General features: G+C 37.7%; 1 protein-coding gene and 1 pseudogene across 1 annotated transcript; one reads left to right on the plus strand and one right to left on the minus strand.

Annotated features, from left to right (window-relative positions):
• Positions 1-25648: 25648 nt before the first annotated feature.
• On the plus strand, positions 25649-27639 carry LOC149221772 (beta-phenylalanine coenzyme A ligase-like; annotated as a pseudogene).
• A 26783-nt stretch (positions 27640-54422) lies between these two features.
• LOC149221773 (chaperone protein dnaJ 8, chloroplastic-like) lies at positions 54423-55906 on the minus strand. Its single transcript, XM_089385235.1, has 3 exons — positions 55386-55906; positions 55046-55114; positions 54423-54941 (listed from the first exon to the last, which is right to left on the minus strand). Exons 1-3 carry the CDS (start codon positions 55599-55601, stop codon positions 54780-54782), a joined length of 447 nt encoding a protein of 148 aa, XP_089241361.1. The 5' UTR covers positions 55602-55906; the 3' UTR covers positions 54423-54779.
• Between the last annotated feature and the right edge of the window lie 16183 nt (positions 55907-72089).

The following is a 72089-nucleotide window of genomic DNA, read 5'->3' on the forward strand; positions in this document are numbered from 1 at the left end:
CTTATGATGACTTTAGATGTTGTATTCTTCAAGATAAAAAGGTTGACTGCACCAAAAGATTGGAGGAGTTTAGGGCATCATGGGCACAAACAAGATGCACTATGATGTCAGATGGTTGAATTGACAAAAATGGGAGAAGCGTTATAAACTTCTTGGTTAATTGTCCCAAGGGGACAATGTTGATAAAATCTATTGATGCATCTTCACATATCAAAAATGCAAATTATTATGTGATTTTTTGGATGTGTTTATATTGGAGGTGAGTGCAGAACATGTTGTCCAAGCTACAACGAACAATGCTACAAATTATGTTTATGTTGGAAAGATACTTATGGAGAGGCATCTACTTTATTTTGGACACCTTGTGCTGCACATTGTATTGATTTGATGTTGGAGGACATAGGAAAAATTTCCTTTGTCAAAGATATTGTTGACTTATCAAAAAGCATTACAAAATATATGTATAATCATGTATTTGTGCTTCATTTGATGAGAAAATTCACCAACAATAAGGAGTTGGTGCGCCCTTCCATTACACGGTTTTCCACCAGTTTCATATCTCTTTAATCCCTCTTGAATTCTATACGGGATATGAAGAGAATGTTTCTTTCAGATGAGTGGTGTGCTTTGACATTTAGCCACAAACTAGAGGGAGAGGCCATATGCAGATTTGTTGTGTACTAGGAAAACTTATGGGCAGGAGTGCAGAAAGTGTGCATCATTTCTGAACCTTTGGTAGAAGTTCTTCGATTAGTTGATGGTGACAAGCCCGCAATGGGTTACTTGTATAAGGCCATGGATAGGGCCAAAGAATCAATGTTTATAAAATCTGTTGATGCATCTTCACATATCAAAAAAGGAAAATTATTATGTGATTTGCTGGATATGTTTATATTGGAGGTGAGTGCAGAACATGTTGTCTAAGCCACAACGAACAATGCTGCAAATTATGTTTATGTTGGAAAGATACTTATGGAGAGGCATCCTACTTTATTTTGGCCGCCTTGTCCTGCACATTGTATTGATTTGATGTTGGAGGACATAGGAAAAATTTCCTTTGTCAAAGATATTGTTGACTTATCAAAAAGCATTACAAAATCTATATATAATCATGCATTTGTGCTTCATTTGATGAGAAAATTCACCAACAATAAGGAGTTGGTGCGCCCTTCCGTTACACGGTTTGCCACCAGTTTCATATCTCTTTAATCCCTCTTGAATTCTATATGGGATATGAAGAGAATGTTTCTTTCAGATGAGTGGTGTGCTTTGACATTTAGCTACAAACTATAGGGAGAGGCCATATGCAGATTTTTTGTGTACCAGGAAAACTTATGGGCAGGAGTGCAGAAAGTGTGCATCATTACTGAACCTTTGGTAAAGGTTCTTCGATTAGTTGATGGTGACAAGCTCGCAATGGGTTACTTATATAAGGCCATGGATAGGGCCAAAGAATCCATTCGGGCTATTGAAAATGGCAACAATAAATGCTAAAAATAGAAGTACTAAAAATAACACTGCTATAAATATCATTTCGGGATACATTCCAATTTTAGTTAGTCCCTAAACTAAAATTCAGAATTAAAATTCGAATTTGATCTTAGCAGTTGTTTGTAAAATAATTAATTAATACATCTTGAGTTAATTAGTTGTAGAAAATCAAACATGAAGTCTATGTGAAAACATGCAACAATTTCCCCTCTGATTTAAGAAGTTATCCCTTTATTAAGGAGATCAGGATGAGTTGTACTTTGAGTTGTAATTAGTTAGCTCATTTAACTGAGTTAAGTCTAGTTAGATTAGTTCCAACAGTTTGTGGAACTGATTGTGAGTTTAGTTAATTAATGCATGCATGCATGTAACTGTTGCACTTCAGATAACTGAATATTCTCTCATAAATAACTCATGCATGTCAATTCAGTCAGAGACCCAATTGAAATCAGATGATGAGACAGTGTACTATTAGTTGCAGGAATATTCCATTAAGGATATCTCTTACATGCAGAAGGAATTTATTCCTTGGAGATTGCGTAGTTACTTCTAAGTTTGGTGAGTTGTGTGATAGGTCAATTCACACAAGTGGCAACTAGAGGACCCAGGAGAAACTGCGCAAGGAAATAGGAGGCTTGGAGGACTGAAGAAAGGCATATGTTGTGTCTATTCAGTCTATGAGTATCATTAAGGGATTGTACTGAGAGATGGATAGCTTGTGAGCTAAAGCTTTGTGTAATCCAGACATATTTCCACTTGTATGATAATACAGAGATCGAGGTTTTTAGTTGAGGCTTTCCCCAGAGTATTCTTCTATGTTCATGTGTGATTGATTTCTCATTCTCTGTTATATGTGTTCTATTTGATCTTTCTCCAAATCGATTAAGCTTCCGCAAGTTTGTTTGTAGAAGTAGATCAAATATTCTGCTTTAGTATATTGCATTATCAGGTGATCTACAATGGGAAATTATACATGGTATCGGAGAAAAAGTGATCAAAGTGAAGAACAGTATACAAAGAAGGGAGAAGTTAAAAATTTGAAGTTCCTGATTATAGAATTCAAATTCTTATCACATCTCAAATTTCACCAATGGCGTTCAACGGCTTGAGACTCGAGTATGCCCTTGATGGCAACTCGAATTATATAGCTTGGAAGGATCGCATGGAAGTAGTATTAGTAGACAATGGTTTGAAGGACTTCATTGATCAAGAAGTCCCAAGCCAGCAGCTACTAATGCCTAAGAATTAGCGAAATGGAAGAAATGTGTGGCTAGAGCGAGGATAATCCTTCTGGAGGGAGTTCGAGACCACATAGTCTCGAGTCTTCGTGGGAAGGAGACACTGTTTTCAATGTGGAAAACATTGAAGGATCTATATTAGAACAGCAGCGATCAGAGGAAGCTGGCGCTGAAAGACAAGCTTCGGAAAATCAAGTGTGAAAATTTTGACACCATCTCTATATATCTGAACAAGCTCACCACCTGCAGGGATGAGCTTGGAAGTGTAGGGATCATGACAATCGATGATGACATGGTGAGTCTTTCTCTCCTCAGTCTTCCTAAAAGCTGGCATAGCTACCAAGACTCAGTAAATGGAAGAGAGAAACTGCCATATTGGTAAAGACTTTGGTCGGAGATGATAGAGGAGGAGATAAGAAGCACCAGAGATGGGTCTTCATCAAAGCAAGATGATGAAGAAAATCTAGCCTTAGCGAGTAAGGCGAGGAAAGGGAAAGGGAAGGCATCCTATTCCAAATCCAGTTCTTCCCATGGTGGGAAGAAGATTGACAAATCGAAAGTGAGATGCTTTCATTGTCATGAGGTGGGCCATTATGCTATGAATTGTCCACAGAAGAAATCCAAGAAGGGATCCTCGAAGGGATTAGATGGTGAGGCACTGGCCTCACAGTTCGAATTGGGTTTCACCCTCATCACATGTATGGTTTCATCGATGGTGGGGTGTGTTTAGTACCTGGATAGTGGAGCTTCATTCCACATGACCAGCAATAAGAATCTTTTCAGTACCTTGGAGGGGAAGGAAATCCAAATGCGGATCGACATGGCGATGATGGAAAGTATCGTGTTTCAGGTGAAAGTACGGTTGTGTTTCAGAGGGAGCATGGAGCTCCTCTCACCCTGACTGATGTAAAGTATGTGTCGAGTCTGAAAACGAATCTTGTGTCTGTCGCTATGTTGAAAGACAAAGGCTATGATGTAGTCTTTAGCAAAGGAAGGGCATTCCTAAGGCATATCGGCACTGGACAGACCAAGAGGATTTGGATTCAAGTAAAGAATCTCTACACGCTGGAGGTAGATGACTGTGTTGCATTGAGTTCCAAAGCAGAGTTGGTGCAGAGCCAAGATGTTGGTGAGCTATGGCATAGAAGATTGGGCCACTTGCACCATGGGGCCTTGAAGATCATGCAGCATATTTCTACCAGACTTCCCAAGGGAAACCTAGAGCAAATGGATACATACAAAGGTTGTACCTTGGGTAAGTATGCGAAATCTTCCTTTCAGGATCGAAACAGTAGAGCTGGAGAAATCCTGGAGCGAGTTCATAAATATGTGTGTGGACCATTCTCTACAGCCTCCACTGCTAAACAAAGGTATTATGCTATTTTTATTGATGATTTTTCTTGTAGATGTTGGATCTAATTTATGCAGAAAAATGATCAAACATTCTCAAGGTTTTGTGAGTTCAAATCCTTGGTAGAGAAAGGATCTAGAAAGAAAATAAGGGCCTTGCGTAGTGACAATAGTGGAGAGTATGTCTCCCAACAGTTTTAGGACTTCTATGTAGCAAAAGGAATTAAACAGGATTTGACGACACCCCATAACCCACAGCAGAATGGGGTGGCCGAAAGGAAGAACAGATCGATTGTGGGAGCAGCTCAAGCGATGTTGCATGACCAAAGCCTACCACTTCATTTGTGGGCTGAGGCATGCAATACAGTAGTACACTTCCAGAACAGAAGCCTGCATCATATACTAGGAATGAAAACACCTATGGAGGCCTTTTCCGGGAAGAGACCAGATGTGAGTCACTTCAGGATCTTCGGATCATCGGTTTATTGCCATGTGACCAAAGATGCCCGGAAGAAGCTAGATCCAACAGCTGAGTTGGGGATACTTGTGGGGTACGTTGATACACCCCAAAACTATCAGGTGTTCTTGCCTACCAGTCAGAGGACAGTGGTATGCAGAGATCTGAAGTTCGACGAGTGGAAAGTCATGCGAGTATCACTTGAGAGGGAGCTCAAGTTGCATGCAGAGGAGGAGCCTCAGACTGATGTGGAGCAGCCGCATGCAGAGGATTCGGGAGTGGAGGCATCCACTCATGTAGAGTCTTCAGAGATGGGCAAAAACGCTCAAGGGAAGCTGACAGGTTGATGCTGGATGCGAGAGAGAATGTGGGACAACCATCTTCTCAACGCAGACAAAGGAGGTCACCCGAGCGGTACACTGGTTACATGGCCCTTGTTGGGGAGTGTGTAGAGACCAAACCTTCTTCTTTTGAGGAAGCAGTGCAACAAACAGTTTGGGTTGATGCAATGGTGGAGGAATATGACTCCATCGTTCAGAACTGTATTTGGAGTGTTGTCCCAAGACCGAAGGACAAGTCAGTGGTGAGTTCCCGATGGCTTTATAAGGTAAAGCAAGCATCTGATGGCAATGTTGAGAAACATAAGGAAAGGTTTGTTGCTCGTGGTTTCTCATAAGTCGAGGGGATCGACTACGATGAGACTTTTGCTCTTGTAGCAAGGTACTCATCTATCAGATCGAGGTTGGCACTATCAGCTCAGATGGGTTGGAAGATCCATCAGATAGATGTGAAGACTGTGTTCCTCAATGGGAATATTGAGGAAGAGATGTACATTGAGCAACCGGAAGGTTTTGAGACCTTTGATCATGAGTCGCATGTGTGCCGACTCAAGAGGGCTTTGTATGGGTTGAAGCAAGCACTTTGTGCTTGGTACACCAGGATCGACAACTATTTCATCGGGTTGGGCTTCACAAAGAGTGAAGCAAATGCGAACATTTACCACATCATGGTAGAAGGTAAGCCATTGATCATTTTTCTTTATGTTGATGATCTGATATTGACAGGTGATGATCATTTGATCAAGTCTGGCAAGGAGGACCTTACAAGAGAGTTCCAGATGAAAAACATGGGTCTTATGCACTACCTTCTAGGCATGGAAGTGTGGCAGAAGGATGGGGAAGTGTTTGTGTCTCAAGGCAAGTATGCCAATGGGATACTCAGGCGATTCCACATGGAGAAGTGCAAGCCCATGCAGACTCCTCTAGCTGGTAGCTAGAGGAAGGAGGATGCTACTTCAGGTGAGGTAGTAGTTGCTACTGTTTATCGGCAGCTTGTGGATTCATTCATGTATCTAGTGAACACACGACCAGATTTGTGCTTTGCAGTGAACCAACTGAGTCAAGCTATGGTTCAGCCTACTAAGATGTTTTGGAAGGCAGCGAAGCATGTGCTGAGATACCTCAGAGGCACATCTCAGTATGGATTGTGGTACAGACGGACAAAGGAAGTGTAGCTTCAGGGCTTCACAGATGCAGATTGGGCAGGGAGTCCATTGGACCGGAAGAGCACTTCAGGAGGAATCTTCAACCTTGGTTCAACTGTAGTTTCTTGGTACATCAGGAAACAGAGGTCAGTGGCACTTAGCTCAGCAGAGGCTAAATACATGGTTGCCAGTCAAGCAGCATGTGAAGCCATTTGGATGCGGAAGATTCTAGTTGGATTATTTGGTCATAGGATGGATCCAACTGTGATCTATTGCAATAATCAGAGTTGTATCAAACTCTCTGAGAATCCAGTATTTCATGACAGGTCCAAGCACATCGATATCTGGTATCATCATCTTCGAGACTGTGTGGTGAAGAGGATCATGTTGTTTTTGTATGTTTCGACTAAGGCATTATCAAAATGTAAGTTCGAGTTCCACAGATACAGGATTGAGGTGACAAATAATCCCTTTCTTGTTGAGATAGAATGTTGAAAATAGCAACAAAAAATGCTAAATATAGAAGTGCTAAAAATAGCACTGCTATAAATAGCATTTCGAGATACATTCCAATTTTAGTTAGCCCCTGAACTAAAATTGAGAATTCAAATTCAAATTTGATCTTAGCATCTGTTTGTAAAATAATTAATTAATTCATCTTGAGTTAATTAGTTGTAGAAAATCAAACATGAAGTCTATGTGAAGGCATGCAATAGTTTCCCCTTTGATTGAGGAAGTTATCCCTTAATTAAGGAGATCATGATGAGTTGTACTTTGAGTTGTAATTAGTTAGCTCAGTTAACTGAGTTAAGTCCAGTTAGATTAGTTCCAACAGTTTGTGGAACTGATTGTGAGTTGAATTAGTTAATGCATGCATGCATGTAACTGCTGCACTTCAGATAACTGAATATTCTCTCATAAATAACTCATGCATGTCAGTTCAGTCAGAGACCCAGTTGAGATCAGATGATGGGACAGTGTACTATCAATTGCAGGAATATTCCATTGAGGATATCTCTTGCATGCAGAAGGAATTCATTCATTGGAGATTGCACAATTACTTCTGAGTTTGGTGAGTTGTGTGAGAGGTCAATTCACACAGGTGGCAGCCAGAGGACCTAGGAGAAACTGCGCAAGGAAATAGGAGGCTTGGAGAGCTAGAGGAAGGCATATGTTGTGTCTATTCAGTCTATGAGTAACATTGAGGGATTGTACTAAGAGCTGGATAGCTTGTGAGCTAAAGCTTTGTGTAATCCAGACATATTTCCACTTGTATGATAATACAGAGATCGAGGTTTTTAGCTGAGACTTTCCCCAGAGTATTCTTCTATGTTCATTTTTGATTGATTTCTCATTCTCTGTTATATGTGTTCTATTTGATCTTGCTCAAAATCGGTTAAGCTTTCGCAAGTTTGTTTGTAGAAGTAGATCAAGTATTTTGCTTTAGTATATTGCATTATTAGGTGATCTACAGTGGGAAATTCTACACGGCCTACTATGATGATAAGGGAGATGAGATATTTCAAAAACAACTCCTTCTATGAGAAGTGATTGATGAACAATGGAATAACACACTCCATTGTCCCATTCATGGTGCAGGGATCTACCTGAACCCCGCATTTTCTTACCCCTATGGGTTCTTATTTGGCGCTGAGATCATGGATGAATTCTTCACCTGTGTTTAGAGGATCGTGTCATCTCTAGCATAACGTGCAAAAATCTCCAAAGAAATTGAGATATACAAGATGGAAGGTGGCACATTTAGCTTTGAGATGGCTTTGTTGATATGAAGACTAAAATGCCAGGTATTTTTTAGTTTGTTTCAAATTTCATTGTCTCTTCAAGTTCATAACTTCATACTTTGCTTCAACTTTAAAATTTCATTTTTTTCTTATGTTTATCTTATTTTTAATTTTGTTTTAGATACATGGTGGAGAAACTATGGTGCCAAAGTACCCCATTTGCAAAAGCTTGCCATTCGAATCCTCAACCAAACATGTAGCTCCTCAGGATGCGAATGCAACTAGAGTATATTTGAAAAAATACAAAACAAGAAGCGCAACAGGGTAAACTTAAAACTTAAAATATTCCAAATTTCCAATTAATTTTTTGAATTCATTAAATAATATATTTTTTTTTAATTATTATTTTATGATCTTTGTACAAGTTGGAGTCCCAACGACTTAATGACATGGTCTACGTCTACTACAATCTTCGATTATGGGTGAAGCAACTTGAGAGGATACTTGATATGGAGGCCATCTGATTGGATGGAATTGACACCATTGTTGCATGGAGGGTTGAGGCCGAGAGGCCTCTCATGGAGTCTATCGATGATTGGTTAGAGTAGGAAGTAGTGGAAGACATAGAGGGGGCGGAGGAAGAGGAGGAGCAATAGGAGGAGGAGGTGACACCGCCTACCCACGCTACCCCTGCCACTAGTAGAGGACATGGTCTACCTCATGTAGCTGCTTGTTCTTCGGCTTCTAGAGCACAACAAAGTCCACTGCCAACTCCACGGTATCTACATATAGAGGGAAAGAAAAATCTATTGCATTTTCTCGCAAGAGGGGTAGAGGAAATCAATGGTATTAATTATTTGGTTCATTTCATTGTATATGACATTATGACTCATGATATGAGATACATTATTATATTTTTTGTTGATATTTTGAGGCTGAGTTGGGACTTAGGAGTGAGGACTTACTATTCAAGGCATGATTCATTGTTATGTGTGATGTAGCACAAGAAATGATATTACACATCTTATATATTAGTTATTTTATCATATTTATGTGTCAATGTATTTATTTATGTTGTAGATGCTTTAGATATTAAAAAAAAAAAAAAAATTGTTTTTGTATTTTCCGATTTTTTTCCCGATTTTTATTGATTTTTATGGTTTTTTCCGATTTTTTCCTCTCACCGATTTAATCCTGATCACGATTTTTACAACATTGATATATACAACTTCAAGAAACTCCAGAAAATTCCCCAAACTTGATTACCTCTTCAAATCAACATCTGATCACTTTCTAAAAAATTAATTAATTTAGTTTTTTAACTGTAAAAATTGGTTAGCATTGGTCATAAAAATGATTGCAAGAACCTTACATTAAAATGCGTCATATGCGAGCCACAATGCCCATTTGAATGGGTCGGATCCCAAACAGATATAAATAGAATTCATCAGAGTTTGAAAACAACAAAAATATTTACAAACACATGAGCAATCAAGGACAAGGAACAAGGATCCACTTCATATTGATTTATAAACCAGTGCCCAATCCTTAAATTAGGCTTTTCTTTTTCTTATAATTTACTTGTTTTTTGTGTAGTGGCTTGGGCAAAATTTTAAGTTTCTCAATATTTAATAATGAGTTGGGGATAGAAGTGTTGTTTTTGTAAAACTTGCGGATTTTAATTATTTACAAAACTATTTTTGCATAAATTTATATAAATAAATATTTAATAATAAACCCATATATATATAACAAATTTTACCAATAAAAAATATATAATTATTTAATTATATAGAAAAATAAATATGTACTTGCAATTTAGCTTATATATACCTAAACAAGTGTGTGTCTATATATATAAGTCAAACCTATTAAATTACGGTTCATGGCATAATTACCCAAAAGATACAGGTGAATGTGCGTCTTTATATGTATATGTATAATCAAATAACTACTTGAATCAAAATAGACCAACACACTCATACATATATGGATGTGTAAACTAAATATTAAGGCTTGTAAATAAATATAAAGTTAAAACAATAACCCTAACTATATACCGCATGAACATATAATATATGTAAGCCTAAATAATAGTATGATAACTCCATAAAGTCAAAGCATAAAACAGGTGGTTGGACTGCCTATTGTCTAATCTCCATATATAATCAAATACCAGCAACCCACTTTGCATAAGACAACATTATTGTTATACATGATGTTACCCAAAAATTTAACTCGGTCTTCTCATGTACAAACCATATACCAATATACACAAACCAAAAAAAAAGGCCCATATTTAATATATATATATATAGATAATTCCCGGAACCGAAGAGAACTCCTCCAATTATGTAATTACTTCATCGAATTAAGACCCATACAAAGTATAGTTTTGAACAAGGGCCAATTTTAATAATATAATTGATTTCATTAACACCTCTCTAAACAAATTTTCTCTTTTAGATGTTATGTGTATCTTTACAAAAATTAAAAGACAACCTTTAGTTGTCAGGTTTTAATATCGAAAGTGTCGGGTAACGTATATCAAATTTATTTATTTTTTGCTCTTTTTAATTGAAAACATAATTTGTCCCCTTTTTACTTACATAATCTTATTATTATTGCATTTGATAGTGAGACAAGAAAGAAAAAGGGTTTCTTGGTTGTTTAAACTAACTCTCTCTCAATAAACCAGCATGTGAATTTCATTTCGAAGGTGTTTGAAATTAATGTCACGTATTGTGATTGTGATTGTGATTGTGATTGTGATTAAAAATTTGAATTCTCTATATACTAGTATAATTATGTAAAATACAAACACAACACATGTAGATATTATTACTAGCAATTGTCCCAAAAGGTACAAAGAGAGGCCGATAGGATTATTAAAAGGAAGAAACCTCTATAGATAGGCAAGCATATATAAAGCTCACTAGTGACGAAGGCAATAACCACGATGACCATCCCGTACCAGTAGATTTGATATTAAAAGAACAAAACCAAAACCAAACCATTCATATTTAAATAAAAAGTAAATTACAGCGTTTTACATGGTAATTGAGAAGCGGCGAAATTTGTGATTTGCAAATATTAAAACAAATCACTTACATTGCTGGTTGACACTACAATTAAAACATTAACTAATTGTAAGACGCTTTTCCTAAACATTATTGTTATTATTTTTAATAAAATTCATTTAATAAAAATAATTTATTTAATTATAGAAATTAATATTATTAAAATTTTGAAACTCATTTTAAATTCATATATTCTTGTATAACCAACTTGTATATAAAATAATTTTTTTAATAAGTAATTGATTTTAAAATTAATATATTTATTACTGATTTAGCCTTATATAAACCCACGATAGAAACTTCGCCTCGTCTATAGATGAACCAAAAAATAGTCTTGTGCAAATGGATATCTTTGTGTAGAAGGATGAATTTGGACCTTAGATTGTATTCTTTGAAGTTCAAACCCTTGCAAGGCTCAGAAAGGGTCCATAGAAGTCTATTAAAAGAGAGCGAAATAAGGGATTTCTACATCTGGGTGGAAACAATATCCCTCTACAATTGGTTTTTTCTACCAAGATATGGTATCTATTGAACAGTTGTATTTGTAATTTACAAGAAGTTTCATGGGGTTGTTTATGGTTATTTTAATTTTGACTTAAAAATACACGCATATATTTCCTTCCATTTTCTTATGCAAAAAGGCAAATACAACATGTTGGAAAGAAATTATGTGCTCGAAAGAAAATTGTATTCTAGGAGCTTCAATTTCATTTCTTGGAAGTTGGAAACATATTTTGAAAATTTAAATCCAGGAGCTTGAACTTCATATATTGGAATCATATTATTAGTTGAAGAGCAAATAAGATACAGAAATTTGAGAGTAGCCCACTGAAGTTGAAATGGCCCTTACAGAGTTCATGTTCGATTCCCCAAGGATAGAGTTCCGAACACATTACAAGGATCTATCAAACTGAACTTAATAAATATCATAAAGGTAACCTTAACATGACTTGATCAAGAAGGATGTCCAGAGATCACTATCATTATAATTTTATATAGAAGGAAACCATTAACAATTTAAAATCGAAAACTTCAATATTATAAATAGCGATGGATAAGAGAAATTTGCAAAGGACAAATGAATCTGGAAAATACAAATTTGCAACTCCATGGGATACCTGGTTAACTATGTGGACGAGCCGAAGACAAAAAGAACCATGTGTGTCATGATTTCATACAATATCTTTCAACTTGGATAAAAAAACCAAAATATGGCTTCTTATCAATTGTAATCTTGACATTACTGGACATGGTAAATTGATATTGGAATTGGATGTTTGTCCATATCTGCAAATTTCTAAGCAATTGAGAGTATTAGAATACAGATTAATAGCAGTGTGCAACCCATTGTGAGCGTCTGGAGCATCTTCCAAAGCTGAACATCCAAATGATATAAAACTCAAGTATGTGAATGTGACGAAAGGCTAAAATGCTGACATGTTTTTGTTGTTTAATGTAGAAGGAATCTTGCCATTTGGGCTCTAGAGCCCAACCTGCATTTAACCAACGAAAAACACAGAGCAGTGGACCATGTACTCGATTTTTTTTTGTTCATACCACAGAGAACTGTTCTATCAAGTACGCGAACCCCTGTTCTGGGGTATACTGCATTCAATGGAAAAACAACGCATCTCAACTACCTGCTTAACCATTCAGGGAACAGAAAATGCACCGTGTTGTTGATGCCTTAAATTTAGTAGACCTTGGCCATACTATGTTATGAAGTATGGCTCTGCTGGCTATCAGATTATTTTAGGATTGTGATTTTGGACACCAAGGTTTAGATTATTTCTTTATTATGGTGGTTGTAATGAATGAATTTATATTCCATTCATTCTTACTGCATTTGGATAAATGCCCTTACTATTTTTTCAATAGGTTGTTGTAAACATCGACCTATCTAAAGTGAGAAACGTTTTTCTTTATAAAAATAGTTGTTGGTTGATTCATAAAACCCAAAACAAAGAGCAGTGGACCACGTACTTGAATACTTTCTGTTCATACAACAGAGAACAGTTCTATTAAGTATGCAAACCCTTGTTCTGGGGTATACTGCAGGCAATGTAAACGCAACTCAGTTCCATACATGGGTTACAAGTTTACTCTAAGGCATGGCCATTGAGAAACCTCAATTTGTAAATTAATATAAGTCCCATCACCCTATTTATTGTCCCTAAATTTTTTAATGAAATTAGATTTGAACTGAGTACAAATCCCATCTCGTCACCTCACTTCTTCTACCTAAACTCTTTAGTGAATCTAGAGTCTATCTGCATAGCAAAACTGTGTTCTTGGCAGTAAATATTTCCCTACATTATTGGATAGAGAATATGCAGATCACCTTGACAAGAATGGAACATTCAGGATACCGAAACAAGGTGGTTGAGGAGGCCTGAAGCCTCAAGGTATCTAGCCATCCAAGTATTTTGAGATTAGAATGTTTAGGTGGTTCAATCTTCGTATGGGTTCAGCAGCAAAAGATAGACTATGTAGCACTGACCTTACAAATGCATGTTGTGTAGTTTGTTGGGAGATGCATAACGGTTAGGAATGTTACGTGGATTTGCAAACTTGCCAAAACATTTTGGGTCTGGATTGCCGCATAGTACAGTGGTGTCTTTTTCTCTCGTTCACATAGGAAAAGAATTTTTTTGGGGGATCAAATGAATGAGTTGACAAATAGTAGTGGGTGAAAGGTGATAAGATTGATTGGCAATGTGCATACTGAATATGTGCTCAGAATTATCCCACAACTAAATGTTTGTTCATCCTCAACTCTTTAGGGCCCAACATGTGCCAAAAAGAACAATCTCAAAAGATTGCATGTCAGCCAAAAATGGCTTGACTTAAAATATAACAAGAGAATAGATACAATTGACATTGAAGCATTGAATTTAAATGGATTTTTATGTAGGGAGGCTAGTGAAGATATAATAATGTTTCAAAGCCATTGATCAAATATTGTGAATGATGGATGAAGATAAGACCTCTATAAACCACATCTGTTGGGACATGAACAAGGCCAAGGATGCCATTTCAGTAACATATAGAGGAAAGGAAGAGTAATGCATGTGGGATCGTTGATTACAGGTAGCAACTTCAATTACAGAAGCCATTGCATCCAGTTTAGGCTTCGTCATTGCATGGAATTGATTCTAATTTTTTGGTTGATTTTGAACATTTTATTTATTATTTAGTTTAGAAATTTTATTGTAGTTGTTCTCAAGTTTTTGTCATGTGGCAAGCTGGCTCTTGCACTTTGGCTCTCCAAGTCGTTGCCAAATCTGAATCATGTGATGTTGTTGTGGGGTTTGAATGATCCATAGTAATCTATATCTACCATAAACAATTGCAAAAAAGCAAAATCATCCTGACATCACTTGTAATCATAGACTCTGACTGTATTAGTAACTATCACATGCCAGATCACGTAATTACAGAAAACCATCTTTAAGCATCTTCAACCCAAATGTCTATAGGTCTTGTGTGAATTTTATGATAAGTGCAACAAAATATATAAGAGTTCAGTTTTGCAACAGTTAACGGAGGATTTAATCCCATTAAAACCTCCGTTAATCCCATGCTGGGATGTGGCCGTAATGCAATAATCATTCTGGTTTCAGAAACAAAATGGCTAAAAGCATGTTGAATTCAGCAAGAAAACTGATTATTCTGTACATAATTTGCTATATGACCTACCTATTTACAATGCTACACATATCCTTTCTATTTATTTACATGGCTGGAACGTAATAGATCTCTGACATTTTCCAGATTAGGCCTGCATGCATGCACGCTGAGAACATTATTTACTGTACAAATTGTAGATACCCATCATATCACACTTTGACAGTTACAGCCAGTCAAGCAAACGATGGGGTTTTCCTGCATATATTCTCCTCTTAGTCCACATCAATAGTGCAGAGATCTGCCATAGAGAGGTCCCAGGTTCGCCTCAAGCAGTTTGATAGACATTACAAAGTTACAGATGCCCGAAGTATCACTCACCAAATAGTTGATGATCTCTTTAGAAATGGAATTATTTACATGCCGAACATGCAAGAGATGGTTGCAGAACTATTTCAGACCAAGTGTTTAGCCATAAAATACCAAAATGCATATATGTATACTACAAGGAAAAGGAAAACGCCCAACCTATTTACTGATTACATTCACAGTCATACAAAACTCTGTGGAGAATATAACCACTGTAAACTATAAAGAGAAATTTAAACACTGTAATTCCATGATTTGCATAAATAGATCTTAACAAAACGAGAACAAAACAACAGAGTTTGGTCCAGAGCTAAAATGCTCAACATCCATAATAATCTGAAGACCCTGAAGTCGACAGGGACAAGTCACTCTAGACATGGAGATGTGTTTGTTAAGATATAACTAAACATATATACAATGAAAGTATTTGTTGGCTTCTAAACATATGTACAATAAAAGCATTCTATTATGTAGAGATGTAATTGAGAATGAGCAGCTAATCATATATGCATGATGGGCCATGGCATCGGCAACACCAATTAGTGTTTATTGTGGTGCCATATTGTGCGAGCTGTTCCTGCAATTGATGGCGCATTTGCCTGTGTGCATCCCTTTCATGGATGTGAATTGTTATCTTAAGTATTTTCCTTATTTTCTTTAACAACTTAATGGCTGGGCGCAAACGGTAAAGTGGCATTGATTGTTGTGGCAGGATCCTTGTCTGCATATCTTGTAGTGTAAGTTCTTGTTGCTGAATTTCTTTGCAACACTCATACAACCTTCGTAGGTAGCATGTATTCATACCTGTTGCCATCCAAAAAGGAAACATTGTAAGTGACAATGAATATGTTTGACGATTTTGTTTGAATATTCAAAATAAATTAACGATCCCAAACGAGTATAAAATCATATGAAACTAAATGTAATAGCAAGCAAATCTATGTGAAACTTCGTTATGTAGTGAGTGGTGTTTACCATGTGGGTAATTCTGGAAGACAGGTTGTACGATTGGTTAAAGTGTATTATCCTGAATAGATTTTGATGCAAGGAATGATTCCTCTTGCTGTCTACGCTTAAGATATGGATTCTTGTGCATTTGTGCAATGCGGGAGAATGGGAATGCTGGATTGATGTGTATGTCTGCTAGTGACCGCACTCTTGAAATTGCAGTGAATGTTAGCCCTTGTCGTTCTCTGGTGCCGATGTCCACTGTTGCTTTGTCTAATGTCATTCCTTGTGACTTGTGTATCGTTAAAGCCCATGCCATTTGAAGTGGTATCTGACGGCGTGTACCCCTTGTGATGGGAGGAATGGGTACATATGTTGGGTGTGAAATGTCCCACGGTGTTCCTCTGTATTGTCGAAAGTCAACAACCACAAAGGATGGTAATGCTAGGAGCTTTGAGTCAATTGAAAAAAATATTGAGATGACCTTCCCAAGTGCGCCATTGACAAGGCCTGCATGTACCCATAAGTTGCTGGTGAGCATAACTTTTTGTTCACTGCATAAGAGCACCTTTGCAGGCAGGTGCTCATCTTCTGTTGTAGTAGGAGTTTTCTGCCTTTGCTATTCCGCAGAGCAAAGTTCTACTGGGATGTTCAATTTTTTGAGAATTTTCTTATTATGCAAGACAACTACATTGTTTGTTGCAAATAGGTGCATGGACTCGTTGAATGTGCATTTCTCTTCATGTGTAAGAGATGAACTTGTTCTTGACATTAGGTGTTGCCAATCTTCAAGTGTAGATATTCCATTCCTAAGATTTGCAAGTATTTGTCGAAAAGCAACCTGGGACGGGCTAGCTCCTTGTTGACGAAAACGGTTGAAAGTGTTATGAATATGTCGAAGCTGCGCTAAAGTGCAGTGCCACGCGATGTCCCAGCGTATAAAGGAATGTCTTTTACAGGTGGTGGTTGGCCTAAATCTCCGACAAGGATAATTGAACGATTACCAAATGGTGCATTCCGATGAAGAGGGAATGCCTCTCTTAGACGATCGTCAATGCAAGAAAGCATTTTTGGACCAATGAAGCTCATTTCATCAATGAGGATGTATTCTACATGACGGAGTTTCTCTTGCAGGTGTAGGAGCGGCTGGCCTTCGAGAGGATGCATTGTCTGGATAGGGATACGAAGGGCAGAGTGAATTGTGAGGGCATTTATGTTGAAAGCTGCAACGCCGGTTGGTGCAAGTAACAATAAAGGGTTTTTGTTGGCTGGCGAGTTTTCCACAAATTCTTGGTGCAGACATTTAATCAAATGGGATTTTCCTGTGCCAGTTGTTCCTTGTACGATGATTTTGCGTGGGGATTTTGGCGAAGGGGTTTTGAAGTGTGAAAAAACAGTGGTGAAAGCCATGCTTTGGGTAGGGGATAATGTATGATCATGGGGAAGGTTGGAAAATGAATGATGTTGGTTTTGAATGGTTGAGCAGTTGAATTCAATGAAACTGATGACAGTTTCTTGCAAGGGGGGAGGGACAGTATTTTGTGACCAAGTGTGGTTGACATCGAAGTCGCGGTAGCCAATCATGTCGAGGTCATCAATTGCAATATTGTAACCTGGGTGTAGTTGAGAGAGGATTTTCCATTCATTCATCTGCATGGAATCAGGGGGGTGTGTGGGGTAGGTTGATCTTCAGTAGGTGGGCTTTGTGGGTTTTCAGGTTCTCGATGGACATGCCATGGTGTATATGCACCTTTTTTTTTTCCCAGTGTGCAATAATTTCTGCATCAGTTGAACCGATATCATCAGGGAGTGTTCGAAAGGGGAAATACAAGAGTTATTCACTCCAGCAGAAGGCATAAGAAGGATTAGTAGAGGAAGGAATGACATTGTAATGGGGCAAGACATGTACAATCATTGGGGGGGATATGTGTTTCCAGTGGTTTCTTCTCCGCTGGGCAGAATATGACCCCGAGCGAGCAGCTTCAAGGAGGGGCAGTGGTTCTAGTGAGGCAGGCCTGTTCATATATGCAACGATAAAGTTTGGTGTCGAACCAGGATTTTCAGTGTCTTGCGAAACACGTTTGAAAACAGCCCTGTTGACATTCAAAGAATGAAATGTACGGCTGCAAAGAGAGAGAGGTAGCTTTTGTAACATATGGCATATTTCTTGTGCACCAATGTCTCTATCTGCAATGGTTTCTGTAAGGAGTTTTCGGATGACACCACCAGTAGGTGCTTCTGGAAGGGCACTTTGTGATAGCCGCGATAGCATTTGACGGTAGCTCTCGGATCTTGTCTCCGCTTTTGTTGCATACTTTGAAATATATTTCAATACAGCATGGCGAGAAAGGACTGGTTGGCAATCAACATTTGCTCTCCAAATAGAGAGTAGATCGGCGTTGTGAATATTCAATCTTTCATCATTGCGAGCAGGAACGTAGGTTTTATGACCCTTACCATCAATGAAAAGTGAAGAAGTGGACTTCAATTGCCATGGTACTCCATATCGGCAGCTGAGTACATTGTCTTTCTTATGAAGATAAGAAGATTCATGACACTTTGTATGACGTTGAACGCAGTTGGCGAGCTCTGTGTAGTCTTCAAACTGATTGGATGCGAATATTGCTGCTGTGTCAAGGAGACATGGGTTATGAATTGTTGACTGGTGAAGCGGAATAGTTCGGTGTTCTGCTTGACGTGGATTCCAAGAAGTTACGTAGTGGTCGAAATATTTATGTGCATTAGCAACTTCTAATGCATTGTCCTAATCAAGTGTGTCCATGGCTGGTGCATTTTGTAGCCAGAGGAAGCCATGAATGTGTGTGGATCCTCTATGTTGCCATTCGTTGAATATAACATGAAGGGTACATTTAGTTAATACATGTATATGCAATGTATAAAATTACTGTAGAGGGAAATGGATATTGAATAATACCTGCACCAGTAGTCGGTTGCATGGAGGACTTTTTGAAGGATTTCTTCAAGGAAAATTGTAAATCTACAATGCATATATTGGGCTGTTAGATGTGGGTTTTAAATTATGTTTTGGATTTTCCATTGGAAGGGGTTGACTGAATTGGAAGGAACACTGGTGGGCATGATCGTGTGCAAGTTATGCCATTTAGTATCAGCTGCACTGAGGGTGAAAAAGAATGTTGGGCTTCCTATTTGCGTGATCATGTCAGTCAGCTCAGATCGGCGTTTGTTCCAGAAAGACTGTGTTCCTCGTAGAGCTGACCCGAACCTCATTATTTGCTCTGGGAATCTTGAATCCGGAGAGCCATGAAGACACTGGCGTAGGTCTGATACTGTTGTTGGCAAGTTGTTCTCAATGTACTTCTTCACGAAAACACTAGTTGTTGCTTGGCTACGGTGGCGCATTAGAATGTTGTAAAGATAGTAGTGGAATCTTGGGTGTTGGCCAAAGCGGTTTTCATGGTAGTGCAGCAAGTGCAAAGCATATTCATGCATTTCAACTTTTGTAAGTCTTGGTTGCATGATCATTGCGATGCCTGTAGGGAAGAGTGTGGGGAATGCCATGGCAAGGAGGCCGATGGTGTTGTATTCATTTATAGCAGTTAAAGATATTGGAGGCCAATCGATAGAGCTTGTTGAACTTGAATGGGTCAAGTGCAAATAGTTACAAATGTGGTCACGCTTGGTACATGAATTTGGGAGGACTGGAACGAAAGAAGAGGGTTGGATTTCTAATGGAGGTAGCATGACATCAGGATTATAAGTGGAATCAGTAGTGGTTTGATGGGGTTCAAAAGAGGAGGTGGTTACACTATGGAGAAGAGAAGAAATGTCTGTAGGGAGATCTGGCAATGTAGAAATTGTCGATGAATTCAATTGAACATCATGGTAGTAAGGGTCATATTTTATTTTGTATTCAAGGGCTGCAAGGACACGTGATTTGCAAACATAGAATTCGTAAGCCTTTTCAGATGGATTTTGCCTTTTCACAATGAGGATGTCTAAGTCAGAGAGCATCCGGGGTAAGTATTTGGCAATAGTGGTGATGTCTTGGGGGAAGCTAATTTTATGGCCACTATATTTGTATTGACCACCACGGGAATGAGTGACTTGTAGAATGGGGTTGACACATGCGATGAGAATTTCTTCAACTTTTGTTAATTGGTGAAGGACACAAGGTTGTTCTCCAGGGTCCATGTTGTTTAGTGCAGAAAAACGATTGGTAGATTTAGATGATGCACAACGAAAACAAGAGAGTCTACCGTGGAAGAGCTTTGTTTTCATTCCTGGGTATGCTTCCTTGCATATTGTGCAAACATGCAAGGTAGAAAGTCCACCAATCCTTTCTCGAAAGCGACGGTGTTCTTCGTTAAGGGGAGGGTTATATTGGATATGATGAATGTGTGGTGGGTTGGTTTGTATAGGTGGGAGAGCATTTGAGGTGGGAAGGGATGTAGAGGAAGTAGTAGGGTTGTTGTTGTGTTCATAAAGTAGTCGACGGCGTGCATTTATTTGATCCTTTTGTTGTGCATAAAGAATACGCCGCCGCTTGTTTTTGGCCGCAATTTGATTGTTTGGTGGCATATATAAACAAGTACAAGTAATAGTTGTTAGTTTTCATAAACAAGTAGTGCATGTTTGGTATCTCATTTTTTTGGGTGCACATCCATTGTGAAATTAAAACATTATATTTTGAACATAGATTTAATTTTTTTTTATTTCAACATCGGTGAAGGTAGGTAGATTAGGTAGAAGGGAAAACATGCAATTAGGAATGCTATGAAATCATATGTTATTTCAGCATCTATCATTGAGAGGAGAGAAACAAGAGTAAAAATATTTCGTTCCCTTCTTCTTCAAGTTTTTTTTGTTTGACATGTTTGAGCGATAAAATGAATAGCTTAGCAAGCAAGGGATCAATAAATAGCATGTAGACAACGAACGAGAAACATATGTAGTGACTCTTGACAAATGTTGATATCTATATTATGTAAAATGTAAATGGCAAACATACATATGTTGGAATGACTGGAAGAGAGTATTTGCACTGAAAACTACAGGGTGCATCATAATAACATGGGTGTGTAATTTACAATAAGATGAGACAATTAGTTGTGTGGAAATGTTTGTTTATGTACAAACAGGCGTGGTAGATGAAGCCCTAAGAAAAAGGTCAAAGGCAGCGAATAATAGGTCGTTTTGAAGCGGACATTGCTTGAATGTCAGTGAGTGCTTCCTTGCATGCAGAGGCATATTGAATTTCTTTTGAATTGATCAGTATTGGTTGCAAGCGTTGAACACCGTTGAAGTAATCTGTTTTAATGGAAAGTGTTAGCTGGAAGCGGTGCCCTGAAATCCAGCCACAAATTTCCTGTAGATCAGTTGGTTCGATAGAAAGTAGGAATAGGTCTTTTGTCGTGATGCCCATGAGCTCGTTCCCTGCATCATTGGAAACTGTGGCGTTCTGTAGATTCCCGGTGTGGTCATGTAGCTCCATTTTAAGTTTGTAACGGTAGTCACATTCTGGGACGTCACCGTTACATTTTGTACAATGCCAAAGATTGTTAGAATGCTCCACAACCTTCTTCATGCATTGTTTTCCATTGAAATCTAGTGGACATGCTAGAAAGTAGAAGTCGTCCATATGAAGAGCAGTAATTGTTGCTCGAACAGAAACCCAGATTTCTTTATCAGAGGGCTGCATGCCAGCAATTTCATGAAACGTCTTTCGTGGTAGGGCACGTTTCGAAGCAACACCATAGTTTCTGCTCAAAGATGGAGAAGAAGAGCTATAGCCGGTTTCACGGAACCATGCATGTAGTTGGTGAGTTTCGTCAACTTGTGGATTTATTGTGAGAGTGCTCATTGGTATCGTCCCTATTGTGGTGCCATTAAATTCAGACACGCGACCTCCTTTGATTGCAAGAATTGGTGGGTTGTCGAAAGAGTAGAATTCAGAAAGATTATGTCCTATATAGTCACAGTGGTCTCCCCATAATGTTACATCAATGCTAAAACCCGACTTGTCCTTTAGTATGAGTGTTTTCCTTAATGTTTCACTTCCATCTTTTCGTCGAATTGTTGATGCAGGTGACGTGGAGGTAACAACACCAATGACATCCACATTTGTATTTGGAGTTGCACTTTTTACTTCAGCAATAGTCTTGAAGTGAAAGCTCTGGTAAGGAAACGTTGGATCATCTGTAGGACATGGATTGATAGTGGAAGCAGCAAACAAGTAAATCTCCCATTTGTTCTTGAGGTGGTTGTAGTTTGGATTTGCTTCTCTCACTGTGCCATTTGAGACAATGTATAGTTGCCCAACCTGAATTAGATTGTAAAGAGATTCGGCCAATTCAGCAAATGCAGAAAGGTGGATCTCTTCCTTATCACGGTTGATAAGGTCAAATCCGAAAACTTTTCCTGAGCCTCGCACATTGTTGTACGCCTTCAATGATGTCTTTGCAGATGCCCTACCTTGGATTGACCAATATTTCCGGTAAGGGTTGAGTGTCGTGAATGGAATTGTTGTAGTTGTTGTTGTAGTTGGTGGAGTAACTACAGAGGGCAAGGTATCTTCAGCTGACGAAGAGCTAAATTGGGCTGAACCCGCCTGTGCATGTTGCAGCGTCGATGTGTCCTTCATCAACGCTGCTGAGCGCTTCACAACTTCAAGCTCAACGACTCGGATGGACCTTATGTAAACAAGTAAGAAATGAATTAATGAAGATTCCATTTTCCTTCTTTTGATGCAAAAAACGTCTAGGCGGGAAAAAGTGAAAGAGGGTGATTTCAAATGGTGGGCCTTATGAGGAGTTTTGGAGCACTGTGCAAGCTACTTTTTTGAGCAGAATTATTGAGCCAATTTGGATGTCTCTAGAGACAACTTGTGGGCCATATGCGGATGGTAGCAAAGTCTTATGTTGATGTGTTCCATCAGATAGAGTAATGTGGAAGTGCGAGGATGTTGTTTTCAATGAGGTAACGGAACCGACATCGATTATCTGAAGTAGTGGTTGAATCTCGGTGCAACCATTCAGCAATAGAGGAATGGCATTCGTTGTCAAGGTTGTCTCCATAATAGAACAGGAGGTTTCTTTTTCCCGTGATAGGAGTACCTGCAATTCATCAATTTCACCACAATACAAAATTCTAGTCAAAGAAGATGTGACATGAATGCGGAATCTAATCTAACAAGGCTAATTGTTGATGGTGAAACAATAATAAGGGCACAACCTACACGGGGACGAGAATAACCTCTCATATTAGCCACCCAAGGTAGTCCATGTTAACAAAATGCTTGTTATTTGATTCAGGGACAAGCTACATAATGTTCAAATTCGGAAGCACCTCAAGCGGCTCAAAGATGCTTATAGTCTTACAGTACCGTCAAAACATCAATGAAATAGGAACATTTCCTAGCCAATCCTAATACTGATCCTACACATTAAGAGATGTGGGTCAATCGAGGCATTTGCCATGTATTTCGCTCACTTAAGTTACCCTTTGCAGACCCTTCTAAAAGGCTGACTGGACTCCTTATGGCTTTGTAATAATTTATGATATATTAACTATTCTGTGAACAAGGCACAATTTTTTTTTCTTTAATATGCTATATTCGGGTGTACTCACTGTGCTTGTGCATTTCTGCACATTTTAGGGATGTTGAATAGCAGCCATTGCATATAGCGAACACGCTATTCAAACACCATGTATAGCTATTGAATCTGAAAGTTCACACATTCCTTCAGTCCAGGCATATAGAAGAACTATCTGGGGCCAAGCTGATGTTTGTAATAAGAGCTATCTGGGTCCTCCCTCTTGTCAGAAACAGGACCCTGAAAACAGCGGCCAGACCATAACAACAATCAGATTCCATCAGTCACACAACAGTGGCCAGATTGCAGACTATCATGGGCAGTTTCTATTTATTTGCAGCCTGACCAACCCATCTAAATGCAGCAATCTGGAAAAGAGGAGTAATTCAATTCCCATTTTCTTTTTGTACAAAGTTAAAAAGAGGCAAATGGAGTATGATGTGAAAGGGGAAAGAATGTGGGCAGTTTCAATATAATTTTAGCCTTACCAACTTATGTAATTTCATGGACTGAAAGGAAGGGTTTTGAATGACCTCGCCTCCTACCTATCCTTAGGTGTGGACAATGAAAATTTGCTCTAAAAATGTGTGCTCACACCATGTTTTGTCTACTGGTATGGTTAGTATGTCAGTTTCTTATGCACCACACATGCAAAATTCAGAGTAGAATGACATATGTTGAAGAGAAATAGGGAGGAGCCTCAGCCCAATAAATAGATAGATCATGAGAACTTGCCCCTACTACGGACTGTGTTCTCCTTGGAAACCAGCAGATGTTGATGTTGGAGACATGTTCACCACAGAGGAAATTAGGGGCGAGTGCTTAACAATTGGGCTGACACAACAGGTGTTATAGTCCCTGCCTTCCAAATTTCAGATGTAAATTGTGTATGTTGACACTTTACCATATTCACTTTAGGGAGGCTGGCATCATATACCTATTTTGAACCCAATCATGAACTCCATGGGTAGCAGTCATATGCCAATGGTGTTGCACATGGCTTACCCAACATGGGATAATATTGGCATTTGCATGGGATGAGTTGACCTAGTAATAACTTTAGGTACAATTCAGTAGCAATTATGAGTTAAATGTTAGTTATGTACATGTTAGTAATGCAGTGGAGTTGATCCTAGCTAGGAAACCATCATCATTATACCTGTTCTAGCTGTGTGTGTATGTATATATAAAGATGGTTGGGTGAAGCTACATATTTATTAGAATCCATTTTGTTTCCACAAGGTTCTGCTATATACCTGCATGTTGGAAACCATGGCTGAAGTAATGTTGGGCTGCATTTTTACAAGTAATTATGCACGCACTTACCATTCTATGAACATTGCATGATGTCTGAATTGGATATTAAAAGCACATGATTCTAGGCATTAATGAAGCACGGATTGTCTTGACTCTACCAGTTGTGGAAGCCAAGGTTACAACTCATTTGGTGGTGGTTATTGCTAAGGTGACAACCCTTAACAGGGACATTGATTGTTTAAAAGAAGCCACCTGCGTGTAGATTTATAAAAAAGGGTGACTGACACACATGTTGTGACAGCTATGATGGAGAGATGGTGCAGGGTCTTATGTTGAAGGGTATGGTGATACTTAACTCCTCGCAAGTGTAATACACCCTAGAAAGGAGCGAAGCGCGTGAGGTTGGCAAAAGAAAGGACGTATTTCTTTTTTAGGCATTCCTTCCTTGAATAAGGAGAATCTGGTTTATGGTCACCAAAGGCTGGCAACGATAAAGGACCATATTTGCATTTCCTGCAACTAACAACCATCATCATTTGTTCCATGATCTAACATGCCTGAGGATTGCTAGGAAGGTGTGACTATTGGTTTATACCTGTTCTAGCTGTCTGTGTATGTATACATAAAGTTGGTTGGGTGAAGCTACATATTTATTGGAATCCAGTTTGTTTCCACAAGGTTCTGCTATATGGCTGCATGCTGGAAACCATGGCTGAAGTAATGTTGGGCTGCATTTTTACAACTAATTATGCACACACTTACCATTCTATGAACAGTGCATGATGTCTATAGCATACAGAGCGTAAGTGAATAGAAGGATGTTGCATTAGATGTCACGCTAGCAGGTGGACTGTCTTGACTCTACCAGTTGTGGAAGCCAAGGTTACAACTCATTTGGTGGTGGTTATTGACTCTGTTCCATCTTTCGAATTACCCCAAATGACAAAAGATCAAAACTTACTGTATTCCATGTTTAGCAATATGAATGTCTTTCTGTTTTGAGTAGAAGGCTAATTGAAGGAAGTTATTATTATGCAGGGTTATGGATTGACAGAGTCTAACGGGACAGTATCCTCGACTATAACCGATGAAGAAAACAGACATTATGGAACAGCGGGCTTGCTTGCAGCTCATGTGCAAGTTAAAGTGGTTGACACAACTACTGGCAAAGCTATGCCTCCCAACCACATAGGGGAGCTCTGGTTTCGGGGACCTACAATCATGAAAGGTACTCCTTAGTCGCTATGTCATTTTCCATTGGAGACTACTTTCTGCAAAAATTTAACAAATTTGCAAACCTTGCTGATTTCGAGTAGGTTTTTCGATTTTTTTAGTTTTGAGAGGGTGATTTGGATAATGCCCTGATCACCTTGAAAACCTAGATCGTATGAGAAAAATCTTAAACAGTTAAGTGAGGATGATAAAAAAACCATAAGCAGCAAGTGTTGAACTCCCCATGCACAATGAGACAATGGGTGCATAGTAAACATGCTGTACCCCAAGCTAATATTCGCCTTAAAGAATCTCTAACATTTCTATTTAAGTGCACTCAAAAAATTTGTATACCCAGAAGTGCACACCTTATGCTATTGTAAAGTTTTAAGAGCATATGTTTTGTAGCCACAACAATTATCTTTCAAACAGGAAGGGTATTCTCCAGTCAATGAATCTATGCTTCCACAAAGTGGTGCATGAAGGCACTATGATAGCTCCCAAATCACAGCTTAAATATGATGTCATAACAGTCTCTTCCGTAGATTAATTTTTCCCAAAAACAATATATGAAGGTTTCAGCTTCTCCATGCAGGATATTTTGGTAATGTTGAAGCTACTGAGTTAACTTTAGACTCGGAAGGATGTTTCAAACAGGAAGGGTATTCTCCAGTCAATGAATCTATGCTTCCACAAAGTGGTGCATGAAGGCACTATGATAGCTCCCAAATCACAGCTTAAATATGATGTCATAATAGTCTCTTCCGTAGATTAATTTTTCCCCAAAACAATATATGAAGGTTTCAGCTTCTCCATGCAGGATATTTTGGTAATGTTGAAGCTACTGAGTTAACTTTAGACTCGGAAGGATGGCTGAAAACTGGGGATCTATGTTACATCGGTGAGGAAGGCTTCCTTTTTGTTGTGGACAGAATAAAGGAGTTGATCAAGTACAAAGTATTTCAGGTACATAGCATTTCAAGGACCTTTTTTATAGTAAATGCAAACCCAAAATATTGATCTTCTCAGAGAAGACTTATATTTTGTCAGGTTGCTCCAGCGGAATTAGAGGAGTTGCTCCTCTCGAACCTAGATATTACTGATGCTGCTGTTATTCCGTGAGTGCCATTTACTACTTCTTGATCTGATATACTTCCCAAGTTCCCACTTGTTGATCTGATATGCTTTCAAATGTCTATATGCAGCTAGATTTACCACTTGTTTAGCTAGCAAATATTTTTCAAGTTTTAGTTAGAATTGAACACTTGGGCTGGTAGCCCAGACGACCTTTGAAACATTAGCTGATGTCCTTTTTCGTTTTCAAATTAAGCCAAAGATTCTTGCAGACATGCTATTTATTTAAGCATGAAATTCTCTTCCTTCTGGGGTGTGTGTGGTAGGTATCTTGATCATGAAGCAGGCCAAATACCGATGGCATTTGTTGTGAAGAAGTCAAACAACAATTTCTGCGAAGAGGATGTCATAAATTTTGTTGCAAAACATGTAAATGGAGCACTTGAGTTTCTATATGTTTCCTTACTCTATCTCAACCTAAATTTTGTTTTCTTTTGTTGAAGATGTTAATTTCCAAGAGAAAATATCTGCTATGGTTGAGTGCAGGTTTCACCATACAAGAAGATATGTCGAGTAGCATTTGTAAATTCAATTCCCAAGTCCCCACGGGCAAAATCTTAAGAAAATATTTGATTCATCAGGCTCTGTCCACCTCCAGAAGTGACTCCCACAGTCAAACCATTAATCTCATGCATAACAAGATTATAGGGAAAAAGGATGAAATAATAATTGATTAAATAGCAATACAGAGTATCTCAAACATTGCATCGGCGTTAGATGCAGAAACTTGCAGGGCACGAGACGAGGCGCCCTGTCCCTCATTTTTGGGGCAAGTTATATCAGAGTGAGTACCGGGACTCTATGGTTATCCCCGGACCTGTGTTATCCCAATACGTATCTTCTTAATTGAGATCTCTCTCTATAATCGAAAAATATAACGATTTAAAGCAACCGACCTAAAATTTCTGAGTACAATGATTGATTCCTCTGTAACATGAGCTGCTGCTTGAAATTATGAATTAAATTTTCAGCCATTGCATTCAGTTCATCCGTGGATAGGCCATCTGGGTTTGTGCCATCTCCAGTCGTAACACAGTTGGTCATATCTTCATTACGAGGAACTTCCATTAGATTTGTTCATTCCCACATGAGAAAAGCTTTGGGTTGGCTCAACCAGGGGGAAAAATCATGGGTTTTTCCTAAAAACTGAGGCAGAAATGGAGGATCAATCGGAGGAGAAAATTGATGGGTTTTTCTTAGAAACTCTGGAGGATTTGAAAACATCATGCAGTGTTCATAGAATGGTAAGTGAAAATTAAACAGGACTGAGAGAGCTTGAAAATTAAAGAGGACTGAGAGATACGATGACCTGACCTGGAAGAAATGATGTTGTGCAGATGTTTTCTAAACAACAGCTCCGGCTCGATTAACAGCTCCGTTACCCATTCGTGAGATTATCAAACCAGGCTCCTCTGTCAGTTTGAACAGTGCTATACTCTGTGAGATTGATCCAAGAAGGCTGCCAGTAGTTTGATCCAAGAAGGCTCCCAGTCATGGAAGCATGGAAACCGCAGAACAGTTGATTGTGCATCGCAGAACAGCTGTGCACCGCAAAACAGGGACCGCATAACTGGGTAGCTACCAAACCGACAGAAGGTACCATAACACAATGCGCCATTACTACTGGAGCTTAAGAATGCATAAGCTGCGGAAGAGAACTGCACGAATTTAGCCGCAGAACTGCCTTCATGAATATCCATGAATACACGACGCCGCTCCCTTGCAGAACTGTGCGGTTATGCCCGCTCTATTCCGACGCCACGTGTCAGCATGAGATTGCAGAACTCCCGGTTGTGCCACTCTATTCCGACGCCACGTGTCAGCATGAGAAACAAAGGGACGACGAAAGTCCCTTTCAAAGGAAGGCCTATCGGCCTAATAATAAAAATAATAATCATAACGCTTTATATTCTTGTACATTAAATTTACCTAGAGAAAAAATATAATCGACTTAAATTTTATGATCTTGGACCAGTTTTGAATGATGAAATAATAATATATATTTTAGTTTTATCATATCCCAAGGGATGCAACTCATGATTTTTTGCATATATCTCTCTTTATATATGATAAATAATGTTTATATGAGTAAGTGAAAAAGATATATAATAGATTCATAATGAATTTTTAAATTATAAATTTTTAAGGTTATGCAAGTAAATGATGAGTTTTTTTACGAAAGTTATTTGGTCATAGTGTTTCAAGGTTGTTGCTTCTCAAGAGGAGAAGAATGGTAAGGAAAATGTCTTAATTAAGTCAAAACAAATAGTGTCACTTTAACATTATTTATGTTTATTTTTATGTTAAAATAGCATAAATAAGTTGTTATTCTAAAGATATTTATTGTATTTATGTATCTCTATTTTCAATGATATGATGATTAATATACTTGAATGAATATATAGAGACTTAACTATGAACATTAAGAGGAGACCATTGGATAGGAAGTAACACACTAGATTGATAATATGCTAAATTGGCCAAGGCAATATGTTCAAACAAGGAGTGGAAATTCATAATTGAGCGATTGAAATTTGAGAGAAAGTGTAGCACATTTCCCTAAAAATATACATCAAATGTAGTTGAAACTAGAAGCCATATACTTTAGGATAGTATGAAAACACCCTAAAATGGAGGTAAACCTATTATTAGAATGCAGTGATGGAAAATAATTATACAACAATTATATGAAAGGAAGGAATATTTATAAATCTGATTTCTAATATTAACAATATATGTTGATAAACATACCTTATGAAGGAGAACAAAGGATGAACTTGCATATTTTGATCATAATGAATGTTTGTCCTCTTAACCATAACCAAATTGGAAGGATGCAAATGCTATTTTTCGTGACTTTCCTTATCTATTTGATTAAATTTTCTGGTGAACTAGATAGGATTGCATAACTTAGCTTAGATATATGCTTTTGTGAAATGTCTAAATCATGTATTATTGTTTAAATTTCATTGATACATCTAGATCATACACTATGATTCTAGTTATGGTTTCATTTAATTTTTTTGTCAATATAGGAATGTAAGTACAATGTTGTGATGAGCATTTTCATGATGTGATGGTATGTGGTAATTGGACATAGTTTTGGTGAGAGGATAATGATGCACATGTGGTTCTTATGATAATGATGTTGTATGTTCATGATGGATATGATATGCATAACGTGGCATATGGATTATGATGTTATGATATGAGGTTATATTGACATGTGGATCCATTTATTATGTGATGTCATGGTGTAACTAATGCATTAGATGCATGTCGAGATGTGGTGATTGACAGGAAATCCACAAAAGGGTTGAGAGGGTTGATTTATTTAATGATCTCATGGGAGCCCATACCTGAGAGGGAGAATATATAATATCATATGGGTTGGTGGCAGACTCAATCAACACAACATATGTCAGTTGTTCCTTTGTCTTGTATAGCTCTTGATGCATAACTCTTGAAAGGGCTATGGGACCATCTTGAGGAGGTTGAGTGCTTGATATTGGATTGGGATGTCGAAGTCCTGAGGGAGTGTGAAGACTTCGATTCCTAGGTTTATGCACCTTAATGAGTGTGGAGGGAATTGGGCCAGCCTTTCGAGATGCTTGGAGTACTACTGCTTTGGAGTACTAAGTCGGGTGCTTGCCTTGGGGCAGATGAGGTCTAAGCCATGCCACAAGTCTTGGGGCCAACCTTAGGATATGGTATAGACCGATGAGGCTTTATGCCTGGTTCTAAAAGTTGGGAAAATGGATTTGAGCCTCCTTGGGATTTCTCCAATGATGTGTAAATCTTCAATGCCTGATGGTATACTAATTTAGCAGAGGATGTAGGGCAAACGTGAATAATAAATAACTAAAAAAAATGAAATAAAAAGTTAAATGATTCAACTTAACTTCGGGATGAAGTTCCTTGAAGAGGGCGAGTTTGTAATGCCCCGTAATAGTAATAATAATATTAATATATAAGTAAATAAAACAATAAATAATAAATAAAATATAACAATAATAAATAAAAGATAATAATAGTAAATAAATAATGAAGAAAATATAATAATAATAAATAAATAAAATAGTAGATAATAAACTGAAGTTATAAATAAATAAATTATAAAATTAGTAAGAATAAGTAAAGTTAGTAGAAAAATAAAAATGGATAAAATAACAAAGAGTTAAATTAAGAAAAATATTGAATTAAGTAAAACTTAAAACAAAGAAATAAAAGTTGGCATGTTGATGCATAGATTGTGTGCATGCAGATCTCTTTCCAATATCTTTCCATTTTTAGAACTATTTGTTCTATTTAATGGACGAAAAGGGGGGTGAGAATCATTATGCATTCCTTTGGAAGGAATTTTCTTTTAGACAAAGGGTTCCCTGGTAGTAGTAGTTTATTGAGGGCTTGGAGGTGGCCAGTTGTAGAAAGAATATGCCTAGTTGAACCTATAGTTGGGTGCGGATTCATCCCCAAAACTTTGTTATGGTCAGCAGGATCTAACTAGCATTACAACTCTAGAATCACAACTAAGGTATATTATCACTACTGGTAGGTCTTCTCTGCTAATGGTTTCAAAAATTCTATTCTAAATAGTTGAATAGTTGTCTGTTGATTATTAATCAAATAATTTGATATAATTAGTTGTGTATCTTAATTTTGGGTTGTTACACTATCTTTCTTTTAACTCCATCAACCTCCAAGGAAAATGCTTTCGAACCCAAACTCAAGGATGAGGATGAAAGGGTGTCAATCCCAATGGTCATTGACCACCAACCCAAATAATGGAGATGAATAAGAGAAAATAATTAAAGTGGTACATATGTGATATCTTGGACATGTTACTTCAATAAAAACCTCCACAATAGTGCCCTTCCTAAAATCTTAAGGCCTCAGACGAGGTCTCACTAGACTAGATTCAAAGACTAACCTTCAAAGCGAGGTGAGGGAACAAGAATACAATCAAGATTAGTCAATCATCCAATTTTCCCCTTGATCCATATCAGTATGCCCATAACATTAAGCAAATTCACTTGATTTCAAAATGGTTAAAGTACTTGTCGATGGACAACCCACCTTCCTTCAAGAAGGGATGTCAGATAGGAGAGAGAAATCTGACCAAAGAAATAACTTGAGGATCTTGGCATCATGTTATGTTTTGATCATATAAGGTTGTTAGTTGGTTGGTTGTCCAAGGAGGATTAATTTTTTCTCCCATGGGTAACCCACTTTTTGGTAGGTAACAATACCAAGCAACAACAATTGAGGAAATACACTCTAAAGGTTTCCTTTCCTCCCTACTATCATAACATCGAGAACTTTGGTGATGCTTCTAGTGAAAGGCCTCAGTGCATAGGAAATATCAATGGAGCACACTCACCTAAAGGTTAACCCAAGAATGTATTCCCAAATTCATACAATAATAATATAATAGTTTCAATTGACCATTGTCCATTATAAATTGAAGGAATCTTTGACATGATAAATACCTCGCGATAATTCATTGATATGTAAAAAATACTACCTCTAGCCATGATTCTATAATTCCTCTAGCTGGATATCTTAATATCAATCCAAGAACAATGGGAAACATATATGTCATAGGCTTTTATACATGCAAACACATCTATGAAACACACTTTAAAGGTGTATTTCCTCCCAACCAATGTCTCACTGAGCACTCTGGTGATGTCTCCCATGCAAGGCTCTAGCTCAATGGGAAATATTAACTAGGCATGCTCACTTAAAGGTTAACCCAACCAGTAAAGTAGTTACCTATTTTCAAAATAATAAAAACACAATTTCCAACTAACCATAATTTATTAAGTGGAGAGGTCTCTAGCTCAAGAAACGCCTCCTCATAAGGCCCTGGTGTGGAAATAACTATACCCACCCTAGCCATGATATGGAAATGCCTCCAACAATGGAGTGTAGAAATTATGGTGTAGATTTGTAACTGCTCATGAAATTTTAATCAAAATCACAAGACACAAACCTAGTCTACTGCTCTACGAAATTCAATTCAAAATTTAGAACATCAATCAAAAACATGAAATGAGAAATAACACACATGAAAATAATATTTTTCCAGGGGAAAGCAATACACTAAAAACCCCTATGCATGCTTGCATTAATCTGATGAATAGAGATGTATTACAACTTATTTGCTCAACTGAGCATGCCTGCAAGTGAATAACCTATCTTTGTGCTCTAAGAAGCTTTGACCTAGACTTAGTCAATTTATGCCTTTGCTTGAGCCCCTATTTCCTTGCGCAATTCCTTGAGAAATTATGCCCCTATTATTTAGGAAAATTTCTCAAATTGATTGTGCAGTTCCCAAGGTTTATCATCTGACGGCATGCAGCACCTCTACACTCAAGACTAGTCTACAAGTGATGTTACATTGCCTTGGAATCTCCACCATAGCTGGGGAACTTAAATTCTCTGCATGCACTAGATATTTTGGGATGATTGATTAGTTAACTAGATGATCACTGAGTTAGAATGAAGTCTCACTGCACAACTGGCCTTCCACTAGTTCCTTCAACAGTTGGAGCTAGTTTAATTTAAAACAACTTGAAATAACTGACATTGATTGCTACAAATTAGCAATCACACATGCTTCACTGAACTATAACTCCTCCAACTTGAATTTACTGAGTAAACGAGGTGACACAAGACATGTCACACAATTTAACCGCATCCAAGTTGTTTGTTGATGTGGAAATTCAATTTCTCTCAATTTAATCAAGGAAAAATCAAATTGAGAATTTATTGTTGCATTTTTCAACACTCCCTCTCCGCAAGAAAGGGATTATAAACCACCCCTATCCTGCACCAGTGGAACTCAAACTTCCCTCTTTACAAGGCCTTTTGTCAAAACGTTAGCATCTTGTTCCTTTATCGAAATGTATTGTAGCAACATTATCTACTTTTACATATAGTCCTGCAAATGGTGATAGCAAATATTTATATGCTTGGATCGATCATGAAATGTGGGATTCTCATAGAGCTTGATGCAACTATAATTATCACAGCAGTTCACAGTTCGATCCATCATATGACCAAACAGCCCTACAAGTATCTTTCTCATCCAAATCTTCTCACATGTTGCTTCACTTGCAACCATGTATTTTTCTTCTGACGAGCTAAGCACCATAGATCTTTGCTTCCTGTTGTACCGGGAAACCACTATGGACCCAACACTGAAAATTCCACCTAATGTACTCTTTCATTCAGATGGAATCCCTGCCCAATCTGCATCTATGAAGCCACACAAATTCACTCCCTCTTTCCATCTGTACCATTTTCCAAACTGGGCAGTGCCTCTGAGGTACCATAAAACATGTTTAGTTGCATTCCAAAATAATTTGGTTCGCCTAATCATAGCTTGGCTCAGTTGGTTGATTGCATAGCACATATTTGGTCGTGTGTTCACAAGATATATCAGTGAACCCACTAATTTCCAATAAATAGTATCGCCTGTTTCCTCATCTGAAGTGGCATCCTCCTTCCTCTAGTTGGTTGCTAGAGGTATCTCCGTGGGTTTACAACTCTCCATGCAGAATCTTTACTGTATCTCATTTTCATACTTGCCTTGAGACACAAATAGTTCCCCATCGCCTTGACATACTTCCAACCTAAGGAAATAGTGCATGATACCCATGTCCTTCATTTCAAATTCCCTTGCAAAGTCCTCCTTCCAAGATTTGATCAGCTGCTCATCACCAATTAAAACAAAGACATCAACATATAATACAATAATACAGAATTTACCTTCTACCAAGATGTGATAGAGGTTTGCATCCACTTCAATTTTCGTGAAACCCAAACTGGTGAGTTAACTGTCGATCCTGGTGTACCAAGGACAGGGTGCTTGTTTGAGACCGTACAACACTTGTTTGAGTCTACACACATGAAACTCTTGATCAAATGTCTCAAAACCTTCTAGTTGCTCGATGTACACCTCCTCCTCAATAACCCCATTGAGAAATGTTGTTTTTACATCCATCTAGTGGATCTTCCACCCCATCTACTTTGCCAGAGCAAGAATTGCTCTAATGGATGAAGTACCTTGCTATAGGAACAAAGTTCTCCTCATAGTTAATTCCATCAACTTGAGATAATCCTTTGGCCACAAATCTGGCCTTATACTTCTCTATGTTTCCGTCTGTTGCATGCTTAAGCTTAAAGATCCATCTCGAACCCAAAATTGATTTATCTGCTGGCCTTAGGACCACTTCCCAACCACTATTCTTTATAATGGATTCTTATTACTCCACCACTATATCAACCCATACAGGTTTCTCTTTTTCTTCCTCGAAAGAGGATGGCCCAGTCTCTACAAGTTCAATCATTATAGCCATGTAGCCAGTGTACCTCTCAAGTGACCTTCTCTACATGCACAAATTTAAAGGAGCTCCCACATTATCCCTCGCATCCTACACAAGTATATCAACTTCCCTGTTTCTTTTTCTGCCTTTGTTGGATGGTTCTGCTTGAGTGGATGTCTCCACTCTTTTCTCCTCAATTTGTGCTTGCTCCACAACTTCCTAAGTTTCCTCCTTTGGAGCTAAAATCTCCTCTTTTGGTGGGATCTGAAGCTACCTCTCAAGAGAGCATTGCATCGCTTTCTCCTCATCAAACTTTACATCCCTTCACACAACTGTCATTTTGAGGGATGGAAAGTACACATGGTAGTTGTGAGGAGTTTCTGTGTAACCCACAAATACCCCCAACTTTGTTTTCATCTCAAGCTTCTTCCTTGATTCTTTGGAGACATGACAGTAAATAGAAGCTCCAAAAATCCTGAAGTGGGACACATCTCACTTCCTCCCTAAGAAATCCTCCTCTAGTGTAATCATACCAAGAATCTCATGAGGACTATGGTTCTGCAAGTAGATTGTTGTGTTGCATGCCTCAACCCAAAAATGTAGAGGTAGGCCTTGGTCATGTAACATAGTTTTTGCCACTCCCACAATGCTATGGTTCTTTCTCTCAGCTACCCCATTCTGTTGTGGGTTGTGGGGCGTTGTCAAATCTCTTCGAATGCCTTCTTTCGCACATAAATTTTTGAATTCATTCAAAACAAATCACCTCCATTATCGCTCCTGAGAGCCTTCACCTTCTTCCTGGTTTCTTTCTCAACCAGTGCCTTAAATTCTACGAACTTGGAGAATGTTTCATCTTTCTTCCACATGAAGAAGATCCAACACTTCCTTGAGAAGTCATAAAAAAAAATGACAAAATATTTGTGTCTAGAAGTGGAAGCGGTCGAGAAAGGTCCACAGATATCAGAGTGGATCCTTTCCAAGACTACATGTGCTTTGTTGTCCTGAACATGGAATGTATATTTTGTGTACTTCCCCAAATTACATGTTTTTCATACATCTTGATGCTCAAGTGATCCTTTGGGGAGGTCAGTGGTTATTTGTTGTATAATCTCCAATGTGCCATGATGCAAATGGCTGAGTATTTTGTGCCAAAGTTCACTGACACCACGGCTCTGCATATTCTTTGCCTTAGTTCTTAATGCAGCACAATCTTCCACATATAGCTTATACAGGTTCTTCACATGAACCCTGATCTGCTTCACCTGTCCCGTGGCTATGTGTCTCAAGATGCTTTCCCTTTGCTGAAAATCACATCATAACCACGGTCTTCCAAATTGCAACAGATATGTGATTCCTCTTTAGGCCTGGAACAAACATGACATCCTTGAGTCTGAGAGGGGATCTCGACTCCCTCTGAAAGGTAATTTTACCAATATCGGTCATGTTGTACCTCCCATCATCCCCCAACTCGATGTGCATATGGAGATCTTTCTCCTCCAATTCACTGAAAAAAATATCCACACCCTGTCATGTGGAATGAGGCACCAAAGTCCAAGTACCACACGCTCCCCATCATTGTGTTGGCCATGCATGTGACAAGGGTGAATTCAAGCGTGAACTATGAACCCAAAGCTTCACATGCTACTCCTTTTGAGGTCTTCTTGCTTGACATTTTATGTGGACACTTCGTGGCATCGTGCCTGAATTCATGAAAATTGAAGCATTTAATTTTGGACAAATATTTCTTCTTTCCCCTTGGATGGATTATGGTTTGATTCAAGATTTCTTCCATTTTTCCTTCTTTCCCTTTCCAACCAATCCAAAGTTTTATTCATCCTCGCCCTTGGATGAAATTCCATCTTTGGTATTCTACTTTATTTCCTCATGTACCAAATCATACCATAAGCATTCCAAATTCAGTAGTTTCTCTCTCCCATTCACCGAATATTGGTAGCTATGCCACCTCTTGGGAAGGCATAAAAGGGCTAGGCTTACCAAGTCATCATCTAAAACAATAACACCAACTCATACAAGCTCATCATGAACTTGTGTGAACTTGCTCAGATACTATTGAATAATGTCATTCTTTTGCATCTTTATATTTCAAAGTTTATCCTTGAGCGCCAGTTTCCTATGGTTGTTGCTATTCTGGAACAGATCTGTCAGTGTCTACCACATTGCATAATGAGTTTCTTTCCCATGGATATTTATGACAATGTGGTCTCGCAGTCTCTCCAATATTATTCTCCTCGCCTTGGCTACATCTTTCTTCCATTGGGCTAGGTTTTGGGCATCATATTCCATTGGTTTTGTAACATCTATCTTGATGTATTATAGCAATCCATTGTCATCCAACACTGCCTCATGCGATCCTTCCATGCAATGAAATTAGATTTGTCTTCCAAGGTGTTATCACTGAAAATTTGATTGCCAAAATAGCTCACACTAGCTTGAGGACAAAGTGTTTTGTAGCACATAAATCCTTTTGGCAGTTTCGCAGCGCAGCATGTTTTAGGTGATTTCGTAGCGCATAATTCATATTTTGCACTGGTTGCGCTACGAAATTGGGGATTTGTTCGGATCTATAGTTATTCTTTCCCAGCTGTCATGTTTATCAAAATCCATTGGGTTTGCATCAACAGTTGTCAGTTTGTAAGGTTTTTTAGTACCCCAGCAGATGGTGTTTCATTGGGTTTATCTGGAGCACTCTTTCCTTGGAAGAAGCCTTCTGTGGTAATCAGTGGATAAACAAGGGATCAGACTGTGGATATCACATCATTTATTTTGGCACTGTTGCAAGTGCAAGGGGAACAGACCATTGTTTTCACATCTTCTGTTGTTTCTACCCAGAGGTTATGTACTTTATTGAACTGTTTCGAAGGGCCGGTCTTAAGGATGATTGAGTATTCAAGCCTACAACATCAATATTCACGAAGTAAAGCGTTGGATGCATTTAGAGCAGGAGATGTTGAAGTGCTAGTTGCTTCTGATGCAATTCCGGTAGATGTAGCAAAGCTAGATCAAGACATTTGCAAAATTGTTGATAACTGCTTCACAAGAGCAAGACTTCATGTTGAAAGATTGATTTTTATAGAGTTATCATATTTGTCATTTGAACTTCTCAATCTTGAAAACGATCCAGCTTGCTTTTCTTCATGGAAGGGCCAGCCTATTGATTCCAGTCAAAGAAAATGGTTTTTGCGGGCAACACACTTGGGTTTATTTCTAGAGACGGGAAGCCTTGATGATTTAGCCCAGAGTAAAGCCCAGGCTTGTGGAATTGTGTTGAATTGCATGAACCTGGCATAGAAGGAGCAATGGTGATGGGGATGGTAATCCATTGATTACAGGACCACCTTCAGGTGGTGTGGTTCAAAATGAGAGATCTCCATACTGGTACACTGGCTACAACTGCTGTAGGTGATGTTTGTTACAGGCATACTTCTCTGTTTTAAGCAGTTAGCTTCCAGGAGGTATTTAGCGCGGCTGAAAGAATATTTTCGAAAACGGAAAGAGGTTTTTATTCCTAACATACTAAACTAGAAAAACCTCTTTCATTTTCTTTAGATTGATTATGAGCTGGGAGAATCGAGTGACTAAAGTTGCGCTACGAAACTGTTGTAGGTGCAGTTTTTTAATTTCCTGTGTTACACCTCTTTTTCAAAGACAGATTCTGGGCAGCTGGAGAAGTGTTTTAAAAAACCAAAAGAGGTTTTTGTTAAACACGGATTGGTTTACAGAAACCACCTTTAGTTTTTCCAAATACGTTTTCTGTGAGAAGATATGAGCTCTGTCCCGAGACCCATTTTTCAGGCAGAACAACAGTTTCGTAGCAGCTGGAGCTAAATAATTCAATCTCAAACTAGAATTGAAAACAAAAGATTCAGTGTTTGATGCATATTTGTGGACAGTACCAGCCCTTAAGCAAGCAAAGATCATGAGAAAGCTGAACACAAGCCTAAGAGCAGAAAACAAGGCTTTGAAGAAAGAGGTTAGCAGTTTGAAGAAGAAGCTAGGTAAACTAGCTCATTGATCCAAGGAGAAAGTTGCTTTTCAAGTTTTGGTAAATTTTGATTTCCATCATTTTGTAACCTTTTTGGATCCCTAACACCTGTACAAAGTAGCTGAAGAAATCATGAAGTTAAGTCAACAGTGCTTTAAGATTCATATGTTCTGTTTTGATTATCTACAGCAGTTTCGTAGCGCGCTACGAAACTGTTGTAGATGACTGTTTTATGAGAAAAAATGAAATTGATGCTGAGGTCAGCAAATCTTGAAAAGGATGACTCGAGGCCAGTAAGGAGACTATATAAAGCTATCCAGGTATTCAAAGGGTGACAGGTGTGAGTGTTGAAGAAAAAGGTGAAACTTTTTGTTTTTTGCTAAAAGTCTTCCTAAAGTTACTTTATGACCGAATTGTTAGGGTTCTGGTAGGGTTACCGAATTTTTGGGTGGTACACCTGTTCAGTTCACAAAGCGTCCAGATCATGAGGCATATTGGATTATGCGTGGTTATTAAAGGTATTAAATGGCTTGGAGCATAGTCTTTTAGTACATGAAGACTAATGGAAGGCAGGAACCGTGAAAACAGGGCACATATCCTCATCAACTAATGAGTCATCCACACAGCAAGTATCCGAAGCTGCTCGTTCAGTGAATGTTTCTCCAGCATGTCTTGGCCACTACAGAAATGGTACAGGTGTCAAAGTTCAAGAAAGCATCAATGCACACGAGGAGATAGAATTAGAGTTTCAATAGGAATGGGACTCTATGTATTCACAGCGCAATACCTTTGTATTTAATAAGTTTGTTTAGATATAGATAAGGCAATTAATGATAGGATTTCGAGCTCCCCTCATGCTGGAGGAGGAGTCTCAAGTAGTAGTAGTTTTGTTTTCCTATATATAGGAAAAACTCTGATGTAAAAAAGGTTGGGAGATTTATAAAAAAATAGAGTTTTCATATTGGCTTTTGTAAAAAAGGACTTTGACAGTAATACAAGCAGTACTTTTTCTTCCCAAGATTCATCATGTGTTAAAATGCTCAGAGTATATGTAGTTTGGTCTTTATTCTTCTTGTTTTACAGCTCACTAAATATGCAATCACTCTGAATTCACCTAGTGCTCAGACTTCCTGTGTATGTTTATGAGTTGAGTTCTTCTTGAGAAATGTTCTGAGGATTTAGACATAGTATGCCTTGGCTTCCATGAATGAGTAATTGATTATTTACTGCAGAAGTGTTTGACTCCATGAGCCCAATGGAAGAGGTCTTATTTTGTTGTTCCAACCAGCTTATTTTCAACATACTGTTTTAAGAGTTAGCCATCTTTTCTTGCCCTTAATTTATATCAAGAAGAAACATTTGTGAGAGAGCCCTCTCTGACTAAGGAGGCTAAGCCTTAGTCTAAAGCCTGGTTTGAAATAGTTTCATGAAATCTTGCTAGGTAGCAGCCCTTAGTACATGATTTTGTGATAACATTTTGGTGCGTCTGCCGGGAGCCTGAAGTCTATTCATTCCCGAAATCAATGGTTGAACTTCTGAAGGTAGCAGGAGCTCAGACATCTTTTTGAGGCTGCAAAACTACCTTGGCGACTCCACACATCAAATAACAAATTAGAAGGTGACTCCACTGCTAGAAGATCAGTAGCTTGATGAAGTTTCAAGATGAGTTCCACTGCAAGAATGAATGCCAGGTATGCTCCTATGAATCGGTCTCATATCCCTGGTTTTCCAAATCCTATGCCAAAGGTTGATTGGTTAGATGATCTTCCAATATTCAAAGATGAAAAGAAGGACAATGCTGCTCTTCATTTGGTTAGGTTTCATATGCATGTACGCAGTCTTAAGGTTCATTTCCCTGAGGATTGTCTCATGAGGATGTTTATGGCCACTTTAGAAGGAAAAGCATGGTCTTGGTATAAAAGTTTGGAAAATGGTTCATTATCTTCTCTTGCTGATTTTCATGATGTGTTCTGTGAAATGTATAAAGAATGTTATCCTTCTTTGTTGCTGCTCAAAGATTGCTGTAGGCATTCTTTAAATCTTATTCAGTACTTGGAGGATTGTTATGGTGATGATGAATTTATGGATGAAGAAATTTTAGAGGCTCTCCATAACAATGCATTTCAGCACCAAGGAGAAAGTATATCATCTCAGGAAACGCAGCATGAAGAGCAGCAGGAGTTTACTTGTGAAAACCATGTTTCATCCTTCGATATTGATGTAAAGATGCAGCAGATTGGTCCGGCTTCAGATCATCATGATTATGAAATCGATTGCACACAGCAAGAAGAAATATTGGAGGAAATTTTCTATGACCCACGGGCAGAGGAAAAGCTTGCTCAATTTTGTAATTCCTTGCAGCAGCTTACTTCAAATAATGATCATAGTAGTGAGGAAAATTACATTGTTTGTGAGCATCATTTAGATAGGCAGTTGGATAGCAAATCAAATAAATTTGGTGTGGCTGAAGATAAGTTGTCTAAAGATATAGAAAGTTTTGAGAATCAGCAAACTAACCATGTGTTTTTTGACCCTATAGCTGAATACATGGAAAAGATTAACTGTTCAGGCGACTTCCAGTTATATTTTCATGTTGAAGAACAGTTACACCTCATGCTGCCTCGGTTACTTCAGTATCTGATTTATTTTTGTTTCAAGCACAGCCAAAGAAATCAAATGTCAGATAAGATAAATGATTGGCTACATTGGAAATATCATGTTGCTTGAGCTACAAGTGGAGCTTGCAGCTGATAGGGTAGGTAGGTAGAGGTAAATGCAAATAAGCTCAAGGTTAACTGAGCATATTTTTTTTTCAGTAGATGTAGGTTTCTTTCTTCTACAGTTATGCTTGTCAAGCAAATTTCTGTTTGTCACAAATGGATAAGGCACTGGAGCTGCATGTTCTTAGTGTACCACAAGGGCACACTATCCCAAGTGGAGCCACTGTTATCACTGAAAATTTGATTGCCAAAATAGCTCACACTAGCTTGAGGACAAAGTGTTTTGTAGCACATAAATCCTTTTGGCAGTTTCGCAGCGCAGCATGTTTTAGGTGATTTCGTAGCACATAATTCATATTTTGCACTGGCTGCGCTACGAAATTGGGGATTTGTTCGGATCTATAGTTATTCTTTCCCAGCTGTCATGTTTATCAAAATCCATTGGGTTTGCATCAACAGTTGTCAGTTTGTAAGGTTTTTTAGTACCCCAGCAGATGGTGTTTCATTGGGTTTATCTGGAGCACTCTTTCCTTGGAAGAAGCCTTCTGTGATAATCAGTGGATAAACAAGGGATCAGACTGTGGATATCACATCATTTATTTTGGCACTGTTGCAAGTGCAAGGGGAACAGACCATTGTTTTCACATCTTCTGTTGTTTCTACCCAGAGGTTATGTACTTTATTGAACTGTTTCGAAGGGCCGGTCTTAAGGATGATTGAGTATTCAAGCCTACAACATCAATATTCACGAAGTAAAGCATTGGATGCATTTAGAGCAGGAGATGTTGAAGTGCTAGTTGCTTCTGATGCAATTCCGGTAGATGTAGCAAAGCTAAATCAAGACATTTGCAAAATTGTTGATAACTGCTTCACAAGAGCAAGACTTCATGTTGAAAGATTGATTTTTATAGAGTTATCATATTTGTCATTTGAACTTCTCAATCTTGAAAACGATCCAGCTTGCTTTTCTTCATGGAAGGGCCAGCCTATTGATTCCAGTCAAAGAAAATGGTTTTTGCGGGCAACACACTTGGGTTTATTTCTAGAGACGGGAAGCCTTGATGATTTAGCCCAGAGTAAAGCCCAGGCTTGTGGAATTGTGTTGAATTGCATGAACCTGGCATAGAAGGAGCAATGGTGATGGGGATGGTAATCCATTGATTACAGGACCACCTTCAGGTGGTGTGGTTCAAAATGAGAGATCTCCATACTGGTACACTGGCTACAACTGTTGTAGGTGATGTTTGTTACAGGCATACTTCTCTGTTTTAAGCAGTTAGCTTCCAGGAGGTATTTAGCGCGGCTGAAAGAATATTTTCGAAAACGGAAAGAGGTTTTTATTCCTAACATACTGAACTAGAAAAACCTCTTTCATTTTCTTCAGATTGATTATGAGCTGGGAGAATCGAGTGACTAAAGTTGCGCTACGAAACTGCTGTAGGTGCAGTTTTTTAATTTCCTGTGTTACACCTCTTTTTCAAAGACAGATTCTGGGCAGCTGGAGAAGTGTTTTAAAAAACCAAAAGAGGTTTTTGTTAAACACGGATTGGTTTACAGAAACCTCCTTTAGTTTTGCCAAATACGTTTTCTGTGAGAAGATATGAGCTCTGTCCCGAGACCCATTTTTCAGGCAGAACAACAGTTTCGTAGCAGCTGGAGCTAAATAATTCAATCTCAAACTAGAATTGAAAACAAAAGATTCAGTGTCTGATGCATATTTGTGGACAGTACCAGCCCTTAAGCAAGCAAAGATCATGAGAAAGTTGAACACAAGCCTAAGAGCAGAAAACAAGGCTTTGAAGAAAGAGGTTAGCAGTTTGAAGAAGAAGCTAGGTAAACTAGCTCATTGATCCAAGGAGAAAGTTGCTTTTCAAGTTTTGGTAAATTTTGATTTCCATCATTTTGTAACCTTTTTGGATCCCTAACACCTGTACAAAGTAGCTGAAGAAATCATGAAGTTAAGTCAACAGTGCTTTAAGATTCATATGTTCTGTTTTGATTATCTACAGCAGTTTCGTAGCGCGCTACGAAACTGCTGTAGATGACTGTTTTATGAGAAAAAATGAAATTGATGCTGAGGTCAGCAAATCTTGAAAAGGATGACTCGAGGCCAGTAAGGAGACTATATAAAGCTATCCAGGTATTCAAAGGGTGACAGGTGTGAGTGTTGAAGAAAAAGGTGAAACTTTTTGTTTTTTGCTAAAAGTCTTCCTAAAGTTACTTTATGACCGAATTGTTAGGGTTCTGGTAGGGTTACCGAAATTTTGGGTGGTACACCTGTTCAGTTCACAAAGCGTCCAGATCATAAGGCATATTGGATTATGCGTGGTTATTAAAGGTATTAAATGGCTTGGAGCATAGTCTTTTAGTACATGAAGACTAATGGAAGGCAGGAACCGTGAAAACAGGGCACATATCCTCATCAAGTAAAGAGTCATCCACACAGCAAGTATCCGAAGCTGCTCGTTCAGTGAATGTTTCTCCAGCATGTCTTGGCCACTACAGAAATGGTACAGGTGTCAAAGTTCAAGAAAGCATCAATGCACACGAGGAGATAGAATTAGAGTTTCAATAGGAATGGGACTCTATGTATTCACAGCGCAATACCTTTGTATTTAATAAGTTTGTTTAGATATAGATAAGGCAATTAATGATAGGATTTCGAGCTCCCCTCATGCTGGAGGAGGAGTCTCAAGTAGTAGTAGTTTTGTTTTCCTATATATAGGAAAAACTCTGATGTAAAAAAGGTTGGGAGATTTATAAAAAAACAGAGTTTTCATATTGGCTTTTGTAAAAAAGGACTTTGACAGTAATACAAGCAGTACTTTTTCTTCCCAAGATTCATCATGTGTTAAAATGCTCAGAGTATATGTAGTTTGGTCTTTATTCTTCTTGTTTTACAGCTCACTAAATATGCAATCACTCTGAATTCACCTAGTGCTCAGACTTCCTGTGTATGTTTATGAGTTGAGTTCTTCTTGAGAAATGTTATGAGGATTTAGACATAGTATGCCTTGGCTTCCATGAATGAGTAATTGATTATTTACTGCAGAAGTGTTTGACTCCATGAGCCCAATGGAAGAGGTCTTATTTTGTTGTTCCAACCAGCTTATTTTCAACATACTGTTTTAAGAGTTAGCCATCTTTTCTTGCCCTTAATTTATATCAAGAAGAAACATTTGTGAGAGAGCCCTCTCTGACTAAGGAGGCTAAGCCTTAGTCTAAAGCCTGGTTTGAAATAGTTTCATGAAATCTCGCTAGGTAGCAGCCCTTAGTACATGATTTTGTGATAACACAAGGCATACTCTAGTCTCATCTCGTTGAAGGTCATCTTCCCAACTCTGAAGAGATCCTACTACACTGAACTACAAATTCAAACCTCTTGAGAAACAACTTCGAAATTATTGTTCTAATGTGAATCCTACTCTAATACTATGTAGAAATTATGGTGTATATTTGTAACTTCTCATGAATTTTTAATCAAAATCACGAGAAACAAGCCTACTCTACTACTTTGTGCAATTCAAGTCACAATTTAGAACATCAATCACAAACATGCAATGAGAAATAACACATTTGCACATAGTATTTTTCTAGGGGAAAGAAATCTTTTGAAAACCCTTATGCCTGGTTGCATTAATCTAATGAATATAGATGTATTACAATTGATTTTCTCAGTTGAGAACAACCTACAAGTGAATAACCTATCTCTTTGCTCATTGAGAAGCTCTAACCCAAGATTAGTCAATTTATACCTCTACTCGAGCCCCTATTGCCTTGTGCAATTCCTTGAGAAATTAGGCCCTTAATATTTAGGAAATTTCTCAAATTGATTGCACAATTCCCAAGGTTGATCATTTGATTGTATGCAACACCTATACACTCAAGACCAATATACAAATGATGTTACACTGCCTTAGGATCTCCATCACAGTTGGGGAACTCAAATTATTTTCATGCACTAACTATTTTGGGTTGATTGATCAATTAACTGGATGATCACTGAGTTAGACTGAAGTATCACTACACAACTGACCTTCCACTAGTTCCTCCAACAGTTGGAATTAGTTTAACTAGAATCAACTTGAAATAACTGACCTTGATTTCTACAAATTAGCAATCGCACATGTTTAATTGAACTCTAGCTCCTTCAACTTGAATTTACTGAGTAAATTGGGTGACACAAGCCATGTCACACAAGCTAACTATATCCAAGTTGTCTGTTAATGTGGAAATTCGATTTTTCTCAATTTAATCAAGGCAAAATCAAATTGAGAATTTCTTGCTACATTTTTCAACATGGACCTTTCAAGAAAAAGATAAGAATAATGGGAAATGGGCTCAAGTACACTCAATTTTGTCTACCCACATAAGAAAAGTTATTGAATAGTCTTTATATTGTTAGGATTATTGCAAAATTGAGTGAACAAACTGCAACTTTTTCCAAGAACATACAAGCATGTTTTTACAAAAAAATAGGACTCTCTATCACAACAATTTCCTTCCTTTTCACCCTAGCATAGTAAGAACAACTATCTTTCCCCAACTAGTCACCTATCGTAATCCAACATATCCCCCACAAAATGGTAATTAAATATCATAAATAGGTTTGAAGAGAAATTAAAATTAGGGTAAATTTGCAAGTCATGTGCTACTCACTTTCTATTATAACCTTTCCCACTTTGGTATACAAACCCTTTTCACATATTAGGAGCATATTATTTCGTAGTTCACAGGGAACTAAAAACAACTATGCTAGGTCATCCAGATTAAGTTGAAGTCCTTCCCTTAGGTCTGAATGCACAATAATATCAATACTTTTGAGCTACTCCCAACACCTAACTTAAGTTAGCAAGGCTCCCTAGAATTGTACTCCTACAATCAATGTTAGAAATCAAGGTTAGGGTTAATTTTGCAAGTCATGTGATAGTCAATTATTATTATAACTTACCCATTTTGAGATACAAACCCTAATCACGTATTAGGAGCATATTATTTCCCGACTCACAAGGAACTAAAAATATCTAGGTCGGGTCATCCACATTTAGTTGAAGTCCTTCCCTTAGGTGTGAACATACAATAATATAAATAATCCTTCGAGCTACTCCCAAAACCTAACTTAAGCTAGCACAGGTCCTAGGAATTGTCACATCCACAATAAATGTTAGTATTCACATAACATAAATCCCTTATCACACTCTTTGAGATGCTTTGGGCATCTAACACTACTCAATATTGATCTCGACTTGAGGAAATAACAACTTTATATAACCTAATCATATTATTCCATCAACAAATCTAAGTAGTGCATATAATCATTGAAAAATACATATCAATCTAGTCATAAATGAGATGTCATAATATGAAAATAGGTAGTTCTTAGTAGTGGTGTTACAATTCTCATTGGTATCCCAAAGTGAGCCCAAACTATTCCAAAGAACATGATCACTACAAATTCCCCTCTAATGGTATTTTCACAAGCCTACGAATGTACATCTTGCAAAATATATGCATTACCACAAAATAGATAGTGATGTCCTCACTTGGTTTGTTAGGCCCCTATACTACTAGTGTAACCCCTTAGTGTTATTAGTACAACCCACTTATTATATTGATGTACCCATGTAGTGCCCATATTGTTACTATTGTGCCACATAGAAGCCCACTATTGTTATTATTGTGCCCTTACATTATTAGTGTTATGTCGGCTCTGATTATGTTATGACCCTTAGACTCCTATATATAGAAAGGAGGTCTTTTCATTTGTATCATCCAAGAATTGTTCATTTATGTAATGTAAAGGAGGTTGCCCCCTAGAAGAGGCTAAATTCTAAGGCATTGATCTATCTTTTCTATATTTTTGTGAGCTGGTTTCATAACATTTGGTATCAGAGCTTTGGATTCTAAGGTTTCATTGTTCCAAACAGGTCATCGTGGAATTGTCGCTATAATTTTTTTCTGTGACGTTTCAGAAGCTAAAAAAAAACCCATTTGAGAAGAAATCGTGCTGAATCTCGGGTCCAAATTTCAGAGCTTTTCTCACTAAATTTGCAGAGATATGATCTGCGGAAGTTGGTCTTTTTGCAGACTCCTGAATTACATTCCAAACAGGTGACCTGGGGAAAATCGTTATAACTTTCTCTCTGAGCATTGGATTGAAATTTTGTAAGAAGGTACAGAAAGAGGACGGACTGTAGTTTCTTGTATATATTTTTTAGTGTCATAGGTTGAAACAGTGACACGTGGCACTTCATACAAGTTCGCTCTTCTGGAAAGGTCTATAATCAAGTCATCTTGGGAGATTGTGCATAACTCTTTCTTGGAGAATCCAATTTGGATCAAACTGGTGGCATCGGAAAGAGGACACGGAGGGTTACTATAGGTCACAATTTCATAACTTAAAGATCCAAAAGTACAGAGTTACATTCGTTTCAAGATTGAGCTCCTAAAATCAAGAAAAAGCAAGATGAGGAAGTTTAATGGCAAGGACCCGGTAATTTGGATACTTCAGATGGAGCAATATTTTGATCTACATGGTGTACCACTGTTACAAAAGGTATGTATTGCATCTTCATATTTAGAACCGGATCAATTTTTATGTTATGAAGGGTTTTGTTCTCGTAATCAACTTGTTACGTGGTCAATTTCATGGAGGAAATGATAGCACATTATGAGGATACAAAGAGCAACACCTTCTTTAGAGGAACACCACAACAATTGGAAAGAGTAAAAGGGCTTCGTGACATAGTGGAAAGCAAAATTATGGAAACCAGGAAGCATACCCCTCACAACTATAAAGATGGAAGTGTTGTTTCTCCCAGCCTTCCACAACCTACAAGGGTTACACCACAACAATTGGAAGAAAAAAGAGAAAAAGGGCTTTGTTACAATTGTGATAGCAAATGCACTAAAGGTCATAAGTGTGCTGAAAAGAAATTATTTTACATAGAATATGAAGAGGAGGAAGAAAAGGATCAAGAAACATCAAAAGAAGAGGATATACGCCAGGACCCCACCCCAAAGAAAGAAGAAATGAATCCAACCATATCTTGTAATTCATTGGTCGAAATTACCATTCCTCAAACTATCAAGATAGAAAGACATATCAAGAAGAAAAATGTTCAAGAAGTGAAAGATCACATCATGCATCAAGAAATGAATCCGACCATATCTTGTAAAGGATTGGAAGAAATTACCACTCCTCAAACTCTAGAGATAGAAGGACATATCAAGAAGAAAAAGGTTCAAGCAAAGAAGGATCACATCGAGCATCAACAACAAGTTCTCCAACTTTTAAAGGATAACGCCACTTCGATGCAAAATCAAACAAAACAACAAGTAGATCAACATTGTAGTGAAAAATGTTTTGATATAGGTGATTGGGTATTTTTACTGCTACATCTCAATCAAGCTATTTATGAGAAGGAAATGTTGGCAATACTACATGCACTTAAAAAATGGCAACCTTACCGAATGGGAAGACTCTTCAAGGATGAGGATGTGGAAGCATTGTTTTGTGCTATTTCTATTATCCAACCAGATTGGATAAACGAATCAATGGATGAATGGAATAAGGATGAAGAAGTATGGCCACTTATTCAAAAGTTGCAAAAGATTCCAATTCAAACAATATTTCCAGAAATTGAAGAGGAAGGAAAAATCATGTTGGAACCTAGAGCAGTCACAGAAACAAGAACCCAACAGCTACGAAATCGATCAATTTCAGAGTATCTCATCAAGTGGAAGAACTTACCCGCTAAAGATTCCACATGGGAGGACAAGAATTTTATACAGAAGCATCAATAACTACTCAAGCGTTGAGGACAATGCTTTTTGAAGGAGAGGGGCATGTTAGGCCCCTATACTACTAGTGTAACCCCTTATTGTTATTAGTACAACCCACTTATTATATTGATGTACCCATGTAGTGCCCATATTGTTACTATTGTGCCACATAGAAGCCCACTATTGTTATTATTGTGCCCTTACATTATTATTGTTATGTCGGCTCTGATTATGTTATGACCCCTTAGACTCCTATATATAGAAAGGAGGTCTTTTCATTTGTATCACCCAAGAATTGTTCATTTATGTAATGTAAAGGAGGTTGGCCCCTCGAAGAGGCTGAATTCTAAGGCGTTGATCTACCTTTTCTATTTTTTTGTGAGCTGGTTTCATAACATGGTTCCTAATAAACCACCCATAAAATCCATATAGATGCTCTCCCAAGGCCTAGTAGGTATAGGTAATAGATGATATAAACATTGATTCCTATTACTAAGTTTGTTGGTATAACAAAGTGTGCATCCTCTAATAAACCAAGCTATATATTCTTGCACTCTAGGCCAATTCACACACCATTCTACTTTTGGCTTACTATAATCCCAACAACAAAATTCCATGCAACTTTGAAGATGTGAACTTCTATGATAAGCTGTATTTTTTCTCCTTAACTAATCACATAGAGCTTGGATTCAAGCATAACAATCCATTCCATTTATGCTAGTCAACCTTGCTATCATGTTCTTATTCATGAACTTGGCCTTCTAGTTATTATAGCACTCCTTTAACTCATCATCTTCTATGTATTCCTCTTTGTATGCATCATGGGCGAAAAGGTCCATGTGCATAAGAGTAAGCAAAGGTATGATCTTGGTGTATGTTCCCTTGAAAAGATGTATGTGACCTTTTTTGTATTTCCTTTCTTGGTATTGATGATAAGATGAAATTGTTGCAAAAATCCCATCCACTTGTAGTGTCTTGCTTTTGAAGATTATCTTAAGATTGCAATATCACAACTCTTGGTAATTGGTGTGGACAATGGTCTCCTTCCCCATTAGATAGTCCATTTCTTAATAGCTTACACTAGAGCATAGATATTTTTATTGTATGTGAGTTAGTTTAGGACTACCTCATGAAACAATTCAAAATGATAGCATATTGTCTTACCACATTGCATCGATACTTTTTCCATAACATATCTATTTTCTTGTCTCCACTTTGAAGGGCTTCTACAAATTAGGCAATGCAATAATTGGTTCTTGGCTAGTATTTGGCTCTTTGAAATCCCTCTATTAATCCTTTCCACACACAAAAAAATGCTAATTGTTAGAGGTTAGGACATAAGTGGTGCAACCACAACTAAAAATGATGTTATAAACAATTAAGGGAACTATGTTACTCCCCAAAATTTCCTAATTTTGATGACATTAGTAGGATTTTGCCAATTCTTGATAACCTCCATATTTTCATGATCAAAGTTGAGTTCCCCTTCAATAATCACATACCCAAAGTTCACCAAGAATTGTTGTGCAAATTTACAATTCTTAAAGTTTCTCAATAGTTGATGCTTTCTCAAAGTCTCTAACATCGAGATGAGATGCGAAATATTCTCTTCCTAGGTAAAGTTATACATAATTCATCAAACACATAAATAAATTGAGAAAGGGTCACAATACATTATTTGACAAACAATAAATGTAGATGGTGTGTTGCATAAACCAGAAGGAATTAACAATAATTCATATAAAGCATGCCTCCTCTTGAAGGTAACCTTCCACATGTCTTAATTTACTCATACTTAGTAGTATCCCAATTTGAATTATATGATAAGATTTTTATGAATTATTGTTAACCTCTACCATGAGATTTCCCTACAAACTATAATTGGGTAGAGAATCCACCTTTGTCTTCTCAACTTGACAACTTTATATGGATGAGTTTCATCATCTCCTTCTCTTCCTTGGGATGGAGGCTACTCAAGTTCACCTCTTTCTACATTTTAGTGCATACAATGTTGTCATCTACATCTGAGCTACTTTCTACCACAATTGCCTAAATCCATGGCTAGCATGGTCTTCTTGTTGACTTCTTGTAGTTCTTTGGATTTAGCTTCATAGTTATCTTCCATCACTTTTTTTTAATGTGACATTTGATGTTTTACAATGGCTATAGTGGTGGCATAGATCCTTGCAATGATGTGCAATTACAATTCTCTTCTTACCCTTTCCTTTCTACTTCTTCTTTCCATCCTTTCTCCTTCAGAATGCCTTGTTTGTATGTTTGCTCACAACCATTTGCTTGTCCTCTCTTATTTCCCATCTCCAAATTTTGTAAACACCATCACTTGCCTCCTTAAATCCCAGTGGAGACCACCCAAATACTTGAGGAGTACATTGAAGGTCTTGAGAAATATTCCCAATATTAATGGCTTATTTTCTAAACTCAACAATGTACTTTTTCACATTCCACCCTTGCTTTCATTAATAGTAATGGCAATAAAACTATTGGTCCACTTCATGCCTAATAGGGTGAAACTGGGATTTAATGAGGGTTTTAAATACCTCCCACTTAGTTAATGGTGACTCACCCTCCAATGTTAGTGTCTCTATATGGATTTCCCACAATGTTTGGGTGGTACCCTCTAACTTTAGTCCAACAAGTCATATTTTATGCTCTAATCATGCAATGATCATTGACATATAACATTGCATATACACCAATAATTCACAATACACTTGTAGGTTTCCTTATTGAAGCTTTTAATGATATATAAACAACTGAGTATAATCCACTAGAACAGAATGTCACAACGAGTTTGATACAATATTGAAATCTTTACTATGAAGGTTAATTTTCTTTAGATATTAGATTCTTTAATTATTGGTTTTTCGCTTTAATGTATGAAATAGCTAAAATGTGAAAAATAGAAAAGAGAAAACATTTAGACACCATCCACAAGCAAACACAAGATTTACCTTGGGAAACTCGTATGAGAGAAAACTCAATTAGAAAGTGATGTTGTTATGCTCTATTTTTCTCTAGTATGGAAATATGCAAACAGAAAGAAAAAGGTACTCTCTATAGAACTACTTGAGACCTGTGGCCTATAATGTTGCTATAGAATCTTATCCCCTTTTGTTCTTCTCTCCAACTTGCCACTCCTAGTTGCTCTACTCAACCATGGAATAAATACAATGACATATAATGGAACCCCCACTCCATATGCGACTTGGTATTTAACATGGCTTGATAGCCATATATGGGTAAGATTTTGACTTTCTCAACCCTTAAATAGAGTTCCAATTTTGGACCTTTTATAATCTTCTTGAAAATCCACATGTGTCTAGGCCCCATGTCTATGAGTAACGAGGGATGACGTGACATGCTCTTCTACCATGGTGGTCAACATGGTAGATATGGTAGATTAACTTTAGGGAGACATAACTTTCACACACAAGCTCCAATTTATGTGATTTTTATGCCACTGGAAAGGTCAATGAGTGTAGATCAACATTAATGGATCTAAGCTAAAGCAAAAAAAGTTTTGACAAAAAATATGTAGTTTGCTGCCTCAAAATGGCTCTAGAAAGTTTCAAACCCCAATTTTCCAAACTCAAATCTATCATTAAGATGACTCTAAGAGTCTTATTCCTGCATTCTTTTCCATTCTAAAATCATCAAAATAAAATACAAATAATATAATAACCCAATCCACCAACACCAATCATCTTCAACTTTAATTTCATTAAAATTAAAAGATTCAAAATGACTTCAGTTTTCCTAAAATATAAAATATCTTCTTGAGCATTCTCTACCGAACTAACAATCTACCCTTTGACAGAATTTTCACTCAAACCCATCCGAAAAAAAATTGTATTCAATAAATTTCCACTAAATCTTTAAATCATTAATTTAGGATTAAAAAACGCAATTAATGAATTCTCACTTTTCTCACAGTCACAAGGTTTTAAGTCCACTTTAAAGGTTGATAGGAATCCTTCTGAAACTCTTCAGCACCTTGCCATTGTCGGTCATTCTTATCCTCTACATCTCTTATTGGCCACTCTCCCCCTGTACATAGTTGGATACTTCACCCACTTCAATTTCCCTCTTCAACTTTGTTGTTGTTGAGCAATTCAGATCTGGCATCAATGCTCTACGGAATGGCTCTTCCATAATTAAAATCTAGAGAATAATTTGTCCCCACAAAATTGCTATAGTAATTACTTATAAAACAAATAATATTATTTATAAAGCAAATAATTCAAAGGGTCTGAAATGGAATATGTCTCCATTGACACGTGGGAAACAATATATACATATATATGGTACAGAGACAAAACCTATGGTGTAATAAACTAAATCAAGATTAAGATTAACAACTCTTTTATACAAATGAACGCAGTGATTGCCAATAGTTGCCACCAATCTTCTCTCAGTAATGTTAGTAATGGGATTAAGATACAACATTTCATGTCAATGACCCAAAATCTTTTACGGAAATAATTGAGAGGCATTGTAATTATAAATATAGTTGGGAGCCCTTTTTTTAAGAGCAAATCCCCATAATCTTCCCATGGTCCACAGAGAGAGATCTCACAAGTGTGTACCAGTAGTTGAGATGAAAATAAACACAACATATGTACAAGTAGTATGATAATCAAAACTCAGGAGCAAAACAAATAACTTATTAAGATCTCACAAGCTGTTGTATCAGCTGGATCCTGAAGTCTTTTGTGCAGTGGGAGCTAATGTAAGAAATAAAATTAGCTATATAAGTAGAAGATGATATTGTATGTACAAGAGGTGAATGAAGTAGCTCTATGGGCTTGATAAGACAGTTATTATGTTGTCAAAAGCAAGAGTTTCATAGGTTGCTCATAAATGGGGATGAATGCTGGAGAAGCAGCAATAACTGTATGCAAAGCAAAAGGACATGGGTACAGAGCATCTGATGAAGATCTGATCAGAAGATCTGATCAGGCATAAATGTTAATATGGGAGGAATAATCAAGGGTTCCAGCTCCTTCCCATCCCATCCATTCTTCCCAAGAATCATCACCCACTCCCATCAAGTCCTCCACATTATAATCAGCTGAGCAGTTTTGATGTTTTGCCTTCTCCAAACTGGACATTACAGTCTGCTCATTCATCACAAAAACAACAACAATCAGAACCATGGGCATGCATAACAGTCCCATGTTATAAACTAAAAGACACAATCATTCATAGGCAAGCAAGTTACCTCATAGGCATGATTGATCTTGTTAAATTGAACCCCACAGTTATTTCCTTTGCAAACATCTGGATGATACTGTAACCAGATGATATCAACATATGAGTTCAATATGATTTTTATCTTTAAAAAACTACTGAAAATGGATCACAAATCTTTCTTTCTGTGATCAGTGGCATGGCCAGAACATATTTTTTTGCTAAAAACTTGCTTAAACATAGAGCCTAACATTTCTATTTTTAATCTCTGAACCGTAGCAAGCTCTTTTGCTTCAGAAATGGAATACTTGTTATTAAAACTATCCAAGCTTGAAAGTAGAGGAATCTATTTCAAGTGGATACTTCCATACCTGCAACGCAAGGCGACGGTAGGATCTCTTCACATCTTGTTCAGTAGCCCCGGGGCTCAATCTCAGTGTCTCAAACTCCTCTTTCATCCCAGGGAAAGAAACAGAGGCCATCACAGTTACATTGCCCCTGCCTTCCAAATTCTTCTTCTGTCTATTCTTTCTTCTTAAGAACAAGTTATTGTCAGCACCCATAAGCCTTCCAACTTTGGCAGCCATGATCTCTTAAAAAAATAATCGCTGACCTTACAAACAGAGCTTGAAGCCCAGCTCGAAATCGGATCTGACCCTCCGGATCCCAAATGGGTGTAACGAAATCCAGTTACTTCCCTCCAAAAAAACCAAAACAAATATCAAGGATTGCTGCAGGTATAGGAATCAGAGCACAAGGGAAAAATAAGATGAGAGGCCTATGAGAGAAGAATGCAGACATTAATTGCTCTGGGGGCAAGCGCAAGTATATAAAAGAACACCACACCCACCTCGAAAAGCCACTTCAGAGGCGGGATTCCAATTAGCCTGCACCCTTTGGGAACCAAATAAAGTCAGGAAATCAACAACAGAGACGTGGGCCCAAAGCTTAAAGGATAAGTTCTGCTTTAAAAAAAACAGAATGTGTGGCCAATGGAATCCACCACCATTATTGAAAGCATCATAACATTTTAATGGAGATTAATTATCAGTTTTGGTTTTTAAATCCAAAGATGGTAAAGCCGGTAATAACTAAGTGATGAATAGGTAATGAGGATAAGCATTATTTATGTTGATACAAGTTTTTGGATATATTATATTTTATTGATGTATTTGGGAAAGAAAGATCTTGTTTTATTTGAGTGTCTGAAGATGGATGCTGAGACGACTCGAAACGATATAACATGTATTATAAACTTAATCAACATAACTAATCATTGTGAAAATATAACTCACAAAATATTACTAATTACAATTTGCCAAACAAAACTATATCACACAAAATCGCTTATAACTTTTAACCAATTAAAAATAATTTGACCTTGGATAATAGTTACAGAAAACCATTATCTATTCTTTATGAAAACAGAAATGAAACAAAAAAAAAAAATTATAACTTTATCACTCAATATACAACATACTTCCAAATAACCAGTAACCTTATCCTTAACTTATTCAAAAGACTTTATCCACCCACATGCCAAAACATTTAATAAGCCAGGTCACCCTGAAATGGGGCCTGGTAATCCTTCCTCCACTCTAATGTCGCCGACCGAATCAATAGGATTGAATAACGTGAATATGTTTTACTTGTATTTCAAGGCATTAAACGTCATTCAAATTCGTTCTTATCCGTTGCAGCGTCACGGAATCCAAGTATGTTGATATAGAGACACCAGCTCCGACCACATGGATAATCCAACCTTGGTTGCTCCTGTATCAACCTTCAGCGTATGGTATTGGAACACGTCGCTTCTCCTACAGAAGTCCGCTCAATAATGGTCGAAACTATTTATTGTCTAATGGGACACGTGGCAACGTGCTCAGTCTAAAGGATGCGCTGGCAGTTTCAAAAGTTTTGTGGGAACCAACAGGCTAATGGTTAATGAAAATACAGGTTATTAGATATTAGATAATGGTTAATGATTGATGACATATCATCGACCTAGTTTCATAACCCGAAAGTGCGTATGGAGATGTTGTAGCTTGTTTTCACGAGCCATTGAATCTGTGATTCTGGCTTCCTCCTCACTGGCCCATTGCCATCCCATCTTGGGTGGTGATGTTGATATATCTGTCCCTAAGGGGATCCTTGTGAAGCGGGGGATTACATGAATAACTCACCTCATATTGAGGTTCATATGCCAAATGATGATCCCAATTTTATTCGATTTAGATCTTTTCCCGGTGGTCTATGGCCTACCAATTCGGTCGGTAGTGATATTGAGATCTTTATGTAGAATTCGTTTATGGGTTTGCTTCATTCACAAAACGGACCTCTATCCTCTGGGCTTACCTCCATCCTCTGGGCTTATTATCAGTGACTTATTTGCTATGAATGTTACTATTAGGCATAAGAGGAAATGATGTCCCAAGGTGGTGATAGGGCAAATAGGTCATTAGCTATGGTTTTGGATTTTGTTGATCATCTGGACATACACGAGGTATCTCCGGCTCTTAGAGATCCTATGCCCATGTTTACTATTCCACCATGAATATTATTTCTCTTAACTTTAGGGGCTTAGGGAATGCCCCAAAAAAGGTATCCCTTAAACATTTGGTTAAGTCAGTTGGCCAAGTGATAATTATCCATTAAATAATGGTGGTTGGAGAGAAAGCCAGGTTATACTTTATGTCTATTTGTCTAGGTTGGAAGATCGTATCTTCTGATTCTATCGAATTATCGAGGGACATGGTAGCTATGTGGGATCCTATGTGGATTGATTTTGTGGCCTACAAATTCTTTGCAGGTATATTGCTCACTGGTTTTTTTTGTGGATCTGCAGAATGTGTTCATCTTCTTAATATATATGTGCCATACCAGGATAGAAAGGCTTTTTGGGATCGGATGGATGCATGTGGCATTATGCATATTGAATCTCTTATTATTCTCTGAGACTTGAATCTCACGATATCTAGAGAGGAGTGTTGGGGACAAAGATGCAAAATGAATTTGATGGGGGCATTTAAAAAAAAATCTATTTTAATTTAATTCCTTGGTGGACATTTGGCCAAATCCCTTACTGTTGACTTGGAGGAATGGTCAAGCTGGTCTCGAACACATTGAAAAATGTTTGGATCGATTTTTGGTAAATGCAAATTTGTTGGATAGGTTGGGAATTATGTGATCTTGCATTTCTCTAACATCACTTTCAGACCATGCCTTGATCATTCTTCAATGGAAGGGAGATCAGATGTGGAAGGGACTACCTATTAAGTTTAATAAATCCTAGTTAGGAGAGCAAGATTTTTGTAGATTAGTTCGTGACACATGGTCCCAATTCACAATTTCAAATGAATTATCATGGATGGAGATTGTATCTTTGAAGTTGCACAATCTCAAAAGGGTGGTAAAATTTTGGGAACAAGATAAATTGGCTATACATCGAAAAGAACAGAAGGAGATTGAGACAGATATGGCTCGTTTAAAAAATGCAAAATACACAGGTTTTTTTTATCACGAGAACATATTGATAAGATTCGGGAGGTGGAAGCACATAAGAGACATATTCTTCAGCTACAAGAAGAGACATGAAGGCTTAAAAGTTGTGCTTTCTAGGTAAAGGTGAGTGACAAAAATACTAGGGCTTTTTAGCAATATGCCACAATGTGTAGGGACAGGAATACAATTTGGGAGATCGCCTTTGAATTGGGTGAAAATTCACAAATTCTGGGGATATACACAAGGAGGTTATGAGATATTTTGGGGGCTTTCTTCAAGATAAAGAAAATGTTGACATAGACAATCAAATGGAATTTATTAATTCCTTTCCTTAGATTTTCTCAATAGAGGTTATGGAGCTTGACAAACCAATTATGATGGAGGAGTTGACAATTGTCCTTAAATATTTTTCCAGAGATAGATCTCTAGGGCTAGATGGGTGGATGGTTGAGATCTTCATTCACTTCTTGGATATTATGAGTGAGGATTTGCTAAATCTGGCGAAAGAATCTTGGCGCCAAAGAATGATCACATGTTATATTTCATAGCACTCATCCCTAAGTCTTCTTGATGTTGATTTTTATGTAGCTTGGGAGGTACTCCAAGCCCTAGGGTTTGGGGATTGGAGGGCAAAGCGACACAAGTAGGATTGTGGGCTTGAAACCCAAGCTTGGGGTTTTGCACCCATCGGGATTTGGGCCAAAACCATAAGCACATTTCCACATGTGATGGATGAGGTTGATATCTCTCGGCAAGACGATTCTAACACAACAAGAATCATCCAATTCCGAGTTGTGGAAATGGACATATGAATTTTTGAAGTCAATATTGGGTTTTGCACATGATGGTCTAGGTTGGCTTAGTGACATTAAGCCTTGAGACAGTTGTACAAAGCCCTAGAATGACGTTTTGGAGAAGCTCTTCCTATGTGTATAAAAGGAAGGTGATGGAGGGCACTTAAAGACATCTTTTTGAGATCAACGCATGACTTGAAGAGAGAAGAAGAGTAGGGCTTATCCATGACTGTTTTGGTGCCATGATTACCTTGCAGGAGGGCTGAAGTGAAAGGGAATATTATGGACTTGTTTGGGCTGCATTTAGGTGTCTTGGTGGATGGTTGTCATCTTGAAAGGGAGCCATAGAACTAGATTGAAGGCCACAACCCTAGATCACTGTTGTGAGGGGATGCAGATCTGTTTGGAGGGTTGGAAATAAGCCCAGAACCCAACGTACTAGTGCAAGACCCAAGAAAGGGCAGGCCACAACAAAATAAGGTATGTTTTCTGTGTTTATTGATGGGATCTCTGCTATAGGTAGGTCACAGATTGTTGTAGCTTACAATAGGTGATTGGTGGAGTGTTGAGGGTCGTGAAGCCTTGTGGAGAAGGCTCTTTGTAGGCCGCAACCTCTACAGGAACAACACAACTTGTACAGGGGTAAAGGAGGCTTCAACAAGTAGTTTCCTTGTGCTTTGAAGCAACCCTAAAATGTTGTAACAATCTGAGATCTTTGAGAGCCTTGTGGAGGTATCCAAGGTGTCTTAGAAGTCAAGGAAGGGACAACAGATTAGGTGACACATTTGAAAAGGGAAATAGTGGTTTTGGAGTTGTGGTTTAGGGTTGTTGTGTGCCCCGACTAGTCATACACTGAGATTATCTTGATTGATGATTCGTTGAATATTCGACAATCAGACGAACATGGGCACGGTCAATTATTTGACTGCGGCCGTGTCCGCTTGATTGCCGAATGTTCAACGAATCAAAAATCGAGATAAGGATGCCCCCAGTGATATACATACACATAAATCAAGGACAAGGATACAACAACAAGTTAAGGTTGCAAATGACTCCTTGGTGACAATTGGATGCTAGTTGGAGGATGTCCTAGGAGAGGACTAGATTTCGAGGACTGTAGCAACCAAGTGATTTGGGTGACATGGATTGTCAGATGCCCTAATCAGTGGGAAGATGTTGCAGCAATACGTTGGATCCTAGATTTGTGTAATAGTTATTGCATAACAAAGGGCAGATGTGGAGACGTTTGTGGGCAGTCGTGTGTAAGAGTCTCCTAGGTGTGAGGATGCCCTAACTAGGTGCATACGCAACAATGTGGAATTGATAACTCGTGGAATGTTGGAGGGCAGTGTGAGAGTGGACCAAGTGTGAAATTGGATTGGGCACTTATGGTCTGCTGGAGGACAGTGTGATAGTGTCCAAGTTGGAGCCCGATGAGCAACACCTTGATGGACAAAGGTAGTTACGAGAGAAGCAATTGTTGAGCTCAAGGGTATGATCAACCATGAGCAGTTTTTGGAGCGTGAGACTTGTATGTGGAGAAGGACTTCTACAACAGACGATGGGCAGTCCTCCTAGCCCATGTTCTTTGTGGGAGATGGACATCTTGCAGTGATAGGTGGCAACCCTCCATGCCCTATGTTGGTCTTCATTAGTGTAGCAAAGGAAGAACATAGTGCGTTGAATTCCCTGAGTAGCTAAGGAGTAGCAGTGGGAAAATGAGAGTTGCTCACAAGTGGAGCTGTGAACAACTCAACATAATTCTCGATGTGTTGTGCCCTTGACGGAATAAGGCACAACTAGAGAGCAGATTGACAGTCGAGGTTCAGTGACTAGATGGACTTGGAGCATTGATAGAGGTAGGAGTTGTAGATCGGAAGCCAAAGGATCGGGTGAGTACAGGGTACGAACGAGAGGAACCAAGAGATTCGACTACGTCAGCCAGATGGTCATAGTATCTTATTGAGGTCAGATTAGTTATCGATGGACTGACACCAAGCCCAAGTTTTATACCTTGTATCAATGAATGTATGAGGGTCATTATCCCAGGTAAGGGAGCCCTAGACTGTTGTATTATATGTTGTTTAATATAACGAAGTTGGGTTGAAAAATGTAAAAGGTGGTCTATATTCTTTGCATGTGTGATTTAATGTTGTTTATATTCCACTGTGCAAAGTAGTATCGTTGAGATTCTTGGTTTGGTAGTGTCAAAGATTTTAAGATTCTATTCTAGACCCCAAGGTCGTGGAAATTCAACACTTGACCGACGTCATTTAAGGATTACAGGCCTATATCCTTATGTAATATCACATACAAAATGATCTCAAAAATCATTGATAATCATTTGAAAGGGAAGATATAGGATTTCATATCAATGGAACAATTTAGTTTTTTAAGGAATAATTAGATTCAAGATGTCATTTCCATTGCACAAGAGTGAATTCATTCGATTAAGTCACAAAAAAAGGAGGCTATTGTTCTTAAGTTGGATTTGCACCAGGCCTATGACAATGTTGATTAGTGTTTCTTAAGGATGATCCTGCATAAAATCATCCTATCTATTGGCATTGTGGACTGGATCATGGCATGCATGACGATAATTAATTATGTTTTTTTTATTAATGGTGTACCTACTCAGTTATTCAAGGCTCACAGAGGGATGAGACAGGGTTGTGCACTTTCTCCACTTCGTTTTCTGCTTGTCATCGATGGGTTGAGTCGGAAAATTTCCACGGAAAAGATTGAAAAAAGTTTTGTTGGACTTCAAGTCACAAAGAAGGTAATTATAACTCCTCTAATGTTTGTTGATGATGTTCTTATCTTTGGACAAGTATCCAGTACGCCAGTGGAAAGATCTACTTCTCATCATCTCAAATTTTGGGGATCCTTATGGTGTTTTTATGAATATTACTAAATCATTACTCATCCATGCCTTTGAACAACAGGAGATCATCTCCGAGATTGCACACATCTATGATGTTGGGATCTCGCTTTTGGATGAAGGTTTCACCTATCTTGGCTATAGATTAAAGCCAAACTATTATTGTACTATGGATAATTAAAAAAATTAAGTGCAGGTTATCTCTTTGAACACACAAATGGCTAACGATGGGGGGTAGAATGATCCTCATTCAGTCGGTGATGTTGAACATACGGTTGTGTACTAGATGCATTTATTTATGCTACCCAATAAGGTCATTCAAAATATAAATGCCATTATTGCTAATTTTATATGGTCTGGGGTGAGGGGCAGTAAAAAATTCACTTGGTACACTTGGGTGACATTACTAAGTCAAAGGATAGTGGAGGATGGGGTTTAAAAGACACAAAAAAATTTGGTTGGGCTCTTCTGTCAAAGAGTTTTTGGAGGGTCATTTGTGGTAAAGGGATATGGAATACTATCATAAAAGGGAAAATACATGAAAAATTGGCCTTTTGTGGATTGGTATAGGTCTAGGATGGTGTCAAAAATGAATGGATCATGCATCTGGAATAGTTTCCTAAAAATAAAAAATTGGATAATGGAAAATTTGCGATGGGAGATCAGGAGAGGGACATATGTTAAGGTGGCGATTGATCCAATCCTGGAAATGCTTGGCACTCCACATCTTCCGATATCGATCCTTTTTCATCTACAAGAGTGGGGCTACATATTTATAAACCAAATAATGGACAATTATGATGCTTTACATCAATTCCCAATGTGGAAAGGAACAAGGAGCTAGGTATTGATGGCGAGGATATTGTAATATGGGAGAGGAATATTACACAATTACAATGGCTTGGTATATCAATTTGTCATGTGGAAGACAAGCTTAGATGGAAAGGTGCTCTTATATAGAGTGAGATTGATGTAGTGTAGATGCAGACGATGATTTCTCTTTCCCTACAGGGAAATGATACATTGTGTAATTTTCAGGTTGTGTGGTCCTGGAACATGCCTTTAAAAATCAAAATATTTAGTTGTTGGTATGGAGGAATAATATCCTCACTTGGGCAAATCTATGCAAAAGAGGGTTCGTTGGCCCTGACAGATGCTACCTGTGCAAAGGTGAGATAAAATAAAATTTTCACTTATTCATAAAATGTCCCTTTGTTAGCGCCACATAGAAATAGGTTTTTCATTGTCTTAACATTCATATGATGTGGTTATATTTGTCCATGGATGAGTGCATCGAGCGATGGTTGTTTCATTTTGGGGAAAATATGACTCTCCCATTTTTTATTTTGTGGGGCATATGGAAAGGAAAAAAATGAAGTGATTTTTTAGGGATGCACATATGGCATTGATAGAACTTGTCATATGATTTTTGCTTCATATAAGGATTATGGGAGGAAGTTTTGAAGTGAAAGGCCTCAGAGAAACATGTTGACCCCACATTATACTCAATATCTGGTTGGATATTTTGATGGGGCCACACAACATGGTTGTTATGGTACTTGTGGTGCTCATATTGATGTCTCGATGACAATGAGGTATACATTTTTTTGGGGTTGTGGTGAAGGAACAAATTCGAGGGTTGAGGTGGTTGTGCTCTAGGGACTGTTATTTTGTGCGATGAGGCTTGATTTAGGATCTATCATAATATGTGGTGATTCCAAGGTGGTTATTGATTGGATTAGAGGCATAGTTGCCTTTGCTTCAGTTTTTCTTGGGTGCAACTACATGCACAATGTTTTAATTTTGCACACATAACAATTTACATTTTCAGTTATGTATATTGAATAGTTGGGGGCGTGATGTAGATAGGTCTGTAATATTTCGATTTTTGATACACTGTTGAATATTGATACATCCTGTGAAAGTGTATATATGGAAATTTTTGAATATTGAACTATGTAATGGGTTTTTCATATTTAATAGACAACCTATCAATTTTTCTTTCCTGGAAAAAAAAGGGTTAATGGTTAATGAGTTATCTCATTATTATTTCAATAGGTGGGTATATTTTGGAATTGGATAGGAAGTTCTTGATTAACATAGTAATTTTTATTTTCAATTCCCATCATCTTAACATTAAATTCACATAAGCCTTAACAATGGCGGTTAAATGCTTATGAAATATAATGTTGTATAACAATAATAACATATGTCAAGACAGACCCTCTCTTCTTGTTGAGGGGGAGATGTAAGCTCTGCCAAACAATCCACCAACAAATTAGTTTACCCTACACCACATCTTAAAATCCAATACCAACCATAATTGTTACAAATTGAATTTTCTTCAAAAATCACTAAATTCTCTTATGCTACATAATAACCTCCACAACATAGTCTTGATATGCTTATAGAACATATTGGACCTATCCTTATTCATCAACCATATACATTAGTATAACATTAATACTTATTTTGAAAAATAAAAATTAACATTAATTAATAATATATTGTCATTTAAATATAGCTAAATAAAAGTTAAATTCATTTAATAATAAAAAAAAGTTAATTTTAAAATTTTAAAATTATAAAAAAATACAAACAAATATTATAATAATTTATTTTAAAAATAATGTTTTTAATTAACAATTTTATATTCCATATTAAATACATCATTTTGCAAATAATTACATAAATATGTCATGGTGCACATAATTATTGTTTTCCTTTATTAGTCCCTGCCATCTGGCATCCGGCAGGGACTATAGTAATCGCAGGGACCCCGACTTAGCATTAGTTGACCCCTTTGCTTCTCTGTTATACGGCGGTTAGAGCGCGGATATCCTAAGTTTCTAAAGCACTCACTCTTTCGCCATCCTTCGCCATCTTATTTGGCCTCTTCCCGAGGCGGAAGAGGCCCGACCATAGCCTAAATTGCTATTTAGGCCCAGTTCAATATGCCTGACCGTGAGCGGTTTGCTGTTAATGCTAACATTAATTGGTTAATTTTTAATGTTAACTCGTATTATATCCGAACAGGCATATGCTAAGGTTGGTTGCCGTTGTGCAGGTGTCCGCCATATGCTATAACGGCTGTCGTGCAGGTGTCTATGCATGGCGGGAGGTGTCCGCCTACCCGCTCAGCAGAGTCCCCAATATCAAAGCTGAGCCTAATCACTATTTTCTTGACCAGGCCGTTGCTCTCCGTTCTGTGGCAGCTGAGCCTAATCACTATTTTCTCGACCAGGCCGTTGCTCTCCGTTCTGTGGCAGCAGCAGCATCTGTTTTCAAAAATAAAGATGTGTGGAGGTGAAGCGGATTTCATTCCCCTCGCCCGATCTCGGCATCTAACTCCCAGGGATTTCCTTCACTAAAAAATCGGGCAGCTTCCATGACGAATACAAGCAAAAATTTGAGCCGAGCAAGAATATTTTCTGCTTCAACCATGAATTTTCTTCAGGTGAGCTGCGACTATTAACGAACTCTATGCTTTTAAAAAATTGCTATTGCTTCCTCATTGTGCAATTTTTGCGCCAAGTAGAATTTAATTTGACATAAATAAAATCAATTTCAAGCAGTAAGCTACAAGCATTGAATGAAAAAAAATCGAGATATTCTCTACTGATTTGTAATTACTGGTGTTGTACACAATTAATTAATTAGTGCTGAACTAACTGAAATTTTGTACTCAAAAACGTTATGCAGAAATGTTCCCATCCATTGTTTCCACAGCCACGACATTGGAGGTCTTACGCAATGGTGCGGAGGGTACGAGGAACGGCCAACTCCAATTGGTATGTTAGCGTATTGATTTGATACAAAGGGAAATGAAGTGCATGCATGCTCTAAAATATGTAATTAGATTGATATTTGAAGTCCATGCTCTAGAATATCTAATTAGATTGATACAGAGGGAAATGAAGTGCCTGCTCTAAAATATCTAACGCCCATTATCTAATTTCAGGGAATTAGAGGGAAATGAAGTGCCTGCTCTAAAATATCTAACGCCCATTATCTAATTTCAGGGAATTAGATTTGCAATATTTTAGTTTTGAATCAGAAATTCTTAAAGTAATTTTACTTTTTCTAGAGCTTACCAACTTTGGAATGTTGGTAACAGATGCATATGGAGCTCCATGTTCTATCACCGCTCGGTCCAGTTAGAGAGTTCTATTTCTTAAGGTTCTGCCAGCAGTTTCGGGCACGCGTTTGGGCCATCGTAGATGTTTCTGCGGACAGTTTAGTGGAGAACTCATTTCCGGCCGTGAATTGCCGGAGGCATCCATCGGAATTATTAATTCAAGAATCCCCTAGCAATTATTCAACTGTAATTGCTTGCAGCTCATACACTAATCCAAGAACTCCAGGCTAGTTTCTCAACTCTTCCTTGAATTTCTGTTCCCTGCTAAGGAATTCCTCTAATTCTTCAAACCTAGCGTTCTCGGCTTCTAACTCCACTTTCTTTTCTCTGATAAACCGCCCCGCTCGGCCTATTAGTCTCTTGCAGACTTCCAATTTCTGGCTCAAATTGGCAGTCTCCTTCAGCACAGCGTCGTCTGGTGTGAAATTTGGCACTTCGGCATCTGAATGCTGCTCTGATTTGGCTATTTCAGCTTATTCTTACTCTTCTTCAGTCCCCTGGTGTTGGGCCTGCTTTTTCTAGTGAGCATCTTTGTCTTGCAGTTCGCAGCCAAGGAAATTGCGCCATGTGCATATATTGTCCACCGAATCCATGGCGGCCTATTTGCCTCCTTTCTGCTCAGAAACCTGAGAGAACGATCTGCTCGGAAACAGAATGAAGGTGCCCATGAATTCGACAGAGAATATCTGCAGAATCTGACGGGCCTTCCTACAATATTGACTTACGAGACCATAGAGATAGCCACTGGCGGATTCAGTAAAGAGATTGGAAATGGAGGATTCGGCTCAGTTTATGAAAGAATCATGAAAGAGTGAACCAGTGCAGGCAGGGACTAGCAGAGTGGGTTCCTCGCTGCCACAGAGAATGAGCCCCTCACCTCCCTGTTGCCTCACAGCGTTGATCTACTGTGTCAGGTTTCGCTATGACGCCTGCGTTACCCAGCATATGTTTTACACACAAGCACATGGCTTGCATGCAATGCACGTGGTAACTGAGACATAAAGTGGTCTTCCGAGACAGATATCTGGACTGGAGTAAAGAATCAAAAAATAAAATAAATTTACGGTTATAGTTTTGGACATATGATGTATGTACTATATATATTTTTAGCATCGTTTCTTTCCTACTAATATTTTTTCCTGTTATATTTCGTCAAGTCAATTGTCGCCGAAGTAAAAGTTTTAAAACCTGGGCATATTTGGATCCAATAACCTTCAATATGGTCTCTCACACTCCAACGATTTCACCGTGCTCGTGCCGTCATTTTCGTTGCCTTTTTAATGCAGTTTCCATTTTATTAAATCAAGCGTGGCGGTGTTTACCTGTGGATGTATAATCCAGCATGCATTTTAGAAAGAATTTGCTTTTTTTAGACTTGTTCGGGGCAGATTTCTCTGCATTTTTCAATTTATTACGAAGCATAGAATCTAACTAGGGTAGCCTATTAAAGTTATTGTTATCTTCCTATAAAGAATTTTTGGCATATGCAAGGCAATTATCTTTTTATTCATAAAAGACTTGTTTGCTTTTGTGCTTGTACTAATAGATATACATTAACAAGTATTATTTAGACGTTTTTTGTTTTTTGTTACACCATTTCTATCTTTAAAGTTTAGATGGGTTAGTCTTTAGTATTTACAAGCGTCAATTTTGTTTTAGCATGTTGAATTTTGAATATGAGATTTTCCTCTGTAGTTTTGCAGAGCTTGCATTTCCTCCTTGAACCCGAGAGTGGCTGCATATTTGTAAAATGCTAATGTAATTTTTTATACAAGACTTCCTTCAGTAGTTTCGCAGAGTTTGCATTTCCTCCTTAAACCCAATAATGACTGCATAATTGTAAAATGTTAACGTTTCCAATTAATTGAAGTAGCATTTGCAAGAAAGGAAAAAAAACAAAGGCACAGGCCTTCACTAGTTGGGCATCATTTCAAAAACCAAAGGTCTGCACTAAGAATGCTCTGCGACACAGACAGGAATAAACTAAAAATCTTCAGTGCCTTGTAAATGCCATTTAAACATGATGTAAAGGACAATGAATTTTTCACCCTTGAATGAAAGGTCACATTTAAATTTCTTAATATTGGAAATGGATAACTAGTCAAGCAAGTAGCCTAAACAACTCCATATCCAATGCGCCACTCTCACCCCGGTGCTATTGTGAAGCAGAGTCAAAACCAATCTGGCTGACCCCAAACAAGGAATGGCGACCTGGGAATACAAAACTTAAAACCATATGAACATAGTACTAAAATGGTATAATTGTCTTTGATATACAATTTTTTTTTACAAGATGATTCCTATTATCAGGGTCAATGTCGAATATGACCTATCTCATTTTGGGAATATTACAATGGCTTATAGTATGTATTTGGCCAAATGCAACCGGCTTGCACTTTGCTTGGTGAGATATACAGTCCACAAAAGGGTGAAACTTGTCTATGAAGGAATTTAAACATTGGTGGATAAGAAATTCCCTTGCTGTACCAATTAACCAAGATCCGTCTATTCTTCGATATGCAGTTTCTGGTAGTTGTTAGCATGTTCCTATAAGTCGAACAAATAATGTAACTGAAACTTACTGAAATGAAAAAACAAATTGTCGTTTGTAAAATTCAAGCAGGTGTATTTTAGGCACCTGGACAGTATGAGATTGAATGCTGAGTACACGACCCGTGGCTTGAGGTAGAACAACGGACAGAAGCGGAGCCATTTGAACCTGCGACTAATGTCGCTCTTGTTCTGTTGTTCTGCTTGTTCTGTTCTGCTGAAACTTCTGCTTGTTCTGTCAACCCAGAAATGCACGATGAAACTTCTGCTTGTTCTGTCAACCCAGAAATGCATGCTGAAACCCAAAAATGGTTCTGTCAACCCAGAAATGCATGCTGAAACCCAAAAATGGAGGCTGAACCTTATGCAGGGACTTGCTGCCTCGCAGCCTCACTTGTTAATGATTGATACTCTTATAAGAAAAGCAAGTCCATTTGTATGGCCAAATTAGGTATCGTGATAGGTAGGAAGATTTTCATAAGCAAATGATGTGATGGATTGGAATGCAGAATCACGTATCCATCTTTATCTTCAACTTCGCTTTTGTTGGTTTACTCAACATTAACATGTGAACGGTTACCTACTCTAATGTGATTAACTAACGAACTTACCGTACCTCTTCTTAAATACATGTAACAAAACACACTTAAGGTTCAATTAGAAGAAAGGCACGTTAGAATGAGGGTTGTACTATCCTGGATATGGAAATTACAATGTCAAAATTATAGTGAGCTCGGGAGGCTTCTCTCCAAGCTTTTTGAGCATAGGAATAAAATCTTAAATCAAAATAAATAATTTGTTTATTTAGGTCCGATAGATCATTGTTTGGTCTCAGTGGACGTTAACCATCATCATCATCATCATCACATGTAACAATACACTCTTAAGATTCAAGGCATGATAGAATAAGTGTTGTATTAGTATGGATAAGGATCCGTGTGAGCTTTGCTTTTCATATGGGAAAGATGTAGTTTAATGAGATTTTTTTTGGCCTTGAAAGTTATGGAAATTTTGCTATATTTTGAAAAAATTAGCATGGATTTTTGTAAATCTAATTTATAGTTGTCAAATTTCAAGATTTTAGGTGTCCTAGAAGTTTTTGATGGTGCTGAATCCATTTCCACCATCAAAAACATGATTCAAACACTGTCTCACAAGATTTTTTGATTTTTTTTTCCTAGATTCCGATCAATTTTGACCGTCCGAGGAATTCCTTTGCCTCCATAGACGACTCCCATGGCAAAAGATAATATTTTTAATTGGAAGATGGACAATGCAACTTTCTTTGTATTTCATGATGTAACGAAAATTAGGAATTTAAACATGGTTTATCACTTTTGTGAAATTGTTTTTATAGGAGTGAAGTTAACTTTTCTTAATTATAAAAGTTGTGGTTTCATCAATGGAATATTATTCATTCTATATGATTTGATCAAAGGGTGTGATTAGGTGACACAACTCCTCATGTGATCTAGACTTAAACATGAACGTAACAAATTACAGAGATAACCATAAATACAGAGATGCAACATAAATAATACTTCATTTCATTAATGTAAAACACTGAAATATGCTTACAAATAGAAATGGAAATAAACTAGCTTGGGCGATGGTAGCTTATCTCTTAGAAGAGATGTGGCGGCTACATGCCTCTAAACTGCGTTACAATGAGGCTCAAGGGCCTTTTTATTATTGAAAAATAAGAGAAAACCTTAAAAAACCAAAACCCTAACTCGAGGAGATGTAACACCAAGAGTTTATGGGCCCCGTTGGGGTTAGTTGGACAACCAACTTCCCGGGGTAGCGACTTGGTCATATTATCTCCGTTTGACGCGCATGATACCTCGTTGGAAAGATCTCTCTGAGGACTATGACAAAAAAGATGATTTTAGATAGAAAATCATTGGCACAAGATGATTGCCAAAAAAATGTCGTTTAGGGCCCTCAAAACGGCTCTGGAAGTTTAGACCCGAAAAACTGCTAAAAATAGTAAAATGTGCTACAATTAAGGAAACTGAACCACTAAAAGAGACAATTGTGGGGGTCCAAGTGGGATAGCTGGGTGGCCACCAACATCCACTTGGATCGTCATGCTAAATTATGTGATTATATGGGAATATGAACAACTATAATGAATAGATCAAAATATAGGACACCAATTGAATTGGTATTTAAAGGGTCTTGGTGGGAAGTTGAATTACTATGACTAGGCTTATAAATTTCACATTAATGGAACATAAAAGGGATTGGTTTTTGGTGGTTGTGGATATTGAAAGAGTACAAAAGCACTTCTCATAAGTTCCTCAATTGAGTTTATCAAGTCACATGCAAAGATAGATTGGAGAAGTTTGGATAACTCATGTTGGCTCATAGTTTCCTAACAAGTTTTCCTACTCTAAAAACAATTAGAATGAAAGATACATTAAGGAATTTATTATTATAGGCACAATTCCATGCACACTCACTTCTTTTCAATTTTTGGGCTTCTGAATTATAAAATTCTCACTTTGAAGAATCAATAAAGCATAAATCAAAGCCATTACACTGTTTGAGTTTTCCCAAAATGGGTTTGTCAAAGATAAATGTGTATGTATTTCTTGATTGAATATGCCATTTATTTTAATTTATGTTATTCATTTTAATCAGATACTAAAAGTGAGATACCATTTATTGAAGATGCCATTTGGTACATGACATTCTTTTATTAGTTGTTGTGGATATCATTGAGGATAATTAGTTAGCTAATAAACCAACTTTGTATGTTTACACAACTCTTCTTGTCATGTAGTTGTATCCACCTTATATATTACAAGCTTGGATTATAAAGTAGATTGATTTGTCATGTAGTTTCAAGGTTGTGTTTTATTCTTAGGAGATGATAGGTAGATCTATTATTGTTGTAAGGATATATTATAGTCCAAAGTTACTGCAATAGTGTGTTGTTACAATGGATGTGCTTTAATTTAGTATGGCTTAGATTTGTCGTATTCATGTTGGCTAGAGCTCATTTTCCAAGTTAAAGAGATCCACAACATTCAATCCATAGAAAAATGGGAAGATAGAAGTAGGCAATAGGATATTGGTTGATCTTTTGAGGGGTTACAATCAAAAGCATCTAATGAAATACGATGAAAATTTTATCTATATTCAACATTCTTATAATAGAGTAGCTCATACTTTTATTGATATTGTTTCTTTTGAAGCTTTCTTT

This window comes from Pinus tabuliformis, chromosome Q (assembly GCF_031772625.1).
Source record: "Pinus tabuliformis cultivar Carrire ecotype Pingquan chromosome Q, CPIR1, whole genome shotgun sequence".
NCBI lineage: Eukaryota > Viridiplantae > Streptophyta > Pinopsida > Pinales > Pinaceae > Pinus > Pinus tabuliformis.

What these genes read in the sequence shown, in the direction of transcription:
- LOC149221773 (XM_089385235.1), bottom strand. Translation starts at nt 55,601, where the DNA reads ATGGCTGCCAAAGTTGGAAGGCTTATGGGTGCTGACAATAACTTGTTC. An exon ending in ACCGTCGCCTTGCGTTGCAG is followed by an intron (nt 55,115 to 55,385) that starts GTATGGAAGTAT and finishes ATCTGGTTACAG; the next exon opens with TATCATCCAGATGTTTGCAA. An exon ending in AGATCAATCATGCCTATGAG is followed by an intron (nt 54,942 to 55,045) that starts GTAACTTGCTTG and finishes ATGAATGAGCAG; the next exon opens with ACTGTAATGTCCAGTTTGGA.